Source organism: Panicum virgatum, chromosome 4K (assembly GCF_016808335.1).
Source record: "Panicum virgatum strain AP13 chromosome 4K, P.virgatum_v5, whole genome shotgun sequence".
Taxonomy (NCBI): Eukaryota; Viridiplantae; Streptophyta; class Magnoliopsida; order Poales; family Poaceae; genus Panicum; species Panicum virgatum.
Window position 1 is genome coordinate 18,819,950 of NC_053139.1, and position 71,147 is coordinate 18,891,096.

General features: G+C 43.4%; 4 protein-coding genes across 9 annotated transcripts; 2 read left to right on the top strand and 2 right to left on the bottom strand.

The window, feature by feature from the left end:
- The first annotated feature begins 4,393 nt into the window (after window positions 1-4,393).
- On the top strand, window positions 4,394-21,067 carry LOC120703391 (DNA topoisomerase 1-like). 6 transcript variants are annotated; one of them, XR_005686937.1, is made up of 21 exons: window positions 4,394-4,605; window positions 5,116-6,161; window positions 7,608-8,259; window positions 8,338-8,424; window positions 9,195-9,241; window positions 9,660-9,769; window positions 10,332-10,432; window positions 11,133-11,225; window positions 12,701-12,784; window positions 12,905-12,988; window positions 13,124-13,192; window positions 14,890-14,949; window positions 15,185-15,314; window positions 17,409-17,480; window positions 18,374-18,481; window positions 19,054-19,130; window positions 19,332-19,415; window positions 19,534-19,645; window positions 19,732-19,821; window positions 19,930-19,995; window positions 20,072-20,163. XR_005686937.1 is itself a non-coding variant. In XM_039987452.1 (21 exons), exons 1-21 carry the CDS (start codon window positions 4,510-4,512, stop codon window positions 20,531-20,533), a joined length of 3,357 nt encoding a protein of 1,118 aa, XP_039843386.1. In that variant the 5' UTR covers window positions 4,394-4,509; the 3' UTR covers window positions 20,534-21,067. The 6 variants fall into 6 exon arrangements, 4 of the variants coding, with proteins under 4 accessions (XP_039843386.1, XP_039843387.1, XP_039843389.1 ...); XM_039987452.1 differs by lacking the exon at window positions 15,185-15,314 and adding an exon at window positions 20,411-21,067 and having other exon boundaries at window positions 20,072-20,167; XM_039987455.1 differs by lacking the exon at window positions 15,185-15,314 and adding an exon at window positions 20,411-21,067 and having other exon boundaries at window positions 4,431-4,605; window positions 7,649-8,259; window positions 20,072-20,167.
- A 1,062-nt stretch (window positions 21,068-22,129) lies between these two features.
- On the bottom strand, window positions 22,130-31,298 carry LOC120703392 (kanadaptin-like). The gene is made up of 12 exons (XM_039987456.1): window positions 30,682-31,298; window positions 30,235-30,320; window positions 29,229-29,308; window positions 28,329-28,384; window positions 27,630-27,678; window positions 26,407-26,556; window positions 26,106-26,201; window positions 24,754-24,867; window positions 24,534-24,661; window positions 23,999-24,231; window positions 22,592-23,359; window positions 22,130-22,505 (listed from the first exon to the last, which is right to left on the bottom strand). Exons 1-12 carry the CDS (start codon window positions 31,206-31,208, stop codon window positions 22,456-22,458), a joined length of 2,337 nt encoding a protein of 778 aa, XP_039843390.1. The 5' UTR covers window positions 31,209-31,298; the 3' UTR covers window positions 22,130-22,455.
- Window positions 31,299-37,726: 6,428 nt separating this feature from the next.
- LOC120701997 (biotin synthase, mitochondrial-like) lies at window positions 37,727-45,791 on the top strand (the record flags this gene model as incomplete). Its single annotated transcript, XM_039985779.1, has 6 exons — window positions 37,727-38,272; window positions 42,073-42,252; window positions 42,471-42,577; window positions 42,990-43,195; window positions 44,881-45,020; window positions 45,227-45,791. Coding segments are annotated over 6 exons (1,485 nt in total), but the record flags the coding sequence as incomplete, so codon positions are not given.
- A 386-nt stretch (window positions 45,792-46,177) lies between these two features.
- Window positions 46,178-49,658, bottom strand: LOC120703393 (amino acid transporter AVT6A-like). The gene is made up of 6 exons (XM_039987457.1): window positions 49,400-49,658; window positions 48,812-49,271; window positions 48,091-48,243; window positions 47,780-47,983; window positions 47,023-47,488; window positions 46,178-46,642 (listed from the first exon to the last, which is right to left on the bottom strand). The coding sequence occupies exons 2-6, from the start codon at window positions 49,227-49,229 to the stop codon at window positions 46,501-46,503; spliced, it is 1,383 nt and encodes a 460-aa protein (XP_039843391.1). The 5' UTR covers window positions 49,230-49,271; window positions 49,400-49,658; the 3' UTR covers window positions 46,178-46,500.
- Window positions 49,659-71,147: the final 21,489 nt, after the last annotated feature.

A 71,147-nucleotide genomic window follows, 5' to 3' on the forward strand; every position in this document is an offset into this window, starting at 1 on the left:
ATCACGTAGATTCTTACAAATTAACACACGGGCACCAATATATATCCGATACATATATCAACTTTGTCCGTAGCAACACACGGACATAATTACCTAGTTATAAGCTAAGCCTTCTTTAACTTCTTGTGCTCATTGCAGGACTTGCCGAGTCTGCCCATATTTTGCTTCCTGTGCACATTGGTAGACTGTCAAATGATTGCGCCAGATTCTTTCGTTGTTTTTAGCTGGTTGCTTCCTTTTTCCTTTTGGTCTTTGCCTACACAAGCGCAAAATTGTTTGCTTGCTGAGACGTTTGCTCACTACACACAGGAATGGGCTCAAGCTGATTCGAGCACTTCCTGAAAAATATTAATCTAATACGGTAAAAAATTTAAAAGATCAGATTCAACATTTATACAAATTTTGTTCAATATGTGAGAAAATTAAATCATCATCTTACACAAAAATGTTGAAACTATAGCCCTGTTTGGGGAGCTTCCCGGAGCTTTTGCTTCTCCAGGAAGCTCCAAAAGCTACAAGCTCCCCCAAACGGAGTAGCTTCTTCAAGCAGCCAAAAGCTGAAAAAGCTCTCTTTGCACTACAAGCGGAGAAGCTCGAGGGCAGCTTCACGAGCTTTTTCCTTCGACCTTCCGCGCCCCTCCGCGCCGCGCGGCCCGTCCTCGCCGCTCCTCCCCTCCGTGCCGCGCGGACCCGCCACCCCATCCCCTTCGCGCCGCTCCCCCCTCCGCGCTGCGCGGCCCCCGTCGCTCTTCCCCTCTGCGTGGCCCATCCCCTTTGTGCAGACCTCGCCGCCCAATCCCCTCAGCGCCGTCCGTCCCTGTCGTTGAGCATGAGGATGGTGAGGTCGGTTAGCGCCTTGAGGGCGCGGCGGATCTGGGCCTCCCCGAGTGGGACGGCAGCGATAGCGAGGTGCAGATCTGGGCCTCCCCGAGTCAGCGACGAGGTGGTCGAGTAGTGGGCGTGCGGCGGCGGCGGCCTCAGGGCCAAAGAGGAGGGCGCGGAACTCCTCGAGGCGGAGGATGAAGGCGTCGAGGAGGAGGCTAGTCTAGGCGAGGGAGTGGAGGTCGGGCTGTCCGTCGGGAGGCTGCGGGAGCTGCTCCGCCGGGCTGCTCGGCGAGCTTTGCCGGTGCCCCGATGGCCACCACAGCCTAGCTCCGGCGGTGCTTTCCTTCCTAGACGGCAGCAGTCACCACCCCCAAGCCTCCCTTCGTCCTCAACGGTGGACAGAAGCCGACGGCCAAAAGCTAGATGCCAAACAGGCAGACAAGCTTCTCCGAAAAGTAGCTTTTTAGACTAGCTGGTGGAGCTTTTTCAAATCGTAGCTTTTGGAAAAGCTCCAGCTACCCCAAACAGGTCATATATATTCAAAATGTTGAAGATGCATATTCAAATGTTGAAAGAGTGTAAAAAAATATAATATATTCATACAAGATCTTATTTTGTTGTATATATATATTCAGTGACATCATAGTTCAAACAGAATCCAAAATGCATTTACAGTTTGAAAGAAAAGTGATATTAAAGTTTCAAATACAAAAGGAACTCCTCCATCCATCCATCACAGTAGCCACCATACGGCGACACGTGTTGCTCCACCATAAATCCAACATGTGCCCCAGCTCTACTCTGCTACTCTTCTTCCAGGGGCCTGTTCGGTTCCCTAGCACAAATTGTGCTAGGGAACTTTGACCATTAATTTCTAGTATTAAATGAAGATAGTTTGCAAAACTAACTTCACAATCTCTGTGCTATTTCATGAGAGGAATCTAATGAGGCTTTTGACCGCACGATTATAAGATGGTTACTGTAGCATCACTGTAGTTAATCACAGATTTTTTTGGCTCATTAAATTCGTCGCACAAAGTTGCACCCATCTGTAAAAAGGTTTTGCAAATAAACTTCGTTTAGGCCTCTATGCCTGAAAGATTCATCGAGTACTATTCATGATTTTTTTTCAAATTTAACCCTTTTTAATCTAAAATTTTAATAATAACCTGTGTGATCTAAATTTTTAAGAACTAGCCCTTTTGTCACGCCAAAACTCGTGACGCGACTCACTGAAGGGTCGCGCCATATGTTTTGGCGCGACCAACCTGCCATGCTGGCAGTTCAGCTGACCTGGCAAGGCTGAATCGCGCTATATGCTTTGGCGTGACTCTTCAGCGAGTCGTGTCGTGCGGTGTGGCGCGACTCTTCAGGGAGTCGGGAGTCGCGCCGTGCGGCGTGGCGCGACTCAACTTAATAAACGATCACCTCTTCTTCCTCCTTTGTTTGTTCCCCCGCCCCTACCACCCGACTTGATCTCCATGGCACCGCCCTCTCCCTCTAAATCCACTCTATCCTCCACCCGATTCGAAGGGGAAACGAAGGTAAATCAATTCTTGTAGGTAACTCCTCCATTTTAACTAATTGGTTTTCCTCCATTTCATGGATTTTCTAGAATTTCAGTTGGTTGAGGTTATTATGGCGATCGCGCTTGCATTTTCTTTGGTAACTCTTGTTTTATAGATGAAGTAAAACACTAATTCCAATTAAAACAGGTTATCAATTGAAACTATTGGCTCTATTTTGTTGCGAAAGTAATCTCTTAGCGAAATCTATGTTGCATTGCAATGGAGATCTATTTCATGTCCGTTGTGCAGCTCATGTCCTTAATCTTATTGTAAAAAATTGTTTGGAAGTGATTGATGGAGTAATCAATGTAAAATTACGGAGGGAAGAAACAGAAGAGATAGAAGAGATAGAAGAGGTGATCGTTTATTAAGTTGAGTCACGCCACGCTGCACGAAGCGACTCTCTGAAGAGTCGCGCCACGCTGAACGGCTTGACTCCGGGAGTCGTGCCACGCTGGATGGCGCCACGCCGCACGGCACGACTCGCTAAAGAGTCACGCCAAAGTATGTGGCGCGACTCAATCTTGTTAGGTCAGCTGCCAGCATGGCAGGTTGGTCGCGCCAAAGCATGTGATGCGACCCTTTAGGGAGTCGTGCCACGAGTTTTGGCGTGACCAAAAAGACTAGTGTAACGTCCCGCCTCCCCGAGGTCGGGTTCGCTTTACATCTGGCTGCTCTCTAGGACATAGACTACTCTCACAGACCAACACAAGTTTTTTCTGCACACTTTGTTCTACTCGTGCGCACCCGGGAAGAATTTTCCGGTCGGTCACCCATCCCTAAATTGCTCCGTGCCAAGCACGTTTAACCTTGGAGTTCTTTAGAGATTGACTTTTGCAATTTATTTGTATGAGTATCCTATTAATCCTATTAAGCCGTGGGCCGAGGTGTCACATACTCACCCTCTTAAGAGACCGACATCCTCGTTGGTCAATCCCAAGCCAGAAACTTTCTCTCTTGGCCACGTCCCGTACGTCCAGTGCAACCAGCTCATGTGCCACGTCCGTCGGTCCCTGTGCCACGTCCATGCGTCCAGTGTCAACGGCGCTTCCCAGATGCCCGCGCACTGACCCGCCACGTGCCCGTGCACATGCCGGTGGAATCTGCACCCCCACGTGTCCGTGCTCATACCTCCGCACTTACGCCCATTTGTACCCATGAAACCGCGAGAGTCGGCTCTGATACCATTCTGTAACGTTCCGCCTCCCCGAGGCTTGGCCACGTCCCGTACGTCCAGTGCAACCAGCTCATGTGCCACGTCCGTCGGTCCCTGTGCCACGTCCATGCGTCCAGTGTCAACGGCGCTTCCCAGATGCTGCGCACTGACCCGCCACGCGCCCGTGCACATGCCGGTGGAATCTGCACCCCCACGTGTCCGTGCTCATACCTCCGCACTTACGCCCATTCGTACCCATGAAACCGCGAGAGTCGGCTCTGATACCATTATGTAACGTTCCGCCTCCCCGAGGCTGGGTCCGCTTACATCTGACTGCTCTCTAGGACATAGACTACCATCACAGACCAACACAAGTCTTTTCTGCACACTTTATCCTCACTCGTGTAAACCCGGGAAGAATTTCTCGGTCGGTCACCAATTCCCAAATTGCTCCGGGCCAAGCACGCTTAACCTCAGAGTTCGTTTGAGATCGGCTTCCGGAAAAGAAGTTGCAACTTGTTTATATGAGTATCCTATTAATCATATTAAGCCGTGGGCTGGGGTGTCACAACTAGTTCTTGAAAATTTAAATAAGCTATTATTAAAATTTTAAATTAAAAAAGATTAACATTAAAAAATTACTGTTCATAGCACAAAACAAGCGAACGGGGAGTCTCGTCAATTCGTTGGAGTTCGCACCAATTTCAACAGTGAACTGCAAGTTGAATAATTTCTTCTGAAAGATAACACAACGCAATAATAGCCCATGGCCTCACACACGGCCCAGACGGTGGCTTGGCCCAGCTCAAATCAGCCGCCCACCGGCGGCCACCGACCTGCGTTCTGCCTTCCTTTCGGACCTCCACCTCGGCCCCTAAAACCCTAGCGCTAAACCACAGCCGAAACCAATGGCTCTCCTCGCCTGAGCGCGCGCCCGCCACGCCGGCCGCCCCGTTGGCCATGGCGCTCCAGCTCCGCCGCCTCCTCCCGCACGGCTACCCCCACCGCCACCGCGCCGTCACCCACGCGTTCTTGCCGCCGCCGCTCCCCACAATGGTAAGCGACTCCGACCCCGCCGATTAATTCATTAAAAGCTCGCGTTTATGTGGCGCCTAGTGCTCTGGCGTTGGGGGTGAGGCGTGCACGCCACCTGTTCGTTGTACTACCCGTGAGGCGCAGACGAAGCTTTCCGTCTTTTTTCCTTTTTATTATGGGGGGTAGCTCTGTCAAGCTGCAAATCTGCAGGGAACTGTCACCGTGTGTACAGATGGAAATCTCTGTTGCACAGCCAAACGTGCAAAATCCTGGCAGGGAAGAAATAGAGATGTGGCGCAACTGTTTCAGTCACCAAATTTTCTTTTGTTTGCATCAATTCATTGTACGGGATTAAATCAACCAAGAACACTGCTGAAGATGGGAGAGAATTATATTTCAATAGCTCCACAGTGTTATACTTTGTTTATAGTGTTTAATTTGGGCTTTACTTGCTTAAAACAATGACACATTGCTTCAAAAAGTTTGGGCTTTGCTTGTTCCTTATGTGTTATCTATTTGTTGCCTTTACAGTTTCAGTTCGGGACATTTCAGAGATATTCTTCCAACCCTTGGCCCTTTTCGCCTTTCCGTCCTTGTGAAATGTGCGGGGTTGCATTCAGAGGCAATTCAGCAAGGCAAATGTCTTCAAGAAATAGTTCCGGGGTTGCCCTACGGCCCAAAAGTAGTGCCTTTTTTACTACTGGGCTTCTTGGCAAGCATAGTTCCATATGTTTCAGAGCCACAAACAACTGTGGAATTGCTTTAAAGGCTAATAATATTGGTAATTCACGACCATTCTCAACTGCATTGAGTAAAAAGCTAAGGTTCCTCGTTAAAAATAAGAGTTCACTCGGAAACCTAAAAATGAGAAGGGAAGATGGAAGTGTTGCACATAGTTTGTTTCACAGATCTGAGAAACGACAAAGCACATTAGCTGCATGTAGTACCGTTACTGACGAGGCTTCAGCATCTACTAGTAATAGCAGCAAGAGTGTTACCGATGCTAAGACTGGCCCTGCCAAGAGGAAGAGTTCTAGAGGAAGCAAAAAGGAAGTTGATGGAGATATGAATGAAAAGAAAGTACCTACCAAGAAGAAGAGGATATTTAGTAGAACCCGTAAAGCTGCAACAAAAACAACTGGGAGTATTAGTGAGAACCAAGAAGACAAGAAGGCTGATGATTCTAAATCCAAAAAAGGTGCTGATAGTTCTAAAGATAAAAAAGTGAATAATAGGTCAAAATCAAAAGCAAAGGTTTCTACTGCTTCTACTGTGCCTGCTGAAGCTAAGATTTGCATGAAAACCTCTAATGGTGGTTCTCATAATGAGACAAAGCCACTTGTGCCACTGTATCCTCCCACAACCAAATCAGTTGTGGTTGTTGAATCAGCCACGAAAGCAAAAGTTATCCAGAATTATCTTGGGGACATGTATGAAGTGTTACCAAGCTATGGTCACGTGAGAGATTTAGCAGGCAGATCAAAATCCGTCCGTCCTGATGATGACTTCAGCATGGTCTGGGAGGTACCTGCTGCTGCCTGGACACACCTTAAGAGCATTAAAGTAGCACTGAAAGGGTATGTTTCTTAAAGTATGTAGTATGGAACTATGGATGCATTTTCACATGTTTTCTGCTTACATATACATAAAACATACATACTCTTTGGTTATTTGATATTCACTCCCTCTGTCTAAACACTGCCACATTTTTCTCTCAAAGATTTATACACATTAGTTGCTGTGTTTCCAATTATAGGGAGTTAGAGACAAAAACAAAATCACATAGGCCTTTCATAGAAGTTTGCTGTAGTGCTTGATAGGTTTGCTGTAGTGCTTGATAAGTTCTGGTTCGCATGGATGGTTGTCTCGAAAATCATTTATTGTATTCAACTCCTCATTTTCATGACTCCAAAGTCCAATCCTCATATTTCTGCATTTATTGGACTTTGGAGTCATGAAAATGAGGAGTTGAATACAATAACTGACAATTGACCGACAAAGAATAACCTTTGGCATTGTGTAGTTCTTAGGCCATGTTTGGTTTTTTAAGTCATAAGTCCCGTCACATCGCATGTTTACACACTAATTAGGAGCACTAAATATAGACTTATTACAAATCTGATTTCATAAGTCGTGACTTAATCACGAGACGAATCTATTAAGCCTAATTGGTCCATAATTTGACCACTAATTGCTACAGTAACCATCCACTAATCGTGCATTAATTATACTTAATAGATTCGTCTAGAGCCCTAATTGCAACTTATGTAATTAGTTTTATATTAAGTTGGCATCCAAACATTCGAATTGACATCCGAACATTCGATGTGTCAGCTACTTAAAAAACCAAACGAGGCCTTAACTTACTGAATTAGAGTTACTGTTTTTTAAAAGTATCATTTATAACACTGTCGGCCTAGACCTTGCAGGACATATACTAGATTTGCAAAGTACAAATGTCGTATATATTTGTGTTCATGTGCTTATTTTTATGTTTTTGTATGTAAGTATCACTATAGCGTTCGAGAAAAAAGTATCACCATAGCCAGTTGAGTTTGCTGACATTATTCTTGTTATTGGAGTATCACTATCGTTAGTTGCGTATGTTGATAGTATATACTTGAGTGTTACTTATTGGTTTGATGTTTTCGTAACTTTGGTAGATGTCGTGAAAGTAAATCACATTCTGTATGCTTTAATAATGATCTGTTGTTGCCCATATGTAAAAATTTTCTGTGATGGTGGTTCATCTAGTTCTGTTTGTTTTAAATCTTTTACTTATATTTTTCATTAAGATGGTATAAAAATTGGCATCAGCTGTAGCTTTAACTGTATCCTGAACATATCTTTTTCCCACCTCGACTATGTTATTTGATCCCTTTTCCTTAAGACTGGACTTCTGCTTGTAGTATGAAAGCTAAATGTTTCTGCACACATATTATTGATTTGATTTTACCCCTTGAGTTGTGAGTCAATAATGGGTAATTGATTTTTTTTTACCGATGCCCTTCTCTTTTCTTCAGAGCAGAAAATTTAATTCTTGCATCTGATCCTGATCGTGAAGGTGAAGCGATTGCTTGGCACATCAAAGAAATGCTTGAACAGCAAGGTGCATTGGGCTGCGATGTGACTGTTGCAAGAGTTGCTTTCCATGAAATAACTGAGGATGCGATAAAAAAGGCTTTAATGTCCCCGAGATATATTGACATGGACTTAGTTAATGCTTATCTTGCACGACGTTCTCTTGATTATCTGATAGGGTTTGGCATATCGCCACTTCTGTGGAGGAAGTTACCTGGTTGCCCGTCAGCTGGACGGGTCCAATCTGCAGCTTTGGCCCTTGTATGTGATCGGGAAGCTGAAATAGAACAGTTTAAGCCACAAGAGTATTGGACAGTACAAACAGACTTCAAAACCCAATTTGCAGATCCTTCGCTAGGCACATTCATCCCATCCCTTATAAAGCTTCTGAATTCAAAAAAGTTGGATCAACTTTCCATATGTTCTCAAGAAGAAGCGCGAGCTATAGAAAAGAGGATTCATTCTTCTCAGTTTGAAGTTATAGGTGTTAAAAGAAGTAAAATTCAAAAGAATCCTCCGATGCCATATATTACATCCAGCCTTCAGCAGGATGCAGCAAACAAACTACATTTTACTGCAGGGCATACCATGAAGGTTGTTTCTGCTAGACTCATTATATAATGCATTTATGTTTTAATCAGTTGGCTAACACAACTCATTTTATGACTGCAGGTTGCCCAAAAGCTTTATGAGGGTGTCAACCTTTCATCGGAAGAAGCGACTGGGTTGATAACATATATGAGAACTGATGGTTTCCACGTAAGTAACACCCAACATTTTCATGACTCAACTAGTTTTACGTTGTTTGTTGGGGGTGTATGGTCCACAGGTCTTTGTTCCCTCTGAAAATTTCAAATTGATCATGCACTTTGGTCATTGTCTAAAGTTGGTGCACTTACTTCAAATTGTTTAAAACTATGCTGCAGCATTCGGGTGCATGCATAAGCCTTCTGATTAAACCAGTGGGTAGGAAGCTGGCAGTAGAAACTTTAAATTATGCATTCAATTGAACAAAACTGCACTTCTTTTGCATGATTACTGCATAACCACACATTTGTTGGCACTTTGTTGAGGTGTTATTAATATGTTTCAAATAATTTAAGCCTGCAAAGTAGATGGTTTAGGAGTTCGTAGTCAAAGCTAGACTGCTTAAAGAGTTCATGTTACTAGTATGCACCTTTTCTAATATCTTATGATAGATATACCGGTCAAATTTGTGTTATGGAGATTGGAGAAAATGCCACTTATCTGTGACTGAAGGGAGTAAAAGATGATAACTATACTGAAACTTTAATTCACTAAAATTCTTTTATGAAAACATTTCATGACTGGCATGCCAAATTAATTGAAGTTAGATAACTTAAGTCTAAATGTATGATGCAATGATAAATGACGGACGCCTCTGGCTATCCTTTGCTGTGAGAATTTCCAGAAATTTGTCAACAAGATATTATTGAGGATCCAATATACTTGATGTTTATTTGTTTAACTAGCATATTGACTTATTTGTTCTCCTTTTACCCTTGAAGATTTCTGATGGAGCTGCAGAAGACATCCGTTCATTAGTCAAGGAAAGGTGCACAATTTTCTCTCTGAATTAGCTGCTAAGTCTCTTTCTAATTTTATAATGGCGCAAATTTCTCTTGTTTCATTTTAACTTGTAATCAGTGCTTAATCCAATAATTTGGTTTAGTTCCTATGGGGTTTAGTTATATACTAGTGGAAATTTTCAGACCCACTGATAGTTATTCAAAACTTATTAGATTAACCTACAACTGTTAGACACATTATTCAAAAAATAGCTGAGTAATGTTAAATTAAATTGGTCTGCACTCTTTGACAACATGGTAAGAGGGTTCAAGTTGTTTGTCGATTCATCTCAAGTTGTTGATTGATGGTATTGCATTCTAGTTTGATATGCACTTGATGTAATGACGTGTATCTGGGTATGGTTTCTGGCTAGCATTCTTCTTGTTAATTAGAATTTTCTTCAGATATGGTGAGGAGTATGCTGCAAAGGATATCAGGAAGTATTTAAAGAAGGTGAAAAATGCTCAAGAAGCCCATGAAGCCATTAGGCCCACCAGTATAAGGCGGTTGCCATGTAATGAGTTACTTGTGTTTTTGTTGATTTATTGCATTTTCTCAACGACAGCTGCTAACCCTCTCCTAGCAAATGATTTTGCGTAAGTTTTGCTACATGCATATTGCCCCCATGGAGGTTATAATTCTATTATCTCATTTTCGAGAATCATCAGCAAAATGTTGCTAGTACTGTACAGAATATGCTATGGATTGGTTAGTTTCTTGAGATCCATATTTCATAACGAGCAATATGTTGTACAATTCGTGCCTTGTGATTCTGCCTCATTCACTGCTTTTATTATTTTGCAGAGATTCAAGCAACACTTCTTTGAATACTGCACTTAAGAATATGTTTGCATTATTGACGATACTGTGTTTTGCGATCTGTAGTGAGCATGCTCTATAAATGACCATTTCCACTAGATAATGACAATTTCTGTGGTCCAATCAGGATCTTCTATTGGATTGCACGAGCACCTTACATATGTGTAGTTTTTTTTAGAAAAAAATATTTCTAAAGTGATATGACTCATTATTGTGTCTGGTTTTTTAATATATGGTTGCAACACTATCTCTTGTAGCATCTTTGGTTGGAGTACTTGATGATGATTCTCTAAAACTGTACACTCTAATATGGAAAAGGACATTGGCTTGCCAAATGGAAGCTTCCAGAACTGATCTGGTTGGTTATTCTTGCTCTTCATTTTTCCATATGGTTGATTTTTGTTCTTTATGATGGTTATAAGTTATATTGTAAATAATGTTCTATTGGTTAAGGAAACCTTAATAAGTTGAAACATACGAGAAATTTGCAGCAGCTAGCAAGTGCTTCAAACCGAGGAAACATTTTTCATTTTTTAGGTTGTTTAACCCTTTTTCTTCTCTTAGGTTGTGGTAGATTAGCGAGGCTCCTCTGTATATCATGTTGCCTAATTTCCAATATCATCAGCATTAGGCTGTTCGTTGAACTTGACGTATACAATTCAGTGTGGTATTAAAGCTGACTACTCAAGGGGTCCTACTGGCGCATTGATAAGATCATAAGAAAAGCAATTGCAGCCCAGTATGTGTCCTTCTCAAAGCCCTAGAGGAGGCTACACGCTGAAGGTTTCACCCTGAGCTTTTGGCTAACTGGATGGTTTGTGAAACTTATTTAGCCATGTTTCTTTGGATAGTTTATATGTTTTGTGCATAGCTCAGGAACATAATTTCAGCTGTTGTCTTCAATAAAAACATTTGCTTAAACACATATGGTGTTAGTAGATAGTAAATGTAGCATCATCATTCCCTAGCATGGAAAACATGTTAAAATTCTCTGTACTTCATTTTTCTGTAAATTTCAAAAAAAAAAATGTTCCATCAAATACATGCTTGCTCTTTAGATTCAAGTGGATATTGGAACTCCTGAAGGTGACATGAGTTTTCATTCATCTGGATCTAGACTGGACTTCAAAGGATACCAAGCTGTCTATGAGGTACGTTCAAAAATTATAATTATTTTATACTTGCTTCTTAAATTGTCTATGGATTTTAGATTAGATATCCTCTATAGTTCAGTTATCTTTGCACAGTCCTTCCATTGTTGTACTCGAGTTTCTTAAGAAAATACGTTGGTTGGCTCCTAAGGTGGCCTTCCAACCTTAATTTGTGCTACTTCATTCGGCCTATGAATGCCTGATGCCATTTTTGATCTGTTGACATATCATTGAGAAAGTTTGATGGTTCAGCTGTTCAGGGGCCAATTACTATTTTCTGGTATAGCTTTTATCATCTATATATCTTCATTTACTTGCTATTTATTTCGGGGTACAAGTTCAATCGGTCAGATACTATCTGCCTGATCTGCTGCTAGTTTTGCCCAGGCATTTATATGATATGGAAAGTCATATTATCTGATTCTGATTGGATGTGGAGATCACTATGTCTAGGCCAATGTGACATTGGATATTAGACTAGCCCATCCATTTTTCTTTCTTTCTTTCTGATTTTTCTTTTGTTATAAGGGTTAGGAAATGAGATTATGTGATTCTCTTTTTCGATATTTGAAACAATACTACCTCTATCTTTCAAAGAACACTTCTTCGCTAAGAATCAAAGTTTTCATTATTGGAGAACTGTGTACCCAGAGGGGTGGTTCATGTTTGCTTGCAATTTGGATGGCGTCAAGATTTTGTTCTTTCTTTAAAAGAACAGTTGCTTTTTGTAGTTTAAAATCTGGTTCCAGCACTCAAGGAAAAGACTTTGTAAAAGGGAATAGTGCGTGCTTAATGGTATGAACCAGCCTTGTTTTGAAGGGTTTCCTGCTAATTTGAGCTGGTTTTCCATGATGTGTTTAGGTTCTTGTACAAAGTAAAAGAAAAAAAAAAGAGATAAGCACACATGCTCTAGAAAGCACTTTTTAGTCATTGGCATTCATATCATGAATTTGTGATGTATGATATGCACTATTGCAAATGTATCACCAGACATGGCCATTTATTTTTCTACACCCCTATTGGGTTGATGCTTTGTTTGATGAACTTATCTACCTGTAATTTATTCGCACTCTGGATCTGTATCAATACATTGTTTCTTAATGTGGGTTAAGACATGGAGACAAATTTCAGGTCACTTGATCGCCTTTGATGTGCACTAAATAAAATACATTGTCCATATCGAATTCTTGTGTGGTACATAATTTGTATTATCGCGTACCATCAAAGTTTCTTGTTGAATCCCTGTGTGAAGTTTACATTCTTTATCCTTAGGTTATTACCTTCTTAAACTCTTTCAAAATGTGTGAGTTTGTTCTGATTCATCAGTGTCTTTGTTTTTTTATGTTCTGGATTGAGCTCCTTTTGGTGCTGATGGGTAGGAGTAGGGGTGTAGGACTTGGCTTGATGTAAGCATGGTTATCAGTTGCACTTTATTAAGAAATGTGTGTCAACTTTTCAAACTTTGCTACTTATAGGACAGTGAGGCAAGTCCGTCCAGCGACAGCTCCGTGGGAGATGCTGTGCATGAGGGTAACTTTGATGCTTTGTCCAAATTAAAGGTTAGCAGCTGCTGAATTGTCGCTAGACTATTCCATTCCTTTACTTCTCAAAGCTACTGCAGATTATTGGCTACCATTCGACTATTCCAGTATGTTATTAACGCATCTCCTTTCTTCCAGGTTAAGGACTTGGTGTCTCCAGTAAATGTGCATCTTGAGCAACACTTTACTAAGCCACCATCACGTTATTCTGAGGGTGCATTGGTAAGCAATAACCTATTATGTTTCACTTTTCACTTGTTTACTTTGAGGATTGTCCATTTCTTGAATATAAAACAATGTTTCTTTTTATTGGGTTCTACTACTTCAGATTTTCATACTATGCCTTGTTAACTCCAGATTAAAAAGCTAGAAGAACTTGGAATTGGAAGGCCGTCTACTTATGCATCTATAATGAAAGTGTTACAGGTAACATAACTATATTTACCATGGTATTGGAAGCATATTTAGATATGCCTAAATTATATCTGATAACAATTCTTAATTTAGACATATTTTATTAACTGTGTTTACCATGGTATTGGAAGGATATTTAGGTATGCCTACATTATATCTGATAACTTTTCTTAATTTAGACATTTTTTATTTTTGTGCGGAATATTTCATCGATAATATGTAGCCAACACCAAATTTGGGCTGGGTGGCTCATGTAGCTGCCTTCAGAGTGTTGTACAATCATTGGCTTGGACTTTGTGCAAAGAAAGGGGTGAATATAGAATGACACATGATTTGTTGGTCTATTTCAAGAGGTAGTGAAGGGCTATCTTGCCTTCTTGCTCACAATGCTGTTCCTTCCTGGACAAATCAGAGGCTCTGTGTACATCTCTTTCAGCGAAGGCTTATGCATTGATGCCAAACTGATTGCAGTAGTACTTAATGAGCTCGAATCCTAATATATAGCTTACTTCCCTAACTTAAGAAAAATACCCTGATATCTTGAACTAATTGCACTGAGACATGCCCCAAGCTGATATCAACAATGGCTGCATGATTGCTTTTGCACCTGTAGGTGTGCTCTAGGAAAGACTACACACATATGCCACAAAACGTAGCACACGCCATGCTCTCATAGTCATGGTGTACTGTCAAGGGCACATGCCACTGTCACCCTTGACATTTGGGTTGCAGTTGAAGTTGAATGATGTTGGTCTGCATATCGGTGTGTGTGTGTGTACTGTGTAGAGTACTGAGCCTAGCTCAGTTGGTGGGATTTGTGGGTGTACTCTGCCACCACCAATGTTCGGGTCATCTTCAACTTGGGTGTCTATTTTATTTCTCTTATTACAATGCCACCTAGTTCGTGGAAGGTTGATTGAGTTCTTTTTTAGGGTATGCCGAATCGAGCATTGTTGTAAAAGGTGCTAGGTGCTAAGCGCTAGGCTGGGATTGCATCTAGTGTGTGATTTCTTTATAGGTGCACTAGACTGGAGATGCGTAGAGGCGTAGCGGGGTAGGAGGGTGGTGCTGTTGCCTAGTGTCAATGAACAGTGGTCAAGTTGGTAAGTATGTTGGTTAAGGACAAGGTTGATGTTGAGTTATGATAAGCACAGGCTTTTGGTTCCATTCATCATAGACTTATGGACTGGCAATCTGGTAGTAGAGCCCTTTTCAGTGATGATAGAAAGGGCAGATCCGAATTCTCCCTTTGCTAATACTATCCTCTTATCACATTCCCTTATGCTCTTCCTTTTCTACACCCTGATCACAACCAGTTTCTTCAAGCTAAAGTTTCAATAGGGCGTTTCCCTGGCATTAGGAGCTAATAGCACGACAGGACAAAGCATGAAAGCAATAAAAAAGGCACACTTATGTTTCCCCCAAATGATGTAGTGCAGCAAGATCACTTCTTTTTAGCAATGCCAAAAATATCACATTCAGAACTAGGGCACACTTCCTTTTAATTGGAATATTGGATCAAGCATGCTTTATAGATATTTGTTAGTACACATAAAAGCCTTTGAGTTTGCGTAGCAACAACATATGGGTGAAAAACAGTTGCAAAGTTTTAGAAATTTAATATGTACTTCTTAGTTCTTAATCCTCGTTCATTGTCATTAGCACTGACTTGTTCCACAAGGATAATATTTTTTACTTGTTTTGTTCAGGACCGGAAATATGTGACAATAAAAAGTCGAGTTCTGCACCCTGAATTCCGCGGTCGAATGGTTTGTTCTTTTTCCTTATTTCATGTCCTTCCTTTGGAATGATCCTCTATGATCAAAATATCTTTAGCTCTGCTATCATCTTAAATTTTAGTACATTTATTCAAAGACAGATAATACTCCTAGCTAAATGCTTGGTTTTGTACTAGAATAATCTCTTCTTCCCTTGTATATCTTTTTTTGTAATGTGTTTGACTCTTTCATGTCTCTTTTATTATTATTGCAAATGGATGCCTAGCTGGATTTGTTTGGTGGCCTCGGTAACACTCCTCAGATCCTGGGTTCAACTCCTGGTGGGAGCAAATATCAGACGGGCGTTAAAAAAAAATCCCCTTGCCTGCCTACATGCCAAAGCACATGGAAAATAGGTCCCGACCTGCTTTGTCCCGCTTTCACACGGGTTACGGTATGGGCAACGGCACCCTTATGTAAGGGTGGGGGAGGGGTTTGGGGATTTTCTTGGCCTCCGTGAGAGGTCTTCTCTTATTCAATGCTCGGGGGTTTTCTTGGCCTCTGTGAGAGGTCTTCTCTTATTCAATGCTTGGGGGTTTCTTCCCCCCGCAGGCCGAGTTTTTTTTTCTTGTTATTATTTGAATACAATACAAATTTTCTTCCAAAATATGTAAAGTTTACCTTTATCTCTAATGATCCCAGAGTGTATATTTTGTGGTTTTGCTAGCAAAATGACTGATTACAACTTGCCATTGCATTCTTGTACGTTTTGTGGTGTTTACATTTTCTGAAATCTCACAGATTTAAGGGTCTGGGGAATAGAACTTCTAGGCAGCCTTACAATTGCTTACAAATTCCCTTCCCTAGAACTCACGAGCTTTAGCACGAGGCACCTCCACCCCCCTCTCCCTTTTCCAGCTCAATGCCATGTTTCCCAGATCAATGCCATTTATTATAGGCCTCATCATCTCAGCCCTGTTTCAATTTATGTAGTTCCCTTTCACCGGTTAAGTTACAAAGAATCAGATCCAACCTGATTGTCCACCAAGTTGTAAAGCTGATCTCCGCACCAAGGCTGGATAAAAGATCATGGTACAGTTGGTGCTCACTTCTATGACTGTTTATTTACTCATGGCCTTGGATCTCCCTCCTTGGGCTTTGAAGGCAATAGACAAGTGCTGACGTGGGTTCTTGTTGAAGGGCCACAAAGATGCCATTGCCTCATTGCTTGGCCTAAGGTGACAAGGCCAGTTTAGCTCGGTGGTCTAGGCATTTCAAATCTGCAGCAACCCAGTTTGGCTCTCAACTTGTGTTGGTTATGGTTGCAGAAGCCTACAAGGTTTGGAACTTCTTTCCTGTCCGTGCTCCAAAGCAGGTCAAGGCTTTCTTCTCAGTGGCCATTGTTTCTGAGGCTGGAAATGGAAAAAAACACTTGTTTTTTGGTCGGACAGATGGCTGCATGGACAAAGATTGGATCAATAGTAGCCTCATTTGTTTGCTGCAATAGCCCCTAGAGCTCGGAAGAATCGGTGTTTGACGCCTTGATTGATGCACGTTGGATCACAGACGTCAAAGGAGCGAGCACTCTAGAAGTCCTTGCGGAGTACCTTGAACTTTGGGACTTTCTCTCTAATTTGTTCTTGCAAGCAGAAGTGGGAAGTGGAAGATGTTCATGTGTGTCAATAATCTGCCACTAACAAATCAGCTTATGAGGCTCTTTTCATTGGAGCTACTGGCTTTGGCCCCTGGGAGCAGATTTGGAAGGGTTGGGCACAGGCAAGTGCAAATTCTTTCTTCAGACAGCTGCATTGAACAGAATTTGGACAGCAGATCGCCTGGCCAGGAAATGTCTTTCCCACCCTGCTGCCTACCCTCTTTATGATCAGGTTGAGGAAACTGCAGACCACCTGCTGGTCGCATGTGTTTTCTCCCGACAAGTCTGGTTCACTGCCTTGCAAACATACAACCCACAAACCTTGGCTCCACTGAATGACCTCTTCTTTTTTGATTGGTGGATGGCCACTAGCACTAGAGTGGATGGTCTGGTTAAAAAAGGTTTTGACTCCATTCTTGTTTTGGGAGCCTGAACCATCTGGAAACATCGCAACCACTGCGTCTTTAATGGTATCACTCGTGATGTGTCTTGTGTTGTTTCGGTCATCAGAGAAGATCTATGCCAATGGTCTTTTGCTGGGGCTCGAGGAGTGTCACACGTCCTCGGCTCCTCGCCCTAGGAAATCAGGTGGTTTAGGTGCTTGCCCTTGGTTCTTGTTAGTCAGGTCCCGCCCCTTGTGTGTTCTTTGTTATAGTTCTTAAGGGTTTTGTTTTGGGCTTGGTACAGGCCCTGTCTGTACCATTTGGTGTTCTTACCCCTTCTTTCTTCTTAATATATTGATGCCCAGCTCTCCTGCGCTTTCAAGGAAAAAGTTATGTAGCTGACGTTGCTTGTTATAAATTAAATTTCAATGTGTCTAATTTTGGTGTTTGTTCAATGGCATCTCATTTTTCAGGTTTCAGCATTCCTTTTGCACCATTTTTCCGAGGTTGTTGATTACAGCTTTACAGCTAGCATGGAGACAGAGGTAAAACATTTCTCAATTTATAATTTTATGTGAGCATCTTCATTTCATTTTACACTATAGTTCTAAAAATCTTGCTTAAGATGGCTGGTTGGTGGTTACTGCTATGGATTAAACCAATATGAGAATCCATGAAATCAGCACATCCTAATAGACATTTGACTGCTTTTAACTGTGCTCATGATTATTCATGTATTCAAGAGATAAGCAAGATTGTTATATATAATCCTGGAAATGATTCAGGACATAATTGTCATGGAATCATGGTGCTCTGCCCTGGCAACCCTGGGATGCCAGGAATGCATAGATGTAAGTTAGATGAGATGAAGCTATACAGACATATCATCGGTTCTATATACCTCAAATATCATAATTCGATAATAAATATAAGAGTAAATACACGGCTGGTCCTCAAACTTGTCAGGGTGCGTCATCCCGGTCCCTAAACTTATAAAACTAGGAATCCGGGTTTAGTGAGTGTAATGAGGAAAACAATGCTTGTCACAAGTTTCACAGAATAAGCATATCTTGGAGACGGATTCAAATTTGAGCCTGTTAAGAAGGGGAAAATCCCTTTAAGCTGCCTTCACACTGCAGTGTGATATGCCTTGGTAAAAACTAAAAACAATATAGTTGATTTCTTACACACTTCTGTAATGAGCTAATTATGAGAAACCATAAAAGGCATAGGTATAAGCAAGGTAATCTGCTTACCTCATGATTATATATCTGTGAAGATTTTTCTATTAGCTCTGATATCTGTTGCAATCAAAAAATGAACTTTTTATTGCTATCAATAGCATTTAATTTATCCTTTACAAGAACATCTTTCAGTAATATGCTAAATAAATTGGTTGCTAATACTGTATTAAAGTTCCTTTTCTTTTACATTTAAGCTCGACAATGTATCTGCTGGGTCAACTGAATGGAAGGGTCTTCTGAAAGATTACTGGGAACGATTCAGTAAATATTGTGCAGATGCTAGTAAACTGGATGGCAGAAAGGTAATATTTATTTAATTTCTGGATATGCTGGTCCTTTGGTGATGCAAGTGTCTTAATTTTCGTTTCGGGTGAGAATCACATCAAGCTTCTTTAATGACACAGCAACTGAAGTCAAATATTTCAGGTTCATTTCTCAAGTATGAACTACTAGTGGCTTTTGATTATAGTTTTTGCTTCAGTAGGATTTTATCCGTAGCCCTGTGTTGCCTGTAACTTGTCAAGTTGCATTTGCATTGAAGGGAACAACATGAGAAATGGCGAGCTTTAATATTTTTCTGTCTCTGCTGCTGCTTGGTTTTAAGTGGATATATTGCTATCACTGGATTAAAAATTTTGTCTACTTGTATCACCCAACACATCACAGTTTTGGTTGAACTCCTACCTTTGTGCAAACAGAGCTCCAAAATATTCGTGGGAGACGACTGAAGCTCCAAAATAGCAAAGGAACCCTTGAGCTACACAAAATGCTATAAATGGATTACTATGCATATGTATTGCTATTGATGTACCTTAATGTATTGTATTGCCCTACAAGCGCTAAAGTTTTGAAGCCAAATTTGGCACTATTGCAGGTAGAGAGAATGTTTGAAGAAAAATTTGGTCCTATCCTTTTTCCTAATGTTGACAAGGATAGTAGGAATTGCCCTAGGTAATGCATGTCGCATATGTACTCTTTAAGGTATCTTCCGTACAATGTACATGTTTTACTTGAAATCAAAGATATGTGATGCTTATGTCACCCTACTATGGTTTATCTGTCATGGCTAACCTACTATGTCATCACACGCTAATGCTTTCACGATTGTGATTCCGAACGTCTTATTTTCTTTTGTGTTTGCAATGCCTGCAGTTGTTCTGAAGGAACCCTGAGATTTAAAGTTAGTAGGTACGGTGAAGGCTACTTTATAGGCTGTGATCGACACCCGAAATGCAAGTATGACACTTTGAATACCTTGAAGGGTTTAACCTCTGCTATATTGTTCATTATCACTTGCTATATATTATGAGTTGATGATTATCATCATACCACATCACTAATCTAATTACTGTAGGTACATTGCTCGCTCCTTGTCTCAGCAAGAAGATGAAACTGAACCTATAGATGAAGGTCCCAAGTCTTTTGAACCCAGGTTACTTGGTGTCATGCCTGATTCCAATGAAAAGGTATATTCTGTTTGTGACATTCAGATTTGTTATTTGCAAATCAGTAATGTTTATTGAGGGTATAAATACTTTTGGTCAATCTACAGGTGTTTTTGAAACAAGGTCCATATGGTCATTACGTTCAGGTTGGGGAGGACAAAAAGGGACTGTTTCCGAAAAGGGCTTCCCTTTCTGAGGTAACTATTACTACCTTTTTTTTTCTATTTCTAAATGAAAACTCATTACCAGCTATTCCTGAACATTTTCAGGAACTCAAAACAACTACTGTTGAACTCTTGTTTCAGGTCAAAGATACAGACACTGTCACTCTAGAAGATGCAATTGAGCTGCTGCAATATCCCAAAATTCTGGTATGCGTTTATCTTAACTGTAGCTGTTGGTGCTATTTGTTTAAGTTGGGTCCCATGATGTTCTATTTTCCTGCAGGGAAAACATCCTGATGATGACCAACCGGTACTTATAACACATTCTAAAGTTGGATATAACATCAAACATAGGAGATCTCTTGCTGCAGTGCCAAAGGTACATGCTATCATCATAACATTTTAGTTTTTTTTTGTTATTTCAGAAACCAAACTATCATTAATATATAATACATCAGCTATAATTTTCCAATTTCTTGTGTTGGAACAATATATAAGATGTTTACATCTCAAAGTTCGATAGCTTCAGATCAGTTCATGTGCAATTGTTATTTAGCATGTTCGGTGAATTTGGAGATTTTCCTTGCAAGATTGATAATATCTTCAAAATGTCTGATGACAGAATATGGACCCAAAGAAGATCACGCTTGAGCGTGCACTGAAACTTCTGAGTGGTAAAAGTGTCAGACAGATTGGCCGGCCAAAGGGGAAATCTAAAACGAAGGAACCCATTGAATGGCATTAGTGGAGCCTGAACTGGTTGTAAAATCCGAAACATGTGATTGATAGTTGGTCAGAGTTATATCCATACAGAAAATTCAAAGACTGGTCGGCACAAAGCATAAATTGGTTCAGCCTTCAGCATGGTGGGCACAAAGCTCTATGCGTGGCAGAAGCTGGTCAACAAGAACATGAACTGTGCTTCACAAGCGGGCCTTACGTTCGGTAACTAATACTGGGTTTCTCCACACTAGCCAGGGGTGATACAGTAATCAAATTCAGGTCATCATTTTCAATTTCATTTTTTGCCCTTAGTCGTCACTAGAAGTTGTATAGAAGGCACTACACAACCTACCAGATTACACCCATAGGTTTTCTGCAACTTGCAGTTTAAATGAGCTGCACATGAGATCAGAGCGTGGTTTTATCACCTTTCATTCTTTTGCAGCAGCCCTAATTCTTTTCAGGCGAATGTTGCATTTATTTTTTGGAAAATGGATGTTTTTCTTGTTCAACTTGAAGGGCAGTTTATTTTTGCTGCGGATAGTCTTTTTATCTAGTTTAACCTGTCCAGTGCCGGTGGACAGCAATCGCATGTGAATGATGCTGGAGAAGGTAGTCATTTTGGCATCCTTTGTTCAAACAAAAAAGGATGTATATGATAACGACATAATTGTGGCGTTCAATTGTTTCATCCATGGTCCCAATGTGATGGACGGATAGTTTCCACCGGTAGTCTGGAGAGCCTAGAGATAAAATCTCAAATTTGCTTGCATATCTAGCCCTAAAAATCCGTAGAAACCAATGCTTAAAATTGTGGGCTATAGAATTCAGCGTGAGCTTGGCCAAAACACTATTTTACTACTATAGCGCTCTATTTTTTACACTCGTAGAAACAACCTTTTTAGAGAAACCTGAAAATTTTCGTTCAAATTTTCAATGGCGATATCAAAATACGTAGAAACACAGCCTTTTTAAAGCAACCTGAAGGGAAAACAGGCCCATACAGAATCCAGAAATCGAGCAACCTATCCAATTGTTACATTAAACACTACAGCCCGTTGGGTGGTTCGTGCGATCTATCACGCGGTAGGCCAGCGTGCGACCTCTCTTCCATTAAGCGCTGATTTAGCGCACGCCTTCCCTCTTATGGATGCCACTTTCAAACTACAGTATGATGAGGAATCCCATCCAGATTCTTTTTTTCTTAACATGTAGCTTATTCAAATAAATGCCTTCTTCGTATGATATCCGTTTTGAAAATCGATTGCACCATTGTGTTTTACGTAATGAGAAAAAAAAAACTAGATCGCACTTTGCAGATATTTTGAAGACATTTTACACTGGCAGCAAATGATTTGGTATAGACATAATGCCACACATATAATGTACAGGGAGAACGTACGACTCAACCTACTTTACTAGGAGAACGTACGGATGCAATGTACAGGGGAAAATGCAAGAAGACCGGGAATGTTGGAGGTGGGGGCCATGATACTTTAACAGGCCCATAGGCAGGCCGAACGGGTCGTGCGGCTTCGCGTATTCTTGGTGACATTCGAAGTTTTTTCCCTTCTTTGGCGAAACAATTTTTCTCAATTTGTTGGGGACCATTTTTTTGTTGAAACATTTATTTTTCTTTCATTTCTTGTTGGAACTTCTTTTCCCAACTGGAGCAATTTTTCTTATGGTGGTCAAGCAGAAGAGAGGTTTGGAATGTGCGACAAGTTTCAACAGTTGCACAAGCGACAACTCTTCCCTTTCTAAAATTGAGAGAATAGCAGATGTCCAATTCCACTAGGAGCTCAACAAAACCTGTTCCCTTTCTAAGCTCGCCATCAACGGAATGAGCAATCTCGACTTCTATTGCAATGCCTTCAAAGAATATGGCCCCAACCAGGCTTGCAATAGTGTAACATCACAGCACGAGTTGTTAATGGAAGTACATCAATAACCCAAACGGTCATTCAACGCAGTGCGCCCATCACCAGTTTGACCTACATAAGACACAGTAAAAGTATTAGTAAGGGACAAATCAATTCATATGCTATTGAGTGGCAACACATTAGTACAATTTCCTTACCTTCAGGTGGCACCCATGTTTCAGAATCTGGTCCTGCTTCGAGGAAATCTGGTCTCGCTGGACCCAATACCCGTTTTTGTTTTGACTTCTTCCCTTCTCTTTTGTTAGCATGTGCTTCATCTACATTCTCCATTTCTTCCGAAGTTTGTAGACCTCGTTTGTGCTTAAGCAAAAGGGCCACGGCATCAGCAACTGATGCTTCACTTTCAACCGAAGATGAAATTGTCTCGGTGGAAGCTGATTGGTCACTGGACTTTCTCTTCCGTAAAATAAGCCCAGGAGCAGCCTCTTCAAGCTCCTTTCCACTCCCTGAATTAGAAAGAATTGCTTTTCTATCTTTGTAGTCCACAAAATTGTCAGGTTCCTCTGCATCCGCCTTTTCTTCATTTATGAAGTTTTCTTCAGGTTCTATGATCCTCTTATCACCAAGCCACTGAGGTTTGGGCATGGAGAATGCAGGTTTGCTCACATTGTCTTGGTTTTTGGAGACATCAGTCTCTACTTTAGCAGGCTTATTCGTGGCTGTCTCATTAGAAGAATCATTTGGCTTCTCCTCAGCTGAAGTAGCCTTCACAGCTTTATTTTGTTTCTTGGATTCTGGCCTTGGATTATCATTAGATGCTGGGGTTCTTGCTTCTCGAGGCTTTAGATCCCTCCTGCGAGCTGCTTCTCCCATAGGATCAGCTATTTTTAGAAGGTAAACTACTCTGTCCAGCTCAGCCTGAAGATCAGATAGTTCCTTCTGAATTTGGGCAATCTTATCATGTACTGCAGGATGTCTCGAACCAGTCAGAAAATTCTAAGACAGTGAAATGCATCTGAACTGGAAAAAAAATGCTGGGATAATTGTGCATAGTTAAATGTGTTGTAACCTCAATGTTAGTTCATCAATGTTAAAAGGCCAAACTCGGATCAGATCTAAGAATGTCATATGTGCAACAATCTATACTAGTCACTTATTGCTACATATAATTACCATTTTAATTGAAAAATCAATGATGGTTAATATATCATTTTTTTCAAATACTATTGTGTGGGCATCTGCAGATCTTCTACAGTAACAAATTAATCCAAACACATGACTGGGCTCAAGCCATTGTCAAGAATCCCAATGAGCCAAACACTGGCTCACAATTGGATTAATGGAGCACAACTGGGTTATGTGCTTTTATGATGGAAGATAGACGTGCGTGATTTTGCAAAACAGAATCAAACTACTCTCAAGTAGAAGTATAAATTACATCTTTCAATTAATCCAATGTTTAGTAGCATGGATACCACTTCCAATGTTTTTTTTAACATAAAAAGTTACATCTTTCAATGATTCAGATATCAGGTTTGTAATGAACATTAAAAATGTCAAAATTCTAAGACTCGTGAAGATTAATTGTACTAACTGGTGCATACCTAATTGAGATGATAAGCCACTCATGTAAGCATCAAGGTCATCCCCAAGATCTGCAGTACTGCTCTGAGCCAGCTTATGCTCCTCTTCTTCAAGCAATTTCTTTTTATTTTCAATATTGCTGGTGATGGAATCCTTTTTCTCAAGAAGACTATCAGCAGTCTCAACTGATTGTTGCTCATTGGATTTCTGACTAGAATTCTTCTTTGTCCGATCATAAAATTCATCGTCATCGCTGAATTATTAAACAATTTATTAGTCAGCACATGAGATCAAGCATATAATGATCTACCATTAAGAGTACCAAACTATAGTAAAAGGGTTTCAGATATCAACATATAAATACCATACTTGTTGCAAGCACAGGTCATATATACTCCCTCCGTTCCAAAATGTAGGTCGTTTTGGCTTTTTAGATTCATAGTGTTTGCTATGCACCTAGATATAACATATGTCTAAATACATAGCAAAATATATGAATCTAGAAAAGTCAAAACGACCTACATTTTGGAACAGAGGGAGTATCAGGGAACATACCTAAGGGGATCTTCTTCCTCAAGACTTGATTTATGGCTACCACGATTTGACTTTCCAGAACGAGCACCAACACTTTCACGTATGCTGTCATTTAAAGTTTCTTCTAGATTATCCAACTCCTCCATAATCTGAAGAAGAATAGATTTAGTCTTGCTCACCAAGTGAGCAATGGATGGCGATAGCGTATTAATAAATGTAATGAACATGATACAGCACTAACCTGAGATATCCGTTGTTCATTTCGTGCTATCTGTGTTTGCTGACCTTGGGTTAGCCCGCCTTGAGAAATGTCCTTAACTCTTATTGCATCAATTTCTTTCTTCATGTTGGCAATCTGAAACAAGATAGCAGGTATACCTTCATGATGAGCAGAGATACAATTGCATGTATAAGGGAACCTCACTATAGAAGACATATCACATGAGAAAAAAAGTAGCTTTTTTATCTTTTATGTTTTTTTAAAAAAAAATCAGAAACATGTTGCTTGAAGCCCTTCACAGAAGTGTAAAGGAGTGATTTAGACCTAAATTTGTCCATACAATGAGTAAAAACTTCCTGATACAATTAATGTACAACTATCAACATGATAACAACCACTATCTCAATGTTATTCTTACTTTATTTAATCTTGTACAAAAATAATGCGGTAGGTGAATCTAATTACAGTCCAGCTATCAAGCATAGTACTGACAAAACCACAATTAGCTTATAGTTCAGTTCCTAACAAAACATCTGAATCATCAATTCCTGAAACCTTTGGTTACCTTATGGCAAGGGGGCGTAGATCTGGCATGAAGCGCAATGGCACTGTAGCATGGGTACTGTTACAGCATCACTTGCTAGCCCTACTGGTTGCTTACTATAGCTACTAGTTCGTTTCTTTCAACTTGCATCACTCCAGTATATTAAAGATGGGATTCATTTAATATCTTGTAGATTGGTTGATATCACTTTAAGTGGAAGGTTTCATTATTCAAGTCCTGTGGATGGGTTGAGTGCACCCTTTGAGAGACCACAATCATTCGAGACAGAGAAGGCATGGTTATTGTACCAACAAGAAAGGGAACAAACTAACTAATTAATGAGTCAAATTGAAACAACAATTGGTGCCAATTGTAATTACATGTATTTCAACACCACATAGGGGTTACACCTGAACCCATGTCATCTGGACCCATGTAATAAGTCCAAAATTAATTTCCACACTTTTGAAGAGCCTAGTACTACAGAATGCAAGCATAGCACTAGTGATGATATTAAGTATAAATATACTCTACAGGCAGTCAAAAAGACATTGCTGCTCCAATAGGCCCATTTGTTTAATTGGGGAAAAAATGGACATAAGGCAAGAATATTCCCAACATCCAGTCATCAGTCATTACAATATCACCAAAGCACTTGAAAGAGTATCAGTGCAAAATATGAACTGGACATGGTTTCATATGAATCCTGACAAGTAATGACAATTTCACATGAAATCAAATCAGATGTTTCATCCTAGTATAGTACAGGCTAAATGAGAACTTGCAATGATTCGTAGGTATATGGCATTTATGTCCAACATGTGCTTACCTTTTCCATTCGTTTTACTATCTTGCTACGTGTTTTCTCCTGTCTATCAGTAAGCTGACCTTTGTAGGTTTGCCAAGTGATTTCATCTGCATCATCCTAGGACACAAGAACATGATCAGTAAAAAACATAAAGCTATACATGAAGACCAATTAGGAAAGTGCTGCAAAATATGATTATGATGTAGCCAGAACTTGAGAATAGCTCAATCAAAAGCTTTTATCTAGAACTACAAAATATAATCAAAAGCTTTTATCTAGAACTACAAAATATCACCAGCCTTGTTAGAAACAAACAGCTAACCTCTGCAGATTCTTCAATTGCATCTTCTGCCATACCCCATGAGATTCCCTCAGCTAAAGCTGCTTGAGTTTTTGCACGTAAAATGGAAGCTTCACGATCGAGCATATCTTGCCGAATCTTAGCATCCCGAAGCTTCTGCATGTCTTTTTCCTGCCATGAAAAAGAAACAAATGAATATAAGAAACTGAAATGCTATGATAGGTTGATGGAGCTTATGGGATTTAAAAATGTTCCTCATGAAACAATTGGTCTCAACACAATTAAGAGCATGAAGCTAACAGTTAAGGTAGGACAACTAAACAAGTTTGGATTCCATATAAATGATGTTCTACCTTATGGCAATTTATCTTTGCTTATCACTGAAATAAATCATTACTCTTGGAAGTATGAGCAAACGGGTCTCTGGCTGACTTGGTTAGATGGCCTTAGCAGCACTCCCCAGGTCCAGAGTTCGATTCCCTGTGGAAGCGAATTTCAACCTGGGGTTAAAAAAATCCCCTTGCTTGCCACCACGTTAAAGCATAAAGGAAGGTCCCGGCTGCACTCACTCAGGTAACGGCGCCCCTATGTAAGGGTGGGGCAGGGGTTTGGGGGTTTTCTTGGCCTGCGTGAGAGATCTACTCTTATTCAATGCCCGGGAGTCCCCTCCCCACCCCCCCCCCCCACCCCCACCGCGCAGGCCGAGTTATTTTTTTAATTTTTTTTACTCTTGGAAGTATATGTCAAAATCATTTGTACCTTGAACATTGCTGGAAGAACATCTAATCTAAAAAATAAAAAGGGCTAAAAAAATCCAAAGGCACACAGATCATATGCCCCAGCTTGTGCATAAGCATGTGATTCGCTATTTGAATCTAACTGAGAGTCTGAGACGATGTCTGAAAAATGACAATACCGTACCGGGAAACAGATTTAATCAGGTTTTTCATGTCATTTGGAAGATAACCTTATTATTATTAATAATACCTTGGTACCTCCTTTTGCCTTTCTACCCTGTTATTTTTTGTAGCGGCTAATGTGGGGTTTCTCTAGCCTACCCCAACTTGCTTGGGACTAAAATACTTTGTTGTTACCATAGCCGCATTGAGTGAAAATGGAGAACAGCAGGCTGCTTGTTGCATTGTCAATTCGCTTTGATTAAAATATGGATGAAGCAGCAATAAAGCAAGAATTGAGAAAAATTGTGGGATGGTAAATGAGCCCATTGAGTTTCAGAACCTTACCGGAGGCAGCAGTTCAGATGGTCCTTGAAAAATGTATAGACGTGATGATCTAGTTAATGCATAAGAGGAAAGTTAAGTCCCAGTTAACCATGTGTAAAATGAGACACCAGATCAATAGTGTGTGTAAACAGGTTGCAAAGAGACACAAAGTAAAAAGATCAAATGAAGACAAAATTAGTTTTGACAAGAAAAGGCAGCGACATGACTAGGAAGCCGAAATAGTGCCATTTCTATTTAAGCATTTTTTTCTGCAAACTTTTTATCTATCTGTTGCATTTGAAGGGACTTTGTCAAGCACATAATGAAGACCAAGTTCTATAAAACCTAACATGCATAGTTAGTCAATTAAAACCACTGAAAACCTTAGTAAAACCTAAAGTTCTGTGCTAAAGCCATTAAGAATTAGCCACAGAACACATATCACTGTGTAATGTCCGACACTAATGTATCAAATTACCAATGTCCGGTATGTTATTAATTTGACCAGGGGGTATGCCTAACTCTGGAATAAGAAGGTAATGCAACAATATATGCCAACATAAGAAAGAAGCTCTAGAGATAGAGAATATTTGAGCACCACAATACTGCAATTTATGAAGCAACTTCTGCGTACAAAATGGAAGACCAACATAAAAGGGAACAAGTTCCCTAGAATTAAACATAAAGAATGGGCAAATAGTTAGTAACAAGCTTACTTACTGCCCAAACCGAATTACATCTCCAACATGAATCTCTGTGTACAACTTCTGCTTGACCTGCAAATCCAGTACATATCGTCAAAAACATAATTGGCAGTACACAGGGAAGTTTGAACGATTGAGACAAAGGAACAGACAGAAACACAGGCCATCCCGTAAACAGATGACAAGATTAACTTAATGAAATTACAGCATCAATGTGGCACACATTGATCAATACCTAATGCATTCTTCCGATCTAAAGAGAGTTTTGATAGCAAATGAACATGTGACAATGCAGGGTAGGCCTGGCGCAGTGGTAGTCTCTCTCCAATGTGTCATGGTTCGAATTAACCTCCTTACAAAATAAGCAAGGGCTGCTGCTGAGAAATCCCCTTCACCAGACCCCCACCATGTGTGGGAGCTTTCAGCAATGAGTAAGCCCTTTTACCTTCTAGGGAAAAAAGGGATGGTAACAAAAAGCTAATGATGCAAATCTAATCTATTCGATGCCTATCTAGGACCTTATGACTGATTGATCAAATACCCCCAAGACTCCACCTCATATATTCCAAGGCTGCCTAGAAATCCCTTCCCCAGACCCCACCTTGTTTGGGAGCTTTCAGCACTGGGTATGCCCTTTTACCTTTTAGGGGAAAAAATTGGATGGCAACAAAAAGCTAGAGAACAAAATAGGTCAAAGGAGAAGCATTCAGATAACACAAACTGGACCGTTTTACAGTGTAAATCAGCACTGCAACAACATAAAGAAACAACAGTTCAACAGCAGGAGAATGACAGTATACATCATTAAACACACTGTTTTCAAATTAAAAAGTCAGGTAAAGTAGAAGCATGCATTCATGTAATTGACGAAATAAATATATTAAAAAACAGAAGATTTATCAGGAATTCATATTACCTGACTTTTGTTGATAAAAGATCCATGTGTGCTTCCAAGGTCATAAAGGAAAACCTTCCCATCATTTTTAAACTGCAGAACTAAAATAACATAAAAGCAGCTCATGAGTTACTGCCTTAGCACTAAAAAAAGAAATCCATTGTGATTGTCAGAAATTAAGTATTCCAAGATTAGATAGCCAAGATAAGGAGGAACAATTGCTCATAAAGTGAGTAGTTCAACTAATACGCCTATGTTTTTGTAAGAAAATTATACTAGAAGCACTAATTTTAACCCAGCCTCTCAAGTTTCCCATATTATGTTCTTTCTGATACATAGGGATAATGCCATTCATATGTACTCTAATGTTTCCCATAATAAATTCTTTCTGCTACATAGTGATAATAATTTCTTATGTTACATCATGATGAGAAATGTTAGCTCCTTGACAAAATGGCATTGCTTTGTTCATGACATGACAGTGTTGTCCCTAAGCCATCACTGTTGAGGTTTTATCAACAGCATGTGCACAATATACTTTACGTAAAACTCTTTAGCCAAGACTAATGCTCAATGTATTGATTCAACTTGACTGATGGCTATGATGTCATCCACACAATTTAGGTTATAAATTACCATCCTAACAGAAAGGTTTATTCAAAGCAAGACTCATGCTTTCTTGATCCAATGCCATTCACAATATGTTCATGAATGCAGCCATACCTACTGTTCTTCCTGAGGTTCACTAAGTGGTGATGTATCAACTCTCAGTTTCCAGCCTGCTATTTCAGGAATCAGTACCAAGTTTGCTGGTCCAAATTTGTTTAACAGTTTTTTTGTTTGAAACTGGGAACCAACCATACATCTAGCATATGCAGACAGTTACAAGATAACAAGACAGATTCGTAAAAAAGTGTTTAGGAACCATTCTGCCATTCTGGATCAGAATATTTCACTGGTAGGTTAACATTAACGCTTTTGAAAGTACTCCTAAGTCTTAATTGACACGAGGGTGGCTAAAACATACCGGCATGAAATCGAGAAACAGTTGGATGCTCAAGCACAAAATCGCACATATCAATCCGACCAAACATGTAAGCTCCTTTCTTGGCCCTGCAACACATATGGAACGCCGTCATTCACCAGCTTTAGTTTTGTAATATCAAAAACCAGCATGATTTTAGAGCAGATACTTAGTTCCAGTGCAACATGTTTTGGCAAGTCATACCCAGTGCAGTGGATAAAAATATAAGAGTAAGAAAACTTAGTTAAAGCTCGTTTGGGTGCTGAGGATTACCTGATTTAACACAACTAAAACAGTTAATACGAGCTAAAAAACACTACAAACAAATTGCACCAGTACAGAAAATATCCTTAATGAAGACATGAGCAGAGAAAACTAGCAAAAATCACAAGCGCGGCATAGCTTAATTAACAAATAGAAATGATGAGAGCACGGGGACTGAAGACTCACACGTCGAGCTGGTCGACGATGCTGCCGTCCTTGAGCACCTCGAGGAAGAATGGGTGGTCCGGCGCGGCGCTCCACTCGGGGATGACGTACGGCGCGCGCGGCCGCTGTTGCCTCTGCCGCTCCGCTGGCGGCGCGGCCGCTTCCTCCATCTCGGTGTCGCCGGAGGAGGCCCCGCTGGGATTCGGCGCATCCCCCGCTGACGAGTCGCTCACGCTAGGGCTAGGGCCAGCGCTGCCCTCAGCCCCCGCCTCCACCTCCGGCTGCGGTGCCGGCGGGGCGGGTTTTGGGGGCGGAGGCGGCGACATAGAGGAGGATGGAGTGGGGACAGCGCGCCCCTCCACCTCCGCCGCGGATGACGCCGCCTGGGACTCCGCCTCCGGCTGCGGCGGTGGCGGCGAGGGCTTGGGAGGCGGAGGGGGCGGCATGGAGGCGGATGTGGGGTTCGCGGGCGGTGGAGGAGGCATGGAGGTAGTGGAGGAGGAGGGGTTAGGGTTTCGCGGCGGAGGCGGCGGCATGGAAGGGTCCATGGCTGCGACGGGAGCGGAGGGAGGAGAGGGAGACGGCGGCGAGATGGGGGACGAGGGCGGGGCAGGACCGGAACGTGAAGCCGTGGATCGGCGGAGGCGGCGAACTCGTGTCTGCGTTGTCGTGCGCAATCTCGGCCGTCGGTCTTCGGTGCAACAGTTAAGATGGAAATCTCGACTATCTTCCCTTTTCAGTTTTCACTTGAAACAGATAAAAATATTTTAGAATATTTTCAACAAACTAGGAAGACAGAAAAAATACATATACCCCTTATTAATATACTAATCAGTTGTAATTAGCTTTAATATAACCGTCGGAAGCTGGGCAAGCACACAAAAAACAAAACATACTTGAATACCATAATGCCCCGTTTGGATGTCAGCATTGGAGCTCGGAATTGAGAATTGGAATTGGATACCACGAATACTGTTGTTTGGATGTCAGTGGAATTGAGAGTTGGTATTGAGGAGTCAATACCATGGAATTAACCCACAACTAAAATACCCCTTACTCAAAACAGACCCTGCCCCTCCGTATTGGGAGGAATTGGCCAGCCCCGCTCCCCCTCCGACAGCCAGCGGCACCCCCTCCGACGGCCAGCGGCGAGCGAACCCTGCGCCCCTGCCTTCCTTCTCCGACGGGCCGCCCCTCTCCTTCCTCCCTTCACCGGCGGGGGTACACGTCCAGGGGGCTGCCCATCCTCCCCTATCTCCCTTCTCCGACAGGCCGTGCTGGCCCTTCCTACCTTTCTCCATCGACGCGAAGGAGAACGGGGAGCAAGAGCACGACAGGGAGGAGCTCCGGGGCAAGAAGCTCGAGCACGACAAGGAGGACCTCCGTGGCGTGGCTCCATCTCTCCTTCCGCTGGCGAGCCGCGCAGCACACCTCCCTTGCCTCCCTCCACGGCGAGCCGTGCGGCGCCCCTCCCGTAGCCCCCTCCACGGCGAGCCCTGCGCCGCTCCTCCACCGGCGGGCCGCGTGGCTCCTCCCCTGCCTCCCTCGGCGTTGGTATTCGCCAGCTGCTTCGATTCCATCATGCGATTTCATCCACATCCAAACAATGGCTTTGATATTATAACCTAATACCAATACTAGGCTGATTTGGCATTGAACCCAATTCAATGCCAAGGCCTCCAATATCGACATCCAAACGGAGCCTAAGGCAATGCATCCGACAACCATTAATTAGTCGATAGAGCGGATTGGTGCCTGGTGAGGAAAAAATAGAAAGAGGCCTCGCGAGTCGTGACAGGAAAACCGAAGGGATGAGGCTGGCAAGGAATTTTGTGCAAAAGATTATAGGGTGCCTTACATTTAATTATAAATTTTAAACTGTAAAGCATCTTATATTTCAGGACGGAAGGAGAATGACATGTGTGCTAGCCAGGGTTTTTAAGACAACGCCTAGGCGTCGCCTAGGTGACAAGGCGGTTCCCCATCGCCTTGCTTAAGGCTCGCCTTAGCCCGCCTAGGCGACAGAGCGGCTCCACATTGCCTCGCCTCGCCTTACCGCTTTAAAAACCTTGGTGCTAACCGAACTAGGACTCATTAAATTGTCCACACCGGGCACTCTATGCAGACCCTCCAATACCGCAGTAGCGTAAGATCCAAGCACCAGGTACTATCCCCCTATTTAGCGTCCTCCGCCAAATCCAGCAGAGTAGCGGAGGTCTGCTACCCGCATACATGGCGCAGGGCCCGCACGCTCGCGCATGCGCTCGCCGCTTGGACCTCCCCTAGTTGTTCCTCCCCCAGCTGCCGGAGGGGTTGCTCGAGCTCAGCGAGGCAACAGTGCTCGGCGCGGTCCCGCTCGCCCGCCACAGTCCTGCGTGTCCAGCCCGCCACAGCTCCTGCCTCCCGCACGTGCGCCGCCGCAGCTCCGCGCGTCCGACCTGCCGAGGAACAGCCACGAGGCCGCCACCACCACCGGCGGCCCTCGTGGAGCCGCGTGCGGTCACGCTTCGGCGCTGCCATGCCTGGCTCCCGCAGGGAGAGACAATGGAGAGCGAGGGGAGAGGGCGCCTGGAGAGAGAGACACAGAGAGAAAGAGGGAGGTGAAAGGATCTGAAACAAGTGATGTTGCCTAGAGGGAGGGGTGAATAGGCGTTTAACACAAATCCTGCGGATTAAAACACTTAACACAGATGTCAGCCACCAACCAGTCAGACCGGTCCAATACTTAACCTGCAGATAAGTTCCCAACCGATCAGACCGGTTGAACAGACCGGTCAGACCAGTCCTACGCAGAACCTACACAAACAGAGTTAATTCTCCCCTTTACGAGCTCTAGAACAAATGCAACTTGGAGGTGTCAATGAATATATTCCACAACCCTGCACACACAGAAACAGCACAGCCGAGTAGATCGAAGCGGAAGCACAAATACAGCTAGAGCGCAAGAGCGAGGCAAACCAAATAAGGATGATGCAAAGTACACACAGTGATTTGTTTCACTGAAGTTCGGATCCACCACGTTCACCACGTGTGAATCATACTCTCCGTTGAGGAAGCTTATGACGACCACAAGGTCAAGCTATCTCCTCCTTTCCACTAGATGATCATGTGCCCTCGTGGCACATAATTGCTGCTGCAACAAATTTACTGCTGCTCACCACAAGCTTGGGAGCTACCGGTGACGCCTAGCCGTCTAGGAGGCTTCACCTCCAAGAGTAACAAATGCTTCAATCGAGCTGGCGACGCAACCGCAAGTGCTCAAGCTAGGGCTTATGCTCTCACTGCTCAAATTGCTCTCTTAGCAAAGGTTTCACTCAACCCAACTCAAGGATCTAGTCTTGATTCACTTAAATCTCACAAAGAGAGGTTGGGGAGGACTTCTCAAGTGCTCTCACGGCTCAGAGATGGCTCTGTAATGTAATAGCATCAGCACCCCCGAATGGGTGAGGGTGTGGGGTATAAATACCCCTCTTTCAAAAACTAGCCGTTGCTCTGTCAGAGTCAGACTTGTCGGTTCAAATAAACTAGCCGTTGAGCCTGACCGGTGAGATCGGTCGGCTGGACCGGTCAGACCGGTCACAGTCAGGGTTTTAATTTCCGACCGGTCTCCGGTAACCGCCGGGCTCCGGTACCGGTATACCGGTCCGATTTGGCCGGTTACCGGTCGGAACCGGTGGAATTCAAATTTAAATTCAAATAGCGCCGTTCAACCGGTTCGTATCGGTATACCGGCCGGTTAGACCGGTATACCGGCCGGTTTGACTGGTAACCGGTCAAATTCAATTTTTTTTCTTTTTTGGTTTAAATTCAAATGCCTGCAAAGTATACTAAATAAATGTTTGTATAACATATTTTAGTCTAAATGAACCCTTCAACCCTCTTTTGTACTACTTTTACATTGTATTTGTATACTTTTGTATGCACGTTTTTTTGTTTAACTTCAAACCCCCGCAAACTATACTAAATGGACGAATTTTTGAGAAAATTTGACACTATTAGATTTGTCGCACCTTGAAGTATTTTTAGGAATTTTTTGGGAATTTTTCATTTTTTTTGAATTTAAATTTAAATTTTGAATTTGGGCCGGTTTGGTACCGGCTCAAACCGGAACCGGGCCGGACCAGTTTGACCGGTAACCGGTCAAACCGGACCGATTACCACCGGTTAGGTGAACCCTGGTCACAGTAGGTTTTCTGCTCCCATGTGTTTCTCTCTGATTTTTCTCACATGGGATAGCTATGAGCACTTTTGGTAATGTCAAACCACTGATGTTGCACCCCCCTTGATAGTACGGCATCCTATACTCAAGTTCACATAAAATGACATACACAACACTTGAGCTTTCATGTCTTGATCAAGCCGAACTTCTTCAATCAATATCTTGAGGTTGACAACATCTTCAATTTCAGTGAGCATGCCTGCTTGAGTTAGTGACTTTGAATCTTCCTTCATATAAGAATGAAATCCATCTTTGATTCACAAGTCACATCCATTTACTAAATAATGACACTCTTCAACATAGAGCTCTCCATGACTCTAGGATCTCCGGTATTTTGACACGTATCGGTTTCCTTGCTCCCCCAAGCCAACGCTTGCGTAGCCTCTTGAAACACGCCTTTCGGTCCTCTCTACCTCCATCCTAGCCGTCAATTTTGAACTTCACATTGATTTGTGTCATGCATGAAATCTTCTTTATCAAAATAAATTCACCATTTAATTTCATATGCAAACTTTTCAATTTGAGACAACATATGCACATCAACTCATGTCTCATTCACTTTTCTCTTACTTGCTTCCCTTGACAACAATATTCATCTCATATGACAAGTCATTCCAACTTGAGATTATGCAATAACATATTATGTCTCATTCACATAACCTTTGCTTGTCATATGAATTTCATCACAAGTTGAACAAGCCTTTTATAGATATTGGAGCCTTCATGTCAACCATGAATACCTTGCTCTCAATTTTCTTTTACAACTTTGCTTGCCATTTTGAGTCCCACAAAAACTAACAAGGTTCAACATAATATTAGAGCCTTCATATCATACATGAATACCTTGCTCTTCTATTTTTCTTTCTCATTCTAGCTTGTCACATACAAAGATTATCAATTGGGACATACACAATTGCTTGCAATACATGAGCTATATCATTTCACAAATTAAATACCTGCTCATAATATCACACAAACAAGTTAGTCCTTTAATCATGTTGTCAATCAATACACCAAAATCCAATAGGGGCCTAGATGCTCTTTCAGGAGGCGATAGGCGGAGGGAGCAAGGAGGGCGAGAAGGGGAGAGAGAAAGAGAGAAGGGAAAAAAGAAGGGGAGAATAAAAGAGAGAAAAAAAAGGGAAAGGAAAATGAAGAGAAAAAAGAAATGTGTTTGTTAAAATAAGATGGTAGTTGGAGATGGTTGTATAAAATATGTGGTAGTTGGTATAGATGATGCTGGGTGCGGGAAAATTGAGTATAGAGAAGAGAATCTCGATGACCAGGACAGAATATTCTTTTAGAGGATGTATATAGAGTATGACGAGTGCGGATAGCTTCAGGGCAGCTCCAAAATTGAGTTTTCAAGAATATTATAAGAGGAGAGAGAAAGAGCTGATAAAGGTGCAATACATTGGAGCAATTTCTTAAGTTGATGCTAGCGGAGCACCGGGAGCCCAAATAGGCATCACAGCCAAGGATTGCCAAAGAATAAACAATATGCATGACGTGATGTGGGAGAGAGAAGAGCACAACCTATCTCCGTTCGCCTAAACGAAGGTCACCGGTGTCGTTTAGATCCTAAATAGTGAATTAAACAGTTGGACCGTTTAAACTTATTTAAACCGTTAAAAACCTTCTAAACTAACAAAATAAAGTGGAGTTAAATGTGATTAAATTACCTAAATGACTATTTAATTCATAATTAACTAATTAATTTAGTTGCTGATGTGATGGCCTCTTCCGATCGAGGAGAAGAGTTTTTGAAGGATGAATGTGTAGATGTTGCTGTAGTTCCTCTGAAGTAATGGAAACGGAATATGGTTCTCTAGCAATTCAGGCCTTTCACTTTATTTCCTTCAAATAAAAATTCAGGGCTTTCGCTAGAAAAATCCTATGAGACAAAGTGGTGGCGGTTAATTTGGGCAGTAGGAGAACAAAATTTTTTTTTCAAGATTCCGATGAAAATTTATCAAATGAGATGTTTAAAACCCACAACCCTCTGGTACAACAACTACCCCCACAAGGGTGAGACTCCACAAGGGTAAAAGCATCTTTATGCATTTCTGTTAGCCTTCGTTCCATCTAGAAGGTAAACAAAATAATTCGCGCGAGCATATAAGTATGACTGAACTTTTTAGGTGCACGAAGGTAACCATCAAATTTAATAAGAGCATACATGTTAAAACGCGAACGATGGGTCGGAGCTACGCGGACTCGACGGCGGTCTGCCGGCCCCGCTCTTGCTTCTTGGGTGCGTGCCATTGCTCGTTGCGGCAGGGAAAGGAGAGTGGGTGGTAGCTGCGAGGCCAGGCGACGACAGAAGACGGGACGGTGACAGCAACAGAGCGGCGCGAGGGAAGTCTGACGGCGACAAGACGCGAGAGCGCGAGAGAGGCGCGGGAATCCGGCTGGCACGTGTACGACGGGGCTCGCCATGGTGAGCCCAGCAGCATTGTATATATGGCTAGCAGAAGGGGAGGAATAGCAACCTGAATACAGAAGTGAAGTACATAGATAGTCTGTTAAAACTCGATTTTCAGAATAATTTTTCAATTTTACAGAATAAAATAAGTTTGTCTAGATTGTTGGAGTTGCTCAACTTAGGCGCTGTTTGGGACCGCGAGGCTGATAAGCGCGAGTGGAATAAGCGCAACGCAGCTCCGACCCGCTTCTGCGATTATGGGCCGCAGTTCAATGTTCGCGATTTTCAGTGGCCGGCGGCTACCCAACGCGCGTTCAACGCGAGTAGTTTGGCGGGCGTATTCCGCTTATTTGGCTCATAAGCTAAGCGAACGCGGAAACAAACAGCCCCTTAGACATACACCGGATCGCGCCTAATAATCGGCAAAGGAAAAAAATAGAAATCGGCTCCTCCAGGCGCTGGGCGCGCGTCACGTGAGTCTCACGAGCGGACGCGGTCACCGTCACTCTCTCCCAACTCACTTCAGTCACACGCTCCCGCCCGTCCGCCTCTTCCCCGAAGTCCCCCCGGCCCCACCGACGCCTGCCTGCGGGGTCCAGCCGCCGGCGGCGGCCGCGCTCCTCCGTCCTCCCTCCGCGACGCTTGCGACCCGTCCGTCCTGCGCCCAGCGGTCCCTCGTGGCAGCAGCGGGGGGCGAGCCGGCGGCGCCCGGGGTCCTCTTTGCTCTCGCCGGCTGCTGGCAGCCCGCCCCCTCGTCGTCTAGACTGGCCGTGATGCTCCTGGCGCGCACCCTGCGCTCCCGCCTCCGCCCGCCGCTCTCCGTGGCGGCGGCGTTCTCCTCGGCGCCGGCATCGGCGGCCGCGGCGGAGGCGGAGCGAGCGATACGGGACGGGCCCCGGAACGATTGGAGCAGGCCTGCGATCCAGGCCGTCTACGACTCCCCGCTCCTCGACCTCCTCTTCCACGGGGTACGCCCGCCCGCCTTTGCGCGCCTCATCCCATCTGGACTGGACACCTCGCGACACCAAAATCGTCCGTTATTTTTTTTTTGCCAATGGACATAGAACTTCAGCGAAAGTTCTGTATTTGATCTTTCGGGGTGTGGAAGGACGTAGATTTGCTGCCAAGGCTGGATTTGTAGTATCAGAGGTGAAGCAAGTACTTACTTGCTGAATGGCATTCTTGTGGCGCCTGGTGAAGATTGCTAGTGGCTATTGGGGGCCAGTGCCAAAAACGTTTATTTCGGGGGAATTTCTTGTTCAAGTTAGCCATATGCTTTGGAACGGGCTCCAAATTTTTAATGATAGTTATAGTTGTTATTAAGTTATCTGTGGTGGTTCCTTGCTCTGTAATCATCCATAAGATCACTAGTGGTGACATTATAGTGGATGTTTTACGGTGGGAAACCAAAAAAATCATCGCCATAGTTTCATAATATGCAGCCAAACCGAATTGATACAGATTATCAGACATACAACTTTTACAACATAAAAAGATCCCAAAATCTTATGTCATCTTTTACAGAATTAAAAGTAGGACTGCACCTCTTCATGCTATTTGGTAGCCATGCTGACAATGTTGCACCCTTTAGTTTCCTAAAAATATCACTTACTTTCCACGATTGAATTTAAAGATCCACCTAAAATGCAAAGAAAAAAAAAGGCATGAGCAACAAGAGTCAAGTGGGATCATCATCCTGAAAATTGTTTGTACATGGCTTAAATGCAAATAACTGCAAATTATCAGCAATGGCAACTTGATTGGTTTTTTTTGCATTTAGTGTTCGGGATTTTTCGCTCATATTTATGGACACTGAAAAGTGATCCCTGATACACCCATGTTATCTAGTCGTCCGACTAATCGTGATTAGTCGCGATTAGCCGGGCTTATCGATCCGGTAACCCCAATAAGGGACACCGAGTAGGTCTGGGTGACTAGTTTTCTAGTCGTCCGACTAGTCGCGATTAGTCGCACGATCAGGTTGGAAAACGATCAGACTTGAGATTGTTTTGTGGGCTGTTTGAGTTGTGGGCCTCGGCCGGTGATGGGCTGGCAAGGTGGCCCATTAGGTTTTTGGTATATAGAGGCTGAGAGACAGGAATATGGACTATGGGACAGAAATACAGAGTTCTGGACAGTTCACAAATCATCTCTCACAAATAAGTGAAAAATCGACCATTATTGTTGCCTTCATACTTGCTTTTTATTAAGTAATATGTAGTACATATATCATATCGGTCTTGGGACACATAGGACGACTAGACAGACGACTAGGACCGACTAAGCTCGACTAATCGGCCTGATCGACGACTAATCGCGACCATTGTTTTTAAGGCGGCAAGGCGAGCCGTGGCGAGACACTCATTCAAGTCGCCTAGGCGAGCATAAGGCGTGGCAAGGCGGTGCCATATGATTATTAAAAAAATTCAAAGCAGCAGTATGGTTTAGGGATAAAAAGGGAAATGAAAAAATAAAAGGAAGAGGACAAGGAACAAAAAAGGCCCAGCCCAACAGGCAGCCCATAAAACCCCTCGCCAACTATCGTGAATTGCTCTGCTCTGCTACAGGTGCCTCTTCTTCCTCCCGATGCTGCTCCTCCAACCTCCAGGTGCCTCTTCTCCTTCCCAATCCTGATCTCCATGTCCACTCCTGGACCCGCCTCCTTCTAGATCTCCCCTTCGTTTCCTCACTGCTGCTGCCGCCCCCTTCTAGATCTCCCCTCTCCTTCCTCACTGCTGCTGCCGCTCCCCTTCTAGATCCCCACGCGAGATTTCCCTGCTGCTGCACTTCAAGAGCCAAAACCGAAGTGGATGGAAGTAGAAATGGGTCGTTAGCGTTACCTGGTCCTCCTCCAGTTCTACCTCTCTCTCCTCCCTCCCCTGCTCTCTCATTTTGCTGATTTTGGTCGTGGCGTTCAGGACGCCTAGGGTTTTTCAAGCGCCTGGACGCCTAGGCGACGACTAGGCGACGCCTTAAAAACCATGATCGCGACTAGTCGTTTGATCGGTCCCATGGCGACTAGGTTCGACTAGACGATTTGAAAACATGGTGATACACAATATTATGGTTAGTAGCGTTTTATGATGGTTGGGTTTTAGAGACTTGTTGATTATGTAGCATTGCCTTAAATTGATGGGTTCCTTTCATAAAATTTTGAGCTTATTGCCTGTGAAGGAAAAGACACCAAATGGTAACTGCTAAGTATTGTCTTCTAAAGAAATTGCTATGTTCATATGGACTTCGATGCCAAGTTGTGTGTTCACAAGTTTAAAAACATGAGCTATCCATAGGTCCATTTGGAATATTCGTAGGAAGGTAATGTGCATTTAATAGGGACAATGTCGAAATTGATGTCAACCCCCTCATAGGGATTTTGGATGGTTGGGACTACATGTAATGAAACTTTTCACTTTTGGGGGCCTTCATAGTTTGTATAGCATGTAGGAAGGATAGATTGCATATGAATTATGGGTTGTATTTCCTTGAGCCTCGAGGGCGAATATATAGGGGTACACGACATGGAGGGCAAAAGGACTCCCCGAGATATTTCTTATACTACCAAATATACTGTAACATCCTCCCATAGTCGTACACGAACGGAAGATTGGCGAACAATGGAGACATCCTCTCCTAGTTGGAATGCCGGTGCTAATTGCTAATGTTATTGCTGTAGGAAGAGCTCATGCAGATGATAGCCCCTTTGTGCTGAAGTAGTCAAGGTTGAGGTGGACGTGGTCGAAGCTGTGGAGGAGGGCGCAGGTCCAAAGTGGCAATATAGGCGCACTAGTACACAAAATCAACAACCTTTTACCAACATGTTCAACAGGTCGATGAGTCAACTGGATGGCGATGGTAAATAGTGCTGGTGAAGATTGCTAATGTGTCTTCCTTAAGCAACATAGCGGCGGTGCCTGTGAGCTTGCGGAAATTGGCGCGGACTCGGATCTCTGATAGAGAAAAAAGAAAGACAACAACTCCTTGGGCATTGAGCTCCATGACGATGTGATCTGCCAGCGATGGTGGTGAAGCGGCACGGTGAAAGGGCGTGGTGGACAGGATGGGGTGAGGTAGCCCCAATGAAGCCTGCTAGGCGATGGATCTCGACAAGGATGCCAGCCCGAGTGGGGTGTAGCAGCGTGGCGACAAAGTCAATAGGCGACATGGTGGTCCGGTGATCCAATGGTGCGGCAACCCAGTGCCCACCTGTGCAACCTCTGCAGCCGTGCGCTCGCGCTCAAGGCAGCGATGACGGCGGCATATGAGGAGATAGGGGCGGCACTAGGCCAGATGGGCAGGAAGGTGCGGCGAGGGGAGGATGCGACAAGGCAGTCCGATGAGATTGAATCCCCACGGCGGTCGATCAGAGGGATCAGCCACGCATCCTACGAGGGCGCTGCTCCAGTGGAGATCGATCTCCCCAGGGGCGGCGGAAGCCAGAAAACTAGGGTTAGAAACCTAGACTCGTGATACCATGTTGGAAGGAAAGATTGCGTATGAATCACCTCGATGGCGAATATATAGGGCTACAAGACTTGGAGGCTTCTTTCTCTCCAAGTTTATACTACCATTCCTAAAGTTTTAGGCTACCTATAGGAAAGGCTAGTTCTTGTTGTAAATGATTGAATGAAGATCATGCATGATGATTCATTCTTAGGCAAATGTTGCATACTATATGTAAATCCAAGTCATCATGCCAGTTAATAGGGTATCATCAATTCTGAAGTACCATTTGCTCTTCTCATTATCAAGCAGCTACTTTTTGTTTCAGGCTCAGGTCCACAGAAATGTGCACAAATTTAGAGAAGTGCAGCAATGCACACTTCTTTCAATAAAGACTGGTGGGTGCAGTGAAGATTGTTCTTACTGCCCTCAGTCATCAAGATATGATACTGGATTGAAGGCCCAGAAATTGATGAACAAAGATGCTGTCCTAGAAGCAGCAAAAAAGGTACTGTTAGTGTAATAATTGTCAGGGAGGCGAACAAGTTCACTTCAGGTGTTGCTTTTTTACTGTCACAAAATGTCAATATAACCTTTCATTTACTTGTTGAATGTAAACTAAAGGTCAAACATCACGAACATAAGCTGCAAATTTTATGACTGAAATTAATTATTGTTTCACAGTACACCACTCTATATATTGCTCCTTCTAACTTATTTTTACAGGCAAAAGAGGCTGGGAGCACCCGTTTTTGCATGGGAGCTGCATGGAGAGAAACCATCGGAAGGAAAACAAATTTCAATCAGATTCTTGAATATGTCAAGGAAATAAGGTATTCATTGGGATCTTTTATTTATATACAATAAAAATATGGTATATGGTGCGTGTTCTGCATAATTATGCAAAAGTTCTGTTATCTTCGCCTAGTTGCCTTTTATAAATGAACTAGCTTCATCTATCCACCTATGATATACATGGTCATTTCCTTTACTTAAAGGTCTTAATTGTAGGGAATATGATGATATATTTGGTCGATGGAAATTTTCTACATTATGAACTAGCTTCATCTACCCACCTATGATATACATGGTCATTTCCTTTACTTAAAAGGTCTTAATTGTATGGAATATGATGATATATTTGGTCGATGGAAATTTTCTACATTATTATTATTTTAGTTTAAGCATTATTATTATAGTTTATTTGACACTTTACCATTCATTGGATAATTAATAACTTTGCAGGGGTATGGGCATGGAGGTCTGTTGCACGCTGGGCATGATAGAGAAACAACAGGCTGAAGAACTGAAGAAGGCTGGACTTACAGCATACAATCATAACCTTGATACATCAAGAGAGTATTACCCCAATATTATTACCACAAGATCATATGATGATAGACTGCAGACTCTCCAGCATGTTCGTGAAGCTGGAATAAGCATCTGTTCAGGTGATTTTTCCAATTCACTGCAAAATAAACATTCGTCTACAACAACAACAACAACATAGCCTTTTTTCCCAAGCAAGTTGGGTAGGCTAGAGATGAAACGCGAAAGAAATAAGTTTAAGGTTCGGGCATATTGATAGCTAGTCTCCAAGCGCTCCTATCCAAAGCTATTTCTTTAGAGATATTCCAATCCTTAAGATCTCTCTTAACCGACTCATCCCACGTCAGTTTATGTCTACCTCTACCCCTCTTTACATTATCGACCCGCTCAAGAACCCCATTACGCACCGGCGTCTCAGGAGGCCTTCGTTGGACATGTCCAAACCATCTCAGCCGATGTTGGGTAAGTTTCTCCTCAATTGGTGCCACCCCGACCCTATCCCGAATAACTTCGTTCCGGACTCTATCCCTCCTTGTGTGCCCGCAAAACCACCGCAACATCCGCATCTCTACTACACTCAGTTGCTGGACATGTCGCCTTTTTGTAGGCCAACATTCAGCACCGTATAACATCGTCGGACGAATTGCTGTCCTATAGAATTTGCCTTTTACCTTTTGTGGCACCCTCTTGTCACAAAGGATGCCAGAAGGTTGCCGCCATTTCAACCAGCCAGCTGAAATTCTATGCCTAACATCTTCATCAATGTCGACATCCTTTTGTAACACTGATCCTAAATACCGAAAAGTATCCTTCTGGACCACCACTTGTCCATCTAGACTAACGTCTCCCCCCTCATGCCTAGTCGCGCTGAAATCGCACATCATATACTCGGTCTTGGTCCTACTAAGTCTGAACCCTTTCGACTCTAACGTGCGTCTCCACAGCTCTAACTTCCTATTAACCCCTGCCCTACTCTCGTCAACTAGCACCACATCATCAGCAAAGAGCATACACCAAGGGATCTCACCTTGTATATCCCTTGTGACCTCATCCATCACTAAAGCAAATAAATAAGGGCTCAATGCTGACCCCTGGTGTAGGCCTATGTTAATAGGAAAATTAGTGGTGTTGCCATCACATGTCCGGACAAACGTCGTCGCATCCTTGTACATATCCTTAATGAGGGTAATGTACTTAGTTGGGACTTTGTGCTTCTTCAAGGCCCCACCACATGACATTTCTCGGTACTTTGTCATATGCCTTCTCAAGGTCAATGAAGACCATGTGCAAGTCCTTCTTCTGCTCCCTATATCTCTCCATCAATTGTCGTATTAAGAAAATCGCCTCCATGGTTGACCTTCCAGGCATGAACCCAAATTGTTTTTGGGTCACACTTGTCACTCTTCTTAGGCGATGCTCGATAACCCTCTCCCAAAGCTTCCCAAAGCTTCATCGTATGGCTCATCAACTTAATCCCACGGTAGTTAGTACAACTTTGAACATCGCCCTTGTTTTTGAAGATAGGTACTAATATACTTCTCCTCCATTCTTCCGGCATCTTGTTTGACCGAAAAATGAGATTAAAAAGTTTAGTTAACTATACTATTGCTCTATCTCCTAGGCATCTCCACACCTCAATGGGGATACCATCAGGGCCCATCGCTTTACCTCCCTTCATCCTCTTCAAAGCCTCCCTGATCTCTACCTCTTGAATTCTCCAAAATAAACATTCGTCTACTAGTTAAAAAAATCTGGGAAATATATTGTTCTTTGGCGTATAATTTGGTATACCATTTCTTTTATGCAGGTGGAATAATTGGTCTCGGAGAAGCAGAGGACGACCGTGTGGGGTTGTTGCATACACTAGCCACCTTGCCTACACACCCAGAAAGTGTTCCTATTAATGCATTGGTTGCTGTAAAAGGCACACCTCTTGAGGATCAGAAGGTATTCCGTACTGCTGATTAACTGCCATTATCTATAGTTGAGATGATTGCAGCTAGTGTGCGAGCCTGCATTGCACACATGAAAAACATAATACAAGTCTTTGATTGCACAATGTTGAATACACTATGCAGACTATAACCTGCTTTAGGATTACACATGCTGCTTTTCTTTTGTATTTGTCCGTGCTAACTAGTGTTCTACATCAGCCTGTAGAGATCTGGGAAATGATCCGCATGATTGCCACTGCTCGGATCGTGATGCCAAAGGCAATGGTGAGGCTTTCGGCAGGCCGCGTACGGTTCTCCATGCCAGAACAAGCGCTCTGCTTCCTTGCTGGGGCCAACTCTATATTTGCCGGTGAGAAACTTCTGACTACCGCGAACAATGACTTCAATGCAGACCAGGCAATGTTCAAGATACTAGGTCTTATCCCCAAGGCCCCAAGCTTTGGTGACGAAGAGGCGGTAGCTCCTGCTGAGGCCGAGAGGCCTGAACAAGCTGCTTCAATGTAGAGCATTGTATTGGAGAAACCACTATTTTTTAGTCGCTTGAGATTGATTAAAATAAAGTAGGCCCACGGCATGCTTCTACTGTTGTCTTTTTTATCCATGTAAGTAGATGTTGGAATGTGGTAGCTCATGTACTTAGCAAGTTGAGCCAATCAGCTCTCTGAATCGGTCTAGTTTCATGTAGCACCAGAGTTTCTCGGATCTTCTCTTTTTAAGGGTCGGTTAAATGAATGAAAGGAAGGCTACCTGTTACTCAAGAAAATGTGTTTGGTTTTTCGCGACAAATTAGTACTTTTCTTACCATGTTTTTTATGCTAGGCAAGAAAATTTGTCAAAGTTAAGATACGCTCTCGCTAGCTCCCTAGCTCCCATATGGATCTGATCCTTGTACGAATATATCGATATCATAAAAATAGCAACAAATATCAATATGGTATGTGAATTATTTTTTGTTTCATAGACAGGAATAAAACCCTCGTGCTTGCATTTGTTATGTCCACAACAGGCTAAAAGCCACATGAACTTCATGCCTTCATGAAAGCAAACATCAGCCTAGTGATAACATGTGCGTCTCTAGTTATCATGTCATACTGCAATAGTGGTCTACCATCTTCTAGCTACACAATGGCACGATGATAACAAAGTCACTTGTAGCAAATTCACAAATCATAGCTATCCCATGAAAGTAAAATGTACATGCAGTTGCAAAAGGAAGTCCATAATAATAACTCTATAATTTCACATTTGACACAACTGCCCCGCTTTTTATACTGTACCGAAGCACTTCAGTCTGAACTCTAACGGTTTGTGCATCCTAGTATACATACATACATGAAACTCAACATGATTGAGTCGACCTTGCCCGTGAAACAAATTATCAAAATCAATCACATGAAACCTTTAAATGAATCTTTTATTGACTACTAATGTACAAACCACCATGAAGACAAATCTTCAGCAGATTTTCCAGTTCAGGCCTGGGAAGGAGCACTTTTCTTGTGGAACATTTTGTAGGCATCGCTGTACACCGCTACTACATTTGATACAACCGCAAGAACAATCATGAAGACAGCCAAAATCTTGTCCCACTTCTTTGCTATACCTTGTGGATCCCTGAGATATCAGAAGCATATGTGATTAGAGGTCACCACTCATCACCACAATAAAATGTCATTCAACAACTAACTATCATGGCAGCAGCCAATCCAGAAATGCATTCAATTTATAATCCAGCTTATTCAGTAGGATTATTACATTTTTACAAATTAGCAGCATGCACTATAGTCGTAATCAGCAAATGTATTTTAGAGTAACCATAGACAGGGTTGGTTCCCTTGTATTTTCATTTGCCGCATGCTCAGAAGTCAATCAACATTCTAGTAGAACTATGAAGAAAAGAGAAGTATACCGTAGTAGGAGAATCTATCTGTTGGAACTGGAAGTAAACTGCTATTACAATTATTTTAAACAAAAAACTAACAGCATCAAGTTACCTTAGAGTGATTGCAGCTGGGAAAATAAAGGCAATACAAACAGCAGCAGTAGCTCCAGTAAATTGAAAGGCATCCCATATACTAGGAATGAAGTTTGCAGACCCAAAAATCACCAGGAGGAGCACTGCTGTCATTGCACTAAATCTTCTGTTGTCAGAAGACAGAGGCCTTGCAGATGCGAAGAGAAGCCCATCCAAATTAAGACGCAGTGCATGGAATATCATAGGGAACACGAGCATAAGGTGAACAGCATAGCTCACTCTGACAGCATCATTTAGAACTGAACTATATGGGATCCCAAGATTTGAATCAAAGTTTGAGAGCACATCAGAGAGCGTAGACTCGCCAAAGAGGAGGTATCCAAAGAAACTTGTTGTGATGTAGATAGTCGAGCACAGTGTCAATGATGTATGCACTATTGGCCTTATCTGCGAAGAGTCCTTTAGCTCATTATGAATTGGGTGAACTGCAAAGAGTAAATCACTCCTTAGAAAGCTGAGAAATCATTTTTCTAGGATTAGTGAGTGCATAAAAAAGTCAAAGATGCAAGTGGCAGGGATAACACCCAAACTGGACTATGGCCATTTATTTAATTTTTTTATCATTTTATATGCATTTTAAGCCCTTGATACTTTCACACTTATGGAAATAATCGAAATTTCCATAAATGCAATTATAAAAAGTATCAGGCTCATCTTTTCCTTACTCTTCATAACAAAATTGTTCTTTTGCAGTCAGAACCAGATTTTGTTCATACCATTGTAATGGCAAACATAAGCAGTGACAAGAACTGGTACTGCTGTAAAAAGTTCCCAAACAGATGCCAAATCTGGAACCACCGGAAACAATTTGGGCATTGGAATTTGTCCACCTATCAACTTGACAATAGCAATGCCTGCAGTAATGATAACGAATACAACAGCCAAAGCTACAGATATTGTGGACGTATAGCTCAATGAATCTGCAAGAGAATAAAAGAACACATAAGTGTAGAAGGGAACCAAATATCCATTAATCTTACAATACAAATTAGAGCTGTAGAACTTATTCATTCAATTATTTGCTTACCAATACGCTTCAAGCATGCTAGTGGAGTAAAAATACAAAGGGTTGTAACCAGGAGAACAAAGAAACGCCCATTCCACCAGTGCATGCCGAACCATCCTTCTAGAACACCATAGTGGTGTTCACCACCAGAATCAGTTCCAGAAAGCACATCACCTGCAGTAAAAGAAACGAACTTGCATGTCAGTAAGAAATAATATCCACAGTTCGAAGGCTACCAGGGAGACCTTGGAGTAGCACTTTATCAATCATAAAATGTAAATTGCAGTATATGATGCTGACAAAATTGTTCAGAAGGTATCTATAGAATATCTGTGGAAACACAAGCAAAAGAAAACCCATGGGGTCTCAACCCTAAGACAGTAATAGAAAGTACAATATGCTGACAAAATTATTTTGCAGAAGAATCGGCCAGAAATTTACTGAAAGCAGAAAAAAAATCCAAGTCTTTTGCTCCAGCATTTCACTTTTGTTCAGTAACTTGAATTGTGTTGTACAGGCAAGAGGCAGCAACAGTGGGGACAACATCTGCTGCTAAGTCCAAGGTCAAGAACAGTCCATAAACTACTACTACTTATAATCTAAAATTGAAGTTAAATTTCTCAGACCAGGGACTAAGACACCGCAACAACCCTGAAAAATTCGAAGTAGAAAGGAGCAGGTGGGTGAACAGTAATACTGAATCGGAATTCAGGCTGCGCTCCAGATGATAAGTTGAGGTTACCAATAATGATCATGTAGACGATCATAACACCGACGTTGTTGATGACGACGCAGACCTGGAGCAGCCTCCTGCCCCACCACCCGAAGGCATCCCCCATGGCGGCGCCGTAGGACCGCGCCCCCACGGCGCGGCTGAACCTCACGAGCAACTCGATGGAGGCGTCGGTGAGGAGCGCGGCGAGCACTATCATGACGAGCCCCGGCACGAGGCCGAGCACCTTCATGGTGGCCGGCAGCGCCATGATGCCCGCGCCGACGATGGTGGTGGAGAGGTTGAACACCGCGCCGGCGAAGGATGCCCCGTCGAACTCGTGGAACGCGGAGGCGCCGGCGTCGTCCTCCTCCCCCTCCCGCTTCGTCGGGAGCAGCGGGTCGCTTCCCCCCGGGAAGCGCTCGTTGCCACCGCCGCCGCCGCCCATGGCGAATCTCCGAACAAAAGCAGAGCAGCGGATTCTTGCGCTCTAGTGGAAGAAATCGCAGAGAAGAAGGAAAAAAAAAACCCCGGAAAGGCTTCGGGAAAATCAATGAAATGGACAGCAGAGAAGGTAGGATCTTTGAATCAGCAGTAGAACAGATTCAAGAACCGCACCAATTTCACAGGACAGCAGAAATAGCCGAGAATCTCGCGGGGCAGAGGGTAGGATATACACCGAAGCAAGAGAACACTTTGGGATTGGCTGGGAAGAGATTCTCCCCCGGGGCCGTTGAGGCGACGGAAGTGGAGGGGATTAGCGGAAAGCAGGTAGAACAGGAAGAGATGAGAGAAACGTGCTGCCACGGCGCGAGACAAGGACGGGGGGAGAGAGCGTGGCTGGGAATCGCGGCCAGGCAAATTGCTACGGAGAGGCCGCGAGTTAGTTTCGGCGAGCGTGGCTGTGAATCCGTTGGGGGTCTCTGTTAGACTTGCGGCATTTTTTTTGTTCATTTTTGGTGTGGAATTGAAGAATGCTAGTACTGCACTCCAGTTGGTAAGCTCAATGATTACTACTAGTTGGTTTATAATTTGTTAATGCCATGTCAATGGTTTGAGGTGGGGTTGGATGGCGTCCAGTTTTGTATGAGACTTGGATTGCGCTACTTTAATAGCTGTGCGCATGCTAACCTCGTGGGCTGTTGAATATTGCCCACAGAAACCAATAAAATCCTGACCGCCCACTAATAAACCCTGCTTAGAAGCCGGTCACAGCCCCAGGCTACCCCAAAATCCATCGCCGGGCTACGTTTCACCCTCAGACGCTTACATATCATTCATGCTTACCTCATTCATGGTCAGGCCTAATCTGAAGGAAGAAAAGTCTCCAGTTCATCACGCAGTCCCTCCAGCAGCTCAGGGCCAGCCCTGGGCAGTGCGCCCGGTGCGGTCGGGCCTTCAAAAATTAGGAGGCTCCAAAAATTGTTATGCTAACAATCCTATCAAATTACAAGTGCCAACAAATATCAGGAAGTGCAGCTACATAGCCTACGCGCAGCTACATATAGGCCAATTCATTAATGACAATGAATTTTTTAATATTATTACTCTCTTCGTTCAGTTGTGATATCTATAATTTCACATAGCACAGATAATCATCCTGTCCTCGTTTCTGCAATTTCTTTGGTTGGATGACCTAGCTGCAAGTGAAGGAAATATATAAGGTTGGTAAAATTCCAAATTCGTCAGGGAGGATGATAGAATGAACTCTTTACTGGGTTGGGAATCGATAGCAACTAGTTGTGTGGATATTGATGGTTGAGCAGATTGTATAGGCACAGAGTCTGAAGGAAGTGATCATGCATATATGAAAATAAGCATGGTGGAAAAGATGATTTGTAGAGAAGTAAAAATCTTGGAAAAATGTGATAGGAAGGGAGGAAACAGTGGGACCAAGTGGGGTGTGGACCCATTGGTGAACAATGTTTAGTTGGTTAGATGACGTAGCTGCAAGTGAAAGAAATATATGAGGTTGGTGGCGCGGACGCTCAATAGCTCAGTTGGCAACTCCCGAGGATGGGAGGCTGCCGGCGGGGGTTCGAACCCCTGTCCCGCACCTGGGTGCTGAGGCCGCGTGCGTGTGTGTGCGTGTGTGGGGTGTGCGTAAGTCTCGGTATAGCGCGTTTCGAGACTACTTGAGTAGCTTCGTCTGTGTTGAGTCCGGTCAGTATGGACGTTCAAAATCTTACATGACTCCCCAGTGTTTCTGGGTGCTTTCAAAAAATATATATATATGAGGTTGGTAAAATTCCAAATCTGTGAGGGAGGAAGTTGAACAATCTGAGGGTGTAGACAATGGATACTACTGTAAATACAAATAATATTGGCGCGTGTCTTATATTACTGGAGGGGGTGGTGTGGCGAGGTGAACATTGGTGCACGTAGCCACGTTTCACCCTCCATCTCCGTCAGGGTCGGTGGCAGATCAAGAGGAGGCGATCACTGCTGGAGCTCCGCAATGAACTTGTGAGAACCGCCCAATTTGATACTATTTTAAACGAACCGCCGGTCATTATCATCCAGATGAGAGTTAACACGTGCTTGCCAGAGTGCGTGCCACGTGTTATCCCACATCTAGAGACACGAATAACCGACACGTCATTTATCCAAAATAATATCAAATCCGGTAGTCCCGGTATGTGCTCCAATATACGCCCAGGATTCAGCATATGCACATACCGTTTACAATCGAATACATTGCCAAATAAACCACAAAGAGCAGTTTTATACAAACCAGAGTTCACAACTTAATTACAAGTTCAACATAGGTGGGTTTCAAACTTCTCTTACAAGCCTTGGGCTCACGAAAGTCATATTAAACAGAAACATAATGCTTATTGAAAATACATGCTCTCCCGAGGCTCAGCCACGATAAAACTTACTTAAGTAATGACGCCTTGCTCAAGGACATCATTACAGCCACCACGACCTACTCTTCCCCCGCGTTTGGATCAGCGGGGTAGAAGTGGCCAAACACCACCTCTGTCTCACCTACAACTAGGTTTAGAAAGCACCCTGAGTACAAAAGGTACTCCGCAAGACTTACGCGATTAAATAAGCAAGGATCATACATTGGCTCAAGTAAAAGCTTTAATGTCAAGTAATTATTGCATCAGCACTAGCTCTCTACACTATCCCCTATCAGAATTGATTAATGTTGCCCAAACACCTAAACAATTTTAGTACATTAAGAGTATACAAAATAATGAGGCACAGAGGTGCCATCAACCATTTCCAACATAACCGAAACTTTCTACGAAGAGTTCAACGGACAAAGAGCTTGCTCATAACCGAGAGCGCGGCAATTCGAATTGATTATAACCTTGCAAGGGTGTACTACTTTACCCACACGACGCAAGGACCATGCGACTCACCCAACCCGCTAAAGTTGGATAAGAGGGTACTCGCATCAACCGTTCCCAACATGGCTCGATCATTGAAATCTTCACACCTAGCTTACGCGTAGAGACTTAGTTTCCACCGGGGACATCTCTAAACTTTCCTACTCGTGGGTCCACCCGGGGATACCTCTAAGCCTCTCTGCATAGCCCTTGGCCACGTATCTAGGACTGTACATCAATGACCAAGTCAAGGAAGGTAATTGGCTTATCCGTTCCATTATATTGGATATGTGGTAGCACGAAAAGGTGCTCAAAGCCGACGTCATCCACGAACGGTCCTTAAACGATCCAAGCAGACTATGCCCATGTGACTCCATTCACTAGGCCCTACCATTCTGCTCAAACCTCGATACTACCAACCTCTTAACAACCCAACCGAAACAGTGCGATCAAGGATTATCGGTAAGTGTGATCCTCCAAACTGTTCCTGTCTAGCGAGCAATAGGAGTACTCTAAGCAGGGCTAAGCATCTAGTCAAGTTAAGTAATAAACTAACTAACTAGTGCCAAGAACACGGATTACAAATCAAGGAAAGGTAATGCATGGAGGCAGGTACAAGAGTGCAATACATACATACATACTATATATAACCCAACATTACCCGGTGAGATAACTAACTAACTCAGATTAAATAGGAGCAAGGAATCATGCTTAGCTACTTGCCTGGGTTAACTTCATACTCGACCACGAACGGGACTCCGGGTTCGGGCTCCACGGACTCGGCGGGTTCCACGGGTTCGTTCTCCGACGACTTGGTCACTAAAATGCATGAATGCGATGCACGAATTAAGGAATGAACTAAACAGCAAGCATAAATCATGAAACAATTTGAGCATGCAGAGGACAACACAAAGAACTCATGAAAATTGGTTTTTGCAGCAAAAGCATTTTCCTATAAGAAATCATAAATATAACAGTTTTCAGCCACTTTAAGCAAAGTAAAACAGAAAAGGAATGCAAACTCAACTAAACAAATCCAAGAAAATTATCTTTGAAACTAGGCAGCAATACAAGGCTAACAAAATTGGTTTTGCCATTTTATCACTTTCCAGCAAGAAGTTCTAGAATAAACCATTTTCATACAAAGTATAGGAAAACAAGCTAAAACTTTGATAACCAGCAAGGAATCACATGAGTAAGATGCACCACTGAAAACTACACCTCACAAGGAGTCTAACAAAATTTAGTTTGACATTTTTCAAGCAGTACACAAATAACTAAGCAATAAACTCACTTTTGTAAGATAAATCTATAGATAAATCTACAACAAAGTAACATGCAAAACAATATTTTTCCTAAGTAAATCTCAGCTAGAGGAATCTAACAAAACAAGCTTCATAATTTTTGGAGCTATACATGATTTTCTATGGATTTTGCAAGCTTGCAGGAAAATAAAACCCTAGCAAAACGCTAGGAACACCCGGATTAGGCCACACCCGTCAGCCAGAGGCCGACAGGTGGGTCCCATGGGCCAGCGACCCACCCGCCGGGTCAAGGCAAGCCACGCGCCTTGACCCGCGCGTGGGCGCGTCCACGGCGTCGCGCGTCGCGCGGAGCGCGCGCGCACGCGCGTGCGCGGCCACGGCGAGCGGCGGCGGCGCGAGGCGGCGCAACGGGGCAGGGCCGGGGAAGGCCGGAGAAGGCGTGCACGGGAAAGAGGAGGAGGCGGTGAGCCTCACCGGCGGTGATGCTGGCGAGGGGCAGCGGCGGAGGGGGCGGCGCGACGAGCGGAGGCGGCGGCGGATCGAAGCTCTCGCCGGCGGCTCTGCAGAGAGGGAGAGGGGGCCGGGTTAGGGGCGAAACCGAGCGAGGGAATGGAGGAGATGCTCCCCGCGCAATGAATTGAGCTGCGGCTCACCGGAGCGGCCGAATCGCGGCGGCGGGCGGCGACGGGAGCTCGGGCCGGCGGCGTTAATGGAGAAGGGGGAGGCTAGGGTTAGGGTTTGAGGCGAACGGGGGTCGGGGCGGGGTCTGAGGCGATGAGAGGAGGGACGGTTGGGCACGGCACACGAAGATAACCGGCACGTGGCCCGAGGATGGCCGGCGGCGACGACGCGTGCCGCGGCGCGCGGGAGAACAGAGGAGGAGAGGGAAGGGGCTGACAGGTGGGGCCCGGCGGAGGATTTTATTTTCTTTTTCCTTTCTTTTTTTTTAGGGCTGTGACAACTCTCCCCCCCTTAAGAAAATCTCGTCCCGAGATTTAGGTAGACAAGAGGGGAAGGATAAAACTCGGACTAGGTTGAGGCCATATTCACCTAGACAAGATAAACATCTAAGAGATGATGCACAAAGGCAGGGATGATGTGATGTGAGACATTCCTAGGGTTTTCTTGATGGTGACTGTGTACTCATATAACAGTATCTAGGAAACTGAACTTCATCAAGAAAGTGGGGGGTGGTAGGGAGAAAACTTACTCATCGGAAAAGAATTCCGGATATTCTTGACGTAACCGATCTTCGCGCTCCCAAGTGGCTTCGTCTTCGGAGTGATTGCTCCATTGAACCTTTACAAACTTCACCATACTACGCTTTACTTTTCTTTCATCTCGGTCAAGAATGGCAATTGGGTGCTCTTCGTAGGTAAGACCCGGTTGAAGATTATGTGACTCAAGGTCGACGGCGTCTGCTGGAACGCGATGGCATTTCTTCAACTGAGAGACGTGAAAAACATTATGCACGGCGGAGAGTGATGGAGGAAGTTCCAATTGATAAGCCACTGCTCCAACTTTCTTGATAATCCGAAAAGGTCCGACATAACGTGGCGCTAACTTTCCTCTGACTTGAAAACGGCGAGTGCCCTTAAATGGGGAAACCTTGAGATAGACATAATCACCAATCTTGAGATGTAATTCTCGGCGACGGCGATCAGCATAACTCTTTTGACGAGATTGAGCAATGCGAAGATTCTCACGGATAATTCTGACTTGATCCTCAGCATCTTTTACCAAATCCGGACCAAAGAAAGGTCTTTCTCCAGATTCGGACCAGTTGATCGGAGTTCTACACCGTCTTCCATAGAGAGCTTCAAAAGGTGACATTTTGATACTTGCTTGATAACTATTGTTGTAAGAAAACTCTGCAAATGGCAAGCAAGTAACCCATTTCTTCTCATATATAAGAGCACAAGCTCGCAACATATCCTCTAGAATTTGATTGACCCTCTCGGCTTGACCGTCAGTCTGAGGATGATAAGCAGTACTATAGGTGAGTTCAGTCCCCATGGCTTCATGAAGATTTCTCCAAAAGTGAGCAACAAACTGAGGACCGCGATCAGAGACAATTTTCTTAGGAACACCATGAAGACATACAATCCGAGTGAGATACAACTCCGTATATTGCTTAATTTGATAAGTAGTCTTTACTGGAAGAAAATGAGCCGACTTCGTCAATCGATCTACAATTACCCAGATAGAATCATACCCTTGAGAAGACCTGGGTAATCCAGTGATGAAATCCATTCCAATTTCCTCCCACTTCCATGATGGAATAGGTAAAGGCTGAAGGGTAAAGGCAGGTTTGAGATGTTCAGCTTTAACTCTTTGGCAAACATCGCACTCGGCGACATATCGAGCAATTTCTCGCTTCATGCGAGTCCACCAAAATCTTTGCTTGAGATCTTGATACATTTTGGTACTGCCCGGATGAATGGAGAATTGGGAACTATGGGCTTCATCAAGGATAATTCGCCTGAGGTTATGATCCTTAGGCACCACAATTCGCTTCCCAAAGAATAAAACCCCTTGATCATCCGTAGAGAAACATCGAGCTTTGCCCTGATTCATTAACTCCCGAAGTCGAGCCATACCCTTATTCTTCTTTTGGACTTCCTTAATTTGATCATAAAGATCAGATCTGACTGTAAGAGTAGCAAGATAGCCTTCTTTGACCATAGAAATTCCGAGTTTCCGCAGATCGTCACAGAGAGTATGCACAGGAGAAGCTATGGTCAAGCAGTTGCATTGAGCCTTTCGGCTTAGTGCATCGGCGACGACATTCGCCTTTCCAGGATGATAATGCACTTCCATGTCATAATCCTTGATTAATTCAAGCCATCGACGTTGCCTCATATTAAGATCAGATTGAGTGAAAATGTACTTGAGACTCTTGTGATCAGTATAGATGTTGCAATGATTACTAAGCAGATAATGACGCCATATCTTTAGAGCATGGACAACAGCCGCAAGCTCTAAATCATGGGTAGGATAATTTTCTTCATGACGCTTGAGTTGACGAGAAGCATAGGCCACCACTCGGCCTTCTTGCATAAGAACACAGCCAAGACCGATGCGAGAAGCATCGCAATAAACATCAAAACTCTTGGAAATATCTGGCTGAGCAAGAACTGGAGCAGTAGTGAGACGATCCTTAAAGGTTTGAAAGGCTTCTTCACAGGCTGGGGACCACTCAAACTTGACCCCATTTTTCAATAACTCGGTCATAGGCTTCGCAATTTTAGAGAAGTTCTCTATGAACCGGCGGTAATATCCCGCAAGTCCCAGAAAACTCCGAACCTCATGAACATTCTGAGGTTGCTTCCAATCAAGCACATCTTGCACCTTGCTAGGATCCACAGCAATACCATCCTTGGAGAGGACATGACCAAGAAAAGATACTTCTTCAAGCCAAAACTCACATTTGCTAAACTTGGCATAAAGATGATGATCTCTAAGCTTTTGGAGGACAATATGAATATGACGAGCATGATCTTCTTTGGTCTTAGAATAAATGAGAATATCATCAATGAAGATGATCACAAAGACATCCAGTTCCTCCATGAAGATGCTATTCATCAGATACATGAAATAAGCCGGTGCATTGGTGAGGCCGAAAGACATGACAGTGAATTCATAAAGACCATATCTAGTAGATAAAACCGTTTTCGGAATGTCTTCAGTTCAAATCTTAATTTGATGATAACCCAACCTTAAATCAATCTTAGAGAAATAACGAGCTCCAAAGAGTTGATCAAACGAGATATCAATCCGTGGAAGAGGATATTTGTTCTTGACAGTAACTTCGTTTAACGGACGGTAATCAACACAAAACCGTAAACTATCATCTTTCTTCTTCACAAAAAGAGCCGGGCATCCCCAAGGAGAGGAGCTCGGACGAATAAAACCCTTATCCAATAAAGTCTTGAGTTGTTTCTTCAATTCTTTCAACTCATTGGGAGGCATTCGGTAAGGCTGTCTAGAGATAGGAGCAGTTCCGGGCTTGAGCTCTATGACGAACTCCACCTCACGATCAGGAGGCATACCCAGTAATTCTTCTGGAAAGACATCCGGATACTCACAAACCACGGGAATATTTTCCAACGCCGTGGCTATGGTACTCGCCAAGGCATATAAACAAGATTCCACCTTGGCAAGAGACAGTAAAACTCTACTCCCAGAAGGGTGCAAAAGATCAATGGTGCGGGGCCCACATTTGATAATTCCATCATGCTTACCCAACCAATTCATCCCAAGAATCACATCTAAGCCCATCTTGTCTAAGATAAGAAGATTAGCACGAAAAGTGGCTCCCTCAATGAGAATTGGAACCTTATCCATAAAGTTTCTAGTAATGATTTCCCCACCTGGTGATTCTATATGATATGGCACTGGTAGATTTTGCATTTCAAGCTTACTATGCAGCACAAATTTCTTGCTGATGAAAGAAAAAGTTGCTCCAGAATCAAAAAGAACCATAGCAGGGTGAGATTTGATTAGGAGCGTACCCATGAGTACTTCAGCATTCTCCGGAATTTCTTCAGCGGTGGTGTAGTTGAGACGGCCACGTTTAGAAGCTTGTTGTGGCTTGACTTCCTGACGCGATGCTTGAGGCAGAGGAGTATTGGGCCTAGGTGCATTGAAGGCACCGCCACGCCTCGGAGAGGGGCAATCCCTAGAGATGTGGCCTAAGCCACCACAGTTGAAGCACGGACCCTTTGTGGTCACACCTGGGTTGTTCCAATAGGCACTGACCGGCCTAGGAGCTTGTCCTTGAGGAGGTTGAGGGTGACGCACAATCCACATAGGACGTGGAGCTTGAGCACTCGGTGCCCGAGGTAGAAAAGGAGAAGGCCCCAGACGTGGACGTGAGGAGCTACTGCCCGCAGAGGTAGGAGTAGGACGCTTGTTCTTTGCCTCAAGATTCTTCATCTTGTGCTCAGCTCTGATAGCAATATTCACCAAGTCATTGAAATCCTCAAACTTGGTAGTGGAGAGCTTGTCCTGTAACTCTGCAGAGAACCCATCATACAGGCGTTCTTGCTTTTTGGCATCGGTGGCCACTTCTTCAGGTGCATATTGGGAGAGAGTGTTGAAGGCATTGACATAGGCCATCACATCACGACCTCCTTGAGTGAGATTCAGAAACTCCTTCTTGATGTCCATGATGCCCTTGGGAATATGGAAGGAGCGAAAAGCTGTGCGAAACTCCTCCCATGTGAAGCGGTAGTTGGCAGGGTGAGATGCCTTGAAGTTCCGCCACCAAACCCCAGGGGCATCATGCAGTTGATGAGCAGCAAAGAGTACCTTCTCATGTGGCTCACATTCAATAAGACCAAGCTTTTCTTCAATGACATTGAGCCAGAAATCCGCATCCAGAGGATCCTTGGAACCACGGAAGATGGGAGGATTAGTGCGGAAGAAATCCCCGAACCTGTTCACTTGAGGCTCAGCTCTTGGACCATTATTGCCGGCATTGCCCAACTGATTGACCAAGTGCGCCATGAGTTCAGTTTGTCGAGCCAGGACGTCCGCGAGGTTTGGGTGAACTGGAGGATTAGGAAGGGGATCCTCGTTGTTGCGATTGTTATTGCCACCCGAACCACTGGCACCATCCCTTTCATTACCCGAACGCAACACCATCCTGTTAATAAACAAAACGGTTAGCGGTCAGGTATGAAAGATAGAGAATGATACTCAAAGGCTGGGTGGAAAGATAATGTGTAGATAAAAATCTAACACACGATCAACACCAGAGTAGCAACTCTAAGAGATAGAGTAGATTTGGTCCACTAAGATCAGCAAGAACGAGTTCAACGAAATCTAGATCACGAAACACTAGTTTGATCAAGTACAAATTTAGAAACCACATGAAAGAGTATGCATGCATGCAAGGTATGAATGCAATATGACGTTTCCTCACATCGAGAGCACGCCTTAACATTCTAGCACTCACTTACGACCCAAAACAACCGCATTGCCCAGCAGCGCTACAACCCTCCTACTAGCACTTAGGACAATGGGTGATTTCCTCCTTCTCAACTCCGGTAAAAGGCTTAAAAGGTTTCCAGAGGATGAAAGGGCTTTCCTACGCTCTCGCTACTCATGCAGACAAGAGAGGTTAAGCACTTCTTAATTAGATGAGTGAAGCAGTAAGGGAGAAGTAGCTCTAAGACGAAAGAAGAAAGGTAGCATTTCACCTTAAGTTCAAATTTTTAATAAAAGTAAATCTTAGTGCAAGTGATCAAATTTTATTTGACTCTCAACCCACTAAGCCAATTTTAGGTTCACTTCATGGAAACTCAGCTCTGATACCCGTTGTGAGAACCGCCCAATTTGATACTATTTTAAACGAACCGCCGGTCATTATCATCCAGATGAGAGTTAACACGTGCTTGCCAGAGTGCGTGCCACGTGTTATCCCACATCTAGAGACACGAATAACCGACACGTCATTCATCCAAAATAATATCAAATCCGGTAGTCCCGGTATGTGCTCCAATATACGCCCAGGATTCAGCATATGCACATACCGTTTACAATCGAATACATTGCCAAATAAACCACAAAGAGCAGTTTTATACAAACCAGAGTTCACAACTTAATTACAAGTTCAACATAGGTGGGTTTCAAACTTCTCTTACAAGCCTTGGGCTCACGAAAGTCATATTAAACAGAAACATAATGCTTATTGAAAATACATGCTCTCCCGAGGCTCAGCCACGATAAAACTTACTTAAGTAATGACGCCTTGCTCAAGGACATCATTACAGCCACCACGACCTACTCTTCCCCCGCGTTTGGATCAGCGGGGTAGAAGTGGCCAAACACCACCTCTGTCTCACCTACAACTAGGTTTAGAAAGCACCCTGAGTACAAAAGGTACTCCGCAAGACTTACGCGATTAAATAAGCAAGGATCATACATTGGCTCAAGTAAAAGCTTTAATGTCAAGTAATTATTGCATCAGCACTAGCTCTCTACACTATCCCCTATCAGAATTGATTAATGTTGCCCAAACACCTAAACAATTTTAGTACATTAAGAGTATACAAAATAATGAGGCACAGAGGTGCCATCAACCATTTCCAACATAACCGAAACTTTCTACGAAGAGTTCAACGGACAAAGAGCTTGCTCATAACCGAGAGCGCGGCAATTCGAATTGATTATAACCTTGCAAGGGTGTACTACTTTACCCACACGACGCAAGGACCATGCGACTCACCCAACCCGCTAAAGTTGGATAAGAGGGTACTCGCATCAACCGTTCCCAACATGGCTCGATCATTGAAATCTTCACACCTAGCTTACGCGTAGAGACTTAGTTTCCACCGGGGACATCTCTAAACTTTCCTACTCGTGGGTCCACCCGGGGATACCTCTAAGCCTCTCTGCATAGCCCTTGGCCACGTATCTAGGACTGTACATCAATGACCAAGTCAAGGAAGGTAATTGGCTTATCCGTTCCATTATATTGGATATGTGGTAGCACGAAAAGGTGCTCAAAGCCGACGTCATCCACGAACGGTCCTTAAACGATCCAAGCAGACTATGCCCATGTGACTCCATTCACTAGGCCCTACCATTCTGCTCAAACCTCGATACTACCAACCTCTTAACAACCCAACCGAAACAGTGCGATCAAGGATTATCGGTAAGTGTGATCCTCCAAACTGTTCCTGTCTAGCGAGCAATAGGAGTACTCTAAGCAGGGCTAAGCATCTAGTCAAGTTAAGTAATAAACTAACTAACTAGTGCCAAGAACACGGATTACAAATCAAGGAAAGGTAATGCATGGAGGCAGGTACAAGAGTGCAATACATACATACATACTATATATAACCCAACATTACCCGGTGAGATAACTAACTAACTCAGATTAAATAGGAGCAAGGAATCATGCTTAGCTACTTGCCTGGGTTAACTTCATACTCGACCACGAACGGGACTCCGGGTTCGGGCTCCACGGACTCGGCGGGTTCCACGGGTTCGTTCTCCGACGACTTGGTCACTAAAATGCATGAATGCGATGCACGAATTAAGGAATGAACTAAACAGCAAGCATAAATCATGAAACAATTTGAGCATGCAGAGGACAACACAAAGAACTCATGAAAATTGGTTTTTGCAGCAAAAGCATTTTCCTATAAGAAATCATAAATATAACAGTTTTCAGCCACTTTAAGCAAAGTAAAACAGAAAAGGAATGCAAACTCAATTAAACAAATCCAAGAAAATTATCTTTGAAACTAGGCAGCAATACAAGGCTAACAAAATTGGTTTTGCCATTTTATCACTTTCCAGCAAGAAGTTCTAGAATAAACCATTTTCATACAAAGTATAGGAAAACAAGCTAAAACTTTGATAACCAGCAAGGAATCACATGAGTAAGATGCACCACTGAAAACTACACCTCACAAGGAGTCTAACAAAATTTAGTTTGACATTTTTCAAGCAGTACACAAATAACTAAGCAATAAACTCACTTTTGTAAGATAAATCTATAGATAAATCTACAACAAAGTAACATGCAAAACAATATTTTTCCTAAGTAAATCTCAGCTAGAGGAATCTAACAAAACAAGCTTCATAATTTTTGGAGCTATACATGATTTTCTATGGATTTTGCAAGCTTGCAGGAAAATAAAACCCTAGCAAAACGCTAGGAACACCCGGATTAGGCCACACCCGTCAGCCAGAGGCCGACAGGTGGGTCCCATGGGCCAGCGACCCACCCGCCGGGTCAAGGCAAGCCACGCGCCTTGACCCGCGCGTGGGCGCGTCCACGGCGTCGCGCGTCGCGCGGAGCGCGCGCGCACGCGCGTGCGCGGCGACGGCGAGCGGCGGCGGCGCGAGGCGGCGCAACGGGGCAGGGCCGGGGAATGCCGGAGAAGGCGCGCACGGGAAAGAGGAGGAGGCGGTGAGCCTCACCGGCGATGATGCTGGCGAGGGGCAGCGGCGGAGGGGCGGCGCGACGAGCGGAGGCGGCGGCGGATCGAAGCTCTCGCCGGCGGCTCTGCAGAGAGGGAGAGGGGGCCGGGTTAGGGGCGAAACCGAGCGAGGGAATGGAGGAGATGCTCCCCGCGCAATGAATTGAGCCGCGGCTCACCGGAGCGGCCGAATCGCGGCGGCGGGCGGCGACGGGAGCTCGGGCCGGCGGCGTTAATGGAGAAGGGGGAGGCTAGGGTTAGGGTTTGAGGCGAACGGGGGTCGGGGCGGGGTCTGAGGCGATGAGAGGAGGGACGGTTGGGCACGGCACACGAAGATAACCGGCACGTGGCCCGAGGATGGCCGGCGGCGACGACGCGTGCCGCGGCGCGCGGGAGAACAGAGGAGGAGAGGGAAGGGGCTGACAGGCGGGGCCCGGCGGAGGATTTTATTTTCTTTTTCCTTTCTTTTTTTTAGGGCTGTGACAGAACTTGTCGACCGGTACCATCAGGTAGCAGGACGGGCGCCAGGCCGCACACCGCCATTCGTCCACGACGAATGTTAGTACCGATCGAACGTCTCAATTTAGTTCCGGGGCAAATGCTAGAGTGACCCTGGGAGCCCATTAATATCGGCTGGTGGCTCCAACTGGTACTAAATTGAGGCGCCGACAACAATGCACAATGACTAGCGACCATTTAGTACCGGCTGAAGCCACCAGCTGGTACTAAATGGCGCCGAATTTTTTAGTACTGGTTGGTGACTCCAGCCAGCACTAACCTTTACATTTTGTACCGGTTGGAGCCACCAGCCGATACTAATAAGCCTACTATAAATCGGTCACCTTCCTCCCCGAGCCCGAGGCAACAGACGGACTGAGCTCGAACTTCTTCTTCTCCATGCCAAGTTAGAGAGGAGGTGCTGCCCATTTTTTCAAATTTTGTGGGGATTTCATTCATCCAAGTGCATCAAAGGTTTGCAACTTCATCCTCTCTTATTTGATGGTCTTCATTCTTTGTTTCATGCTCTATAGTTAGAGAAATTTTTGATTTTTAGAAATAGTAAGAATGAGCACGATTTCTTTGATTTATGCATGGATTTGAGATGTATAGAAATCATTACTTGAATTTGGAGAAGGTCTATTAGATAGTTTCAATGTGAATAATTTATACAGTTTTTTAAATTTTTTTCTAGTGGCATGTATGTTTAATTAGTTTGGTATTTGTTATGCATTTAGTTATATTATTTTGACACTCTAATGATGTAATTATTCAGGCTCATATGAAAACCATCGAGAAGTTTAAAAAAATCTTTGTTTCGGATCATGAATATGTCGTTAACCTTGATCCTGCGGTAAAAACACTGGTATTCGGGGGCTAGCATCGATATTCACGACGCGGTGCGGTATATATGAGGACGCGATGAAGGAGTACGGTCTTGGTTCCAATAATAAAATCCTCACCTTTGAGCGAGTTGAGAATGAAATTATCCGGACCAAGGCCGTACTCCTTCATCGGGTCCTATTGTACCGCACTGTGTCGTGGATATCAATACTAGCCCCGAATGACAGTGTCGTCACCGCAGGGTCAAGATTAATGACATATACATGTTTCGAAACAAACATTTTTTTCTTCTCGATGGTTTTAAAGAAAGTGAGCCTGAAACAAAGCCGCGAACATTAATTGTGCATCCCTTATGGCGTGAAACGACATGTTCGCGTTGAACTGAAGAGTGTCAAAATAATTATGGTTTATAATTTATGTTTTTATTTTAATTCTAATAATTTGTTTATTTTTTATATTTATTTGATTAGTGTACTGAAATTAGTTTTGTTTCTTAATGAGACATATAATTGACCTGTTATTAATATTACTTTTTAGAAATACCTTTGCAACACGATGCTTTTGAGCGTCGAGCTTCGGCTCGGGCGGCGGTACACAATCAATTAGAGCGCACTGGTCATTCGCTTGAGTTCCATCCTGCAGAGCGTGTTGTTCTTGTTAGCGGTCGTATTTGTCGTTTGATTAAGAAATCTTTTCATATATTCACCCTTGGTAAAGAAAGCCATAAATTTTATCGTGAATTTAACGTCGAGTTGTATGGTACTGATGATGATCGTGAGTTGATGGCTCGATATAATGCAAGACGTGAAGAGTCGGGGCTGGCGGAATATGACAGTTCCGTGTCAAGACTTCGCGAGGCAGTTCTTGAGGCATCGGTCAAATGATCTCATGATGAGTAGTTTGTATTAGGTAGCTAGCATGTAGTGATGAGGACATCGCCATGCTGGACATGCACGAACTGGCCTCATCTCCAAGTTACAAGTCGACTCCAACTCGGTTTTCACGTTCATCTCGGATTCAGCCAACACACCTGCACGGTTTCGGCGATATCTCCCTCATACGGAGTCGGAATGAGGTGATCTTGGATGAGTTGGAATCGTGACAACGAGACGCTTCTTTTGGTTCTGGTCCCAGCTCCAGAAGCCTCGTGGATCATTCTATGTGACCATGAGAAGGTGCTGCGACAACTGTTTTGGGCCTTTTTCAGGCTTTGTATCGTGTCGGGCCTTAAGCCCAAGTTGTGGGTGCCCCCCCTAGTCGCCCCCAACACTAGGACGCCCCCTTCTCTTTTAAACTCAGTAGTCGCCGCCGTTTAGACTTGGGTTTTGTTTAGTTCTTGTGTTTTCCTTCGAGAAACAGAGATTGATTCGTTGTAACTGTGGCGACAAGTCCTTTTCCAGTGATCCAGGGCCCCCGTTTTTGATCTCCTTCACTGTGTCAATTAGTACTTTAGAATCGAGTTCTCGAACCCCTCTTTGATTCACTTCATTCATATTTGCAATATTAGATTGCGTGTTTACATTTTCTTGCTTGTGTTCTTCGATTCGCTTGCAGGAAAAGCCTTCTCGGTGAGGTCAATCAAGTTGTGCTTGGTTGATAACCAACGGAGCAGTGGTGTAACAGTTGCTTGACTTCGAATCGTGCTGATTAGAAGCCGGATCGCCAATGTCACACACTCCACCAATCGAATTTACCTCTACCTTTCGGAAGATCGGGCCTAGTTCTCATCAAGTGGTATCAGATTTCAGGTTTCCCGTGAGGTATGACCCTTTGTTTTTCCCTTTAGATTCATTTCGTGTCACTGTCCTAGAGTCCACAAAAACCCTAAAAAAATATCACTGTCCTAGATCCGTTTTAGCCTTTGCAATTTTGTTTCAGATTCGCTTTGTTGAGTTTGTGTCCGTGGTCGAGTCTTGTTGCTGGTTTAGTGTGTTCGTAGTCATAGTTCAATCGCCCGTTACAGTTTGTTTGTTTCCGCCGCTATCCCATCCACTTTTACACAAACAACAAGTCGATCCACCCCATTACACGACTTGCCCTCGCTAGCCACCTTGTGTGAACTCTCGCCGCGCTAGCCCTAGATAGGTTGCAAACCGCCTTGTTTTTTTTTGCCTTGCAACACAGCCTTTCTTGATTTCATCTGGCGATACCTATTACTGTATATACCAGGGATACTTTGCCCTAGCTGAGACGCTTTGCTCAGTCACTTTGTGTCCCAGGGATAGGGAAGCTTTGCCCTAACCGCCGCCGGCCAATCTACCGAGTTGTGCCATTGGAAACGCGTAACTTGAGTTACCTTCGGTAAAACAGGCATAACTTTTCGTTCGGTGCTCCGTTTTGGCTCAATTTTTTACAACAGAGAGAAGACGAAATTCTGTACATATGACAAATTCGCTGTTTGGAGCTGATCTCAAAAAATTCAAAAAAATTCGGGAAGAAAGATTTTTGAGGCTTTCAAGTGATTTTTCAGTTTTTCAGAAACGCTCCTGATTTTCTGTAGGCTACATCCCACCTCTGTTTAAGGTGCAAATTTTTTTGGTTGGAGCTTGTGTTACATCTGTTCGGAGAAAAATATAAAAAAAATAGTTGAAAAAAAGAAATCTTGATTCCTACTAGTCCTGGAGGTTTTTCGGGGAAAAAATTAAAAACAAGAGCATATAGTGCTGTTTTGCTTGTTCTTTGAGCTTTATCCACCGTTCTTTGTTCCAACTTATTGTGCTACGCCTAGGACACGTCTTAGCCAGCAATTGTGACTTTTACTTTGGATACTTATTGAACTTTGCTAATCTACATTCGTTATTTGCTACTCCTTGCTACATATTGTGCATGTCCCACAGCTCCACATATACTTCGATCAGTACATGTTCATCTTGCAACTGTTACACCCAGCTCAACAACAGATTGTACCATCCTGTTTGGCTTTGGTAAGAACACTTGCAAGACGGTAGTAAGCCGCTTGAGATTTTGCTCTCCACTTTCACCATCACCCAGTACTTGTTAGTTGATAGGGATAATACCTTGGTGTTGTCTTTTGCTGTCTTCTAACCATGACAGGGTCAGGTAATGGAGGGGAGTCCCCCTACGGACTTCAATGAATGCGTCTCCAAGGATGAACTTAAGAAACTTGTTGATGACCAGCACACCTACATCGACGGGAAGTTCAATGAGATGATGCGCAGTATCAATGGAGTTGTCACACGCCTTGAGCATATTGAACAACATCCCCCTCGACAGCGACACCGATGCCACCCTCCTGATGGTGATCAGGACGAGGATGAGGATGCTGTTCTTGATGATGATGTGGATCGTGATGCGTACCGTCTTCGGCGCAATCGTCAAGGTATGTGAGGTAATCATAATCGTGGTAACAATGATTCTTTTGCTAAAACTAAATTTACCATGATTCCTTTTGCTGGTACTGCTGATCCTGAGGCTTATTTAGATTGGGAACTCGCTGTTGAACAAAAGTTTAATTCTCATTTGGTTCCTGCTGAGCATAGAGTTAGACTTGCTACTAGTGAATTTACTAGCTTTGCTTTGTTTTGGTATCGTAAAGAATATGCTTTCAGAGAGGAATGAACTGCCCTCTACAACATATGAAGCAAAGAAGCTTGTTTGCCCTCTTGGATTGGAGGTTCTGAAAATTCATGTGTGTCCTAACGACTGTATTCTCTATCGCGATGAATATGAGAAACTGGATGCTTGTCCTGTCTATGTCGCGAAATGGTACAAGATCAGGCAAAATGATCCTGGTGATGTCGATGGGGATCCTGTTAAGAAAAAAAGTTTCCGCAAAGGTGATGTGGTATTTCCCAATAATACTATGTTTGAAGCGCCTTTTCAGAAATAAGGACCATGCTAAGTTGATGTGGTGGCACAAAGAAGAGCGTAAGCAAGATCAGATGCTGAGACACCACGCTGATGGGTCCCAGTGGAGAAATGTGGATAGAGAATTTCCAGATTTTGATATGGACCCAAGGAACATAAGGTTTGGTTTAAATATGGATGGAATGAATCCTTTCAGCGAGTGGGGCAGCAGTCATAGTACATGGCCTGTGACCCTATATATGTTTAACTTTTCTTCTTGGCTATGCATGAAGCGGAAGTACATGATGATGCCGGTGTTTATCCAAGCCCCGAAACAACGTGGCAATGACATTGACGTGTATCTAAAACTGCTGGTTGATGAACTTTTACTGCTGTGTGGAAGAATGAAGGTGTACGTGTGTGGGACGAGTACAAACAGGAAAATTTTGACCTCCGAGAATTGCTTTTCGTAACCATCAATAATTGACCTGCACTTAGTAATCTCTCCGGTCAGTTGAATAAGGGGTAACAGGCGTGCATCCATTGCCTTGATGAAACTGACAACTTTTATTTGAAAAATTATCGGAAGGTTGTATATATGGGTCATCGTCGATTCCTTCCCATAAACCACCCCTTGAGAAAGAAAGAGAAACATTTCAAAGGGGAACCAGAAACTCGTGCTAAGCCTATGTTCCGTGACGAAAAATGTGTTTTCTCGATGATAAAGGATGTTCGTGTAGTGTTTGGAAAGGGCCGTGGCAGCCAACAAGTTCCGAATGATGAAATCGGACGTGCTCCAATGTGGAAAAAGAAGTCAATATTGTGGGAGCTACCTTACTAGGAAGTCCTAGAGGTACACAATGCAATTGATGTGATACACTTGACAAAGAATCTTTGCGTGAACCTGCTAGGTTTCCTGGGTGCGTATGGGCAGGCAAAAGATACCTTAGAAGCAAGACGTGATTTAAAAGAAATGAAACAACGAGAAGACTTGCGTCCTGAAAAGACAGAGAAAGGACAATACTATTTACGCCCTGCTAGTTACACTCTCAACAAAGAGGAAAAGGAAAATTTGTTTGATTGCTTGAACATTATGAAGGCACCGTCTGGATACTCCTCGAATATGCAAGGAAGAGTAAATATGAAAGAGAAAAAGTTTGCAAACTTAAAGTCTCATGACTGCCACATCCTAATGACGCAATTATTTTCGGTTGCGCTAAGGGGTATTCTACCAGAGAATGTCAGATTGGCGATTGTTAAGCTATGTGCCTTCCTCAATGAAATTTCGCAAAAGGCTATCGATCCAAATAAGCTCACAAAGCTACAAAATGACGTGGTCTAATGTCTTCTTAGCTTTGAAATGGTGTTTCCACCTTCGTTCTTTAATATTATGACACATCTCCGGGTTCATATTGTGAAATAGATAAATATTCTAGGCCCTTTATTTCTACACAATATGTTCCCTTTCGAGAGGTACATGGCAGTCCTAAAGAAATACGTTCGCAACCGATCTCGCCCAGAGGATGTATCGCTAAGGGCTATGGAATAGAGGAGGTCATTGAGTTTTGTATTGACTTTATTGATGATCTAAGTCCAATTGGGGTTCCCATGTCACGCCATGAGAGAAGACTGAAAGGAAAGTGCACATTAGGGAAGAAATCTAATATGCAAATCCCCGAAAGTGAAATCCGCAAAGCAAACTTCATCGTTTTACAGAATTCAACTCAAGTGGCTCCATATATGGACGTGCACATGAATATTGTACGTTTTGAAAACCCACAGAAGTCTGAGGCCTGGATTACACGTCATCACATAGATAGCTTTACTGTTTGGCTCAGACGGAAACTCATGGGTGACAGAATGATTGATGAACAACTTCAATGGCTGGCTAGGGAACCATCGATCACAGTAATGCAATACCAAGAGTACGAGATAAATGGATATACATTTTACACAAGAACCCAAGACGAAAAGAGCACGAACCAAAATAGCGGTGTGCGTATTAATGCAATAGGTAATGATGGGAATAAAGACAGCAACTTTGGTATCATTGAGGAGATATGAGAGCTTGACTATGGGCCTTTGAAGATTCCTTTGTTTCGGTGCCAATAGGTGAACCGAGCAGGAGGCAGCGTAACAACAGACCAGTACGGGATGACGATAGTGGTCTAAAAAAATGGATATAAAGACGAACCATTCGTCCTCGCCAAGGATGTCACGCAGGTGTTCTATGTGAAGGACATGTCTAGCAAACCTAAAAAAAATCAAGACAAATCCGACGACGAGCCAAAACGCCACATAGCTCTTCCAGGAAAAAGAAAAATTATTGGAGTTGAAGTCATTTCGAATAAGTCAGAAGATTTTGATTAGTTTGATGACCGTCCTCCATTCTCTGTCGATGTTGACACCAGCATCCTATTATCCAAAGAGGACGCTCCTTACTTACGTCGCGATCACGATCAAAACACTTTTGTAAAAAGAAAGGTTATCAATGTTTCATTAAATAATGATGTGTAATCATTATGTTGTACTTTGATGTTCATGTGATCAAATGATTTATGTAATATATTTGCAAGGGCAAACTCACAAATATTATTATTTTTAATGAATTCATTTAATTTATTTGAAACCGAGCAACGTAAATGTATATTCCAATTAATAAAATGATGTAAACTACAAAAATTTTAGTGTGCATAAGCAAGAAAATATATCTTACTATTTTGAATAAAAGTATTTAATTTTTTTCAAAAAAACACATTTCAAACTCATTTTTGACTCAATATTACGAGTTCAGAGCGTAAACTTATATTCAACTTGATGCAGTGATGTAACTACAAAATTATTAACCTTTTTAATGGTGAAAATAATAAATAAATGCATTTCAATGCATTTATATAATAATTTACGCACAAACCACATTTGAAACATAAAAAAAGAAAAATTAGAAACAATATGACGAATTAAGTAAATTACATATACTAAAATTAACGAAGTGGCTACAAAAATATAATTTCTCATGGGCAATATAATGTATATATCTATTTTTGGTAATTTATTTAAGTTACTAAACATTAATAATATATAGGACATGAAAAAGAAAATATGTAATTTGGTTGTTTAGTACCGGTCCAAATATATGTCCGTTACTAAACAGTCTCAACGAAAATTTCCCGCCAGTTGATGCTGTTTAGTACCGGGCAGAGCCACCGTCCGATACTAAATGCGCCAGTTTAGTACCAGGCGGTGGCTACGACCCGGTACTAAATGTCGATCGATCCCCCCAGCCCTCTTCTCTCATTGTCGTCGCCATCCTCGCGCTCTGCCACCTTTGCGCCGCCTTCGCGCCGTCGCCTTCGCCTCCCCGTCCCGGCGGCATTCGTGTCCCCGCCTGCGCCCGGCCCCGCCGCCGCCGCGACTCGCCACCGTCGACGACGAGTCCTCTGCGCGCTCGTCTTGCCTCCGCGTTGACCCCGTGAGCCGGCCTCCACGTGCCACCACCGCCGCCGATTGAAGCCCCGGCTGGCCCCTCGCCCTCATCGCCGCCGCCTCCGTCCGCGCCGCCACCCCCGGCCCAGCTCTCCTCCGCGCCGCCACGCGCCCTGCTCCACTGCCCTGGGCTACCGCCACCGCCCAGATCCGCTGCCCCGGGCCACTGCCGCCGCACCAGTACACC

Excerpts from the sequence above, each read along its gene's own strand:
- LOC120703391 (XM_039987452.1), top strand. The coding sequence starts at position 4,510 with ATGGCGCTCCAGCTCCGCCGCCTCCTCCCGCACGGCTACCCCCACCGC. Across the intron at positions 13,193-14,889 it reads CTATAATGAAAGTGTTACAG|GACCGGAAATATGTGACAAT; the intron begins GTAACATAACTA and ends TGTTTTGTTCAG. Across the intron at positions 18,482-19,053 it reads GTAAACTGGATGGCAGAAAG|GTAGAGAGAATGTTTGAAGA; the intron begins GTAATATTTATT and ends GCACTATTGCAG.
- LOC120703392 (XM_039987456.1), bottom strand. The coding sequence starts at position 31,208 with ATGGACCCTTCCATGCCGCCGCCTCCGCCGCGAAACCCTAACCCCTCC. Across the intron at positions 30,321-30,681 it reads ATCGTCGACCAGCTCGACGT|GGCCAAGAAAGGAGCTTACA; the intron begins GTGAGTCTTCAG and ends TATGTGTTGCAG. Across the intron at positions 24,868-26,105 it reads TAGTAAAACGAATGGAAAAG|ATTGCCAACATGAAGAAAGA; the intron begins GTAAGCACATGT and ends ATCTTGTTTCAG.
- LOC120703393 (XM_039987457.1), bottom strand. The coding sequence starts at position 49,229 with ATGGGCGGCGGCGGCGGTGGCAACGAGCGCTTCCCGGGGGGAAGCGAC. Across the intron at positions 48,244-48,811 it reads CGTCTACATGATCATTATTG|GTGATGTGCTTTCTGGAACT; the intron begins GTAACCTCAACT and ends CTTTTACTGCAG. Across the intron at positions 46,643-47,022 it reads CCAGCTGCAATCACTCTAAG|GGATCCACAAGGTATAGCAA; the intron begins GTAACTTGATGC and ends CTGATATCTCAG.